Below are 71,738 nucleotides of genomic sequence, written 5' to 3'. Positions count from 1 at the left end.
GAGAGTGTAGCAAAGGTCAGAATTCTGTGAAGCTTGAGATGTCTATTATAATGAATTATCTTTTATACTCACTACAATTTCCTAACAATTTTGGGGTTTATATTTTTGAAAGAGATATACCTTTAATTTTCTTTCTTTGTACTATTGTTAGGTAACTTTAATGTGCAGATTATACTACAGTGAAAGTTGCCAATGACAAGGCAAAGTCACTTACATCAGACCCAAAGCAAAGTGGAGCCGAGTCATGAAAAAGGGGATCTTGTGTGTGTGTCCACAATAAGCACTATCACAAGGACTTTCTATAAACTCACAAGAAATTTCTGCCCACCCAGCACATTCTGTTTGTCCAGCTCATCCTGTAGGTGTCTCTATAATAGGACCTATCATAAAAAATTCCTCAAGACTGCAGCATTTCAGATAAGCCACCCTCACAAGAACACTGGCCTAGCAATGGCTGTTTCTGCCAGTAAGTTAACACCAGCTCCTGCATCAGGCCCTGTGACCAATGATGTTTGTTTCAAAACAGCTTGCATAGACTTCTTTTTGTCTTTAAATATTTTCCTTACCTCAACCTCTTGGGATGCACCTATGATTGATCATAGCACAAATATCTCAGATTGTAATCCTTGTTTATTTCCAAATAAATTTATTTCTTTGGAGATCCACTTTTTCTGTTATTATACATTGACATTGTTATCATGAAATTAGTTGGGTGATGTGCCTTATTTTCTTGTCTCCAGAAGAATTTCTGTAACAGTGCAATTAAACGTTTTTTGCATGTTTGCTAGAACTCACCTGTAAAATTGTCTGAGCAACCAAAGCCTGGTTTTTGTGTTTAGTTTTTCTTTTGTGATTGGGGAGGGGGGTTTATTGTACTGATTCAAGGTGTGAAGGTAACATCATTTTGATTTCATTCATCTTCTTCAGTCCATTTAAGCATGTTACATAGCGTTGTTTGTTCTTTTCATGATATTCTTTACAGTAGCCTCCTAAATGTTCCCTCTGCTTCTGCCATGAGCCCCTACAATCTATTTCAACTCAGAAGCTATAGAGTTTGTTTAAAACATGTAACATATTATGCCACCTTTCTTACTGTAAAACATCCCATGGTTTCTCATAGTATTTATAGTAAAGATGAAATCTTTATGATGGCTTGAGAAACTTTTCCCATTAGATGCCCAAGTGCTGGTCTGGTCTGATCTTCTCATCTTCCCTTGGGTGATTCTGTGGCAGTCACACTAGCCTCCTTGCTGCTCCACAAAAACTCCAGCATGATCCTACTTCAGGATATTTGCCATTGTTACTGCATCTGCCTGGAACCTTTTCTCCCATATAAACATAGAGATTGCTCTTGCCTGTCCTTCAAGTCTATTCTTAAATGTCCCATTCTCTGTGAAGCTTTCCTGCCCACCCTATTTAAATTACAGACTTCACTCCCAATTCCCCATCTACTTTAAGAGTCTTCATTTATCATTCCTTGACAAACTGTAAATATACATGTTCACTTTTTTATCGTCTGTCTCCAAATACTGGAATGTTAAGTTCTGTAATGTCAGATATTTCTGTTTGGTTCACTGGTGTATTCTTAAAGCATGTTACATACTAGGTATACTCAATGAATATTTGTTGAATAAATATCACATTGGGCTTATTCCAGAAATTCAAGCTTGTTTCAATAGTTAGAGCAATCTACAAATGTAATTCATTACATTAACTAATTAAAGGAGCTAAATCACATCACCACCACAATAATGCAGAAAAACACATTTGATACAGCTCAATATTCATGCATGCCTAACAAACATCTCATGATACTAGGAAAAAAGGAAGGGATATATTATTTTCATGTATAAAACACTAACCATTGTAGCATGGCAATATACTCAAAATTCAATGAAATTCCTATCGAAATCTTAGCATTCCTCTTAGTCCTCAACAAAGCATTTCTAAAATGTGTATAGAAGACCAAAGGGCCAAAAGAATCAACTTCTGAAGAAGTGGAAAAAGAAAGTTGAGGAAATCTTAAAACATGTTATTGAGCTTAAAGTTGCAAAAATAAACTCATGTACCATAATTCATGAGTAGAAAAATAGACTAGTGGAATAACATAAAAATAAAAACAATGCTTACATAAAATGTTGTAACTGATTTGGATGTCATTAGAAATCAGTAAGTAAATAGATGGACAATGTAATGAAAGATGCTAGGCAAATAATGTGGTAGGGAGAATAATAGCCCTCAAAGATGCCCATGCCTAACCCTGGAACCTGTGAATATGTTACACTGAATGCAATAAAGGCTTATCAGATGTGATTAAGGATGCAAACCGAGATGGAGAGATCTTCCTGGGTTATCCAGATGGGCCCAGTCTAATCACATGAGTTCTTAAAAATGGAGAACCTTTCTTAGCTGAGTCCAGAGAGAGATGTGACAATGAAAGAATGGTCAGAGAAATGTGACATCGCCAGCTTTAAAAAGAGAGAGGAGAGGCAATGAGAAAAGGAATGCTGATGTTCTCTAGAAGATAGAAAAGGCCAGGATATGGATTCTACCCTAGCCGCCAGAAAGAAACATGCCTGTCGACAACTTGATTTTAGTTCACTAAAATTCATGCCTGATTTCTGACTTGTGTACACTGTAAGATGATAAGTTTGTGTTATTTTAGGTCACTTAGTTTGTAGAAATTTGTTACAGCAGTAATAGAACAAGTGGTTATCCAAATGAGGCAAATTAGATTGGATACCTATCTCCAATAGAAATCAATTCAAGGTGAATTCCAGGAAAATACTTAAAACATTTAGATTAAAAATAAATGAGAATTTTTGTTACTTTTGGTAGGTCATAGAACCAAGAAAAACAAACATTAAGGAGGAAAAATGAACACATGACTACATCAAAATATAAAGCTTCTCTATTTGGATGATATCATAAGGTGACAAATCATAAACTGTAATACTTGCAACATATATATGAGTGAATAAATATACATTTAGAATATATATGAACTCTCAAAAATCAACAGGAAAAATAAGACATAGAACAAGCAAAATGCATAAACAAAAGAAGGCAAAACAAAAATGACTCATAATTATATGAAAAGAAGCTCATCTTCATAGATGAGCAGATAAATTCAAATTAAAACCACCCTGAGATGCTTTTTACATCCATGAGCCTGATAAAAGTTAGAGTCTAAAAGTAATAATTAACAAAGATGGGAAGTAACAGAAAATCTTGTCCATTACTGGTTAAAGTATAAACTGATACAGCTACTTTATAGAATATTACTTTATAGAATAAAGTTGTGAGTATGTATATGCAGTGACTCAGCATCTTCATTGCTAGTATGTACTCAAGAGAAACTTACAGGAGTGGACTAGGAAGTAAATACAAAATGATTACAACATTGTTTGTTATATCAAAAAATAAAAAAGACCCAATTTTCCAGCAAAAAAAAATAAGTAAAAATAAATCCTGGTGTATTCTAACAATGGAATAATATATAGCCATTAAAATAAATCAACTATTACTGTACATATGAATGTAAGTATCAGCAAAACATATTGTTTAGTGAAAAAGAAGCTGAAGAAGAATATATACAATATGGTTACATTTATATGAAGTCCAAAAACTTGCAAAATAAAGAAATGTATTTAGAAATAGATTCACATGTGAGAAAACTAGAAGAAAATTAATGAAAGGATAAAAGGGATAGCAGTAATTCTGAGTAGTTGAGGGGATTTCAATTGGAAAAAAATAGTATCATATTCTTTAAGTCAGGTAGTGGGTATTAGCATTAGTTTTACCATCGTTCTTTATTCTTATAGCTACATTATATATTTTCTATGTATTTAATGTATTTTTTGCATAATTAAATATTATGCAATAAAAATGAGAAAACAAAAAAGTAGAAAATGATAAATAACATACAATAAAGAAATGGAGAAAAAATTATAATCTAGTTGAGTAATGGTATATTACATAGCTATTTTCTTAAGTAGATGTATGTACATGATGTATGCACGATTGTACATACATGTTCTTAATTATATATAAATATATATGTACATATTTTTAATATAAAACACTAAACAAAGTACACCAAAATATTAGCTCCTATGTTAGTGAGATAATGTTTTGGTTTTTTTTATTTTAAGTTTTACATAGTAGGTGTATTTGTCTGTTTTCATACTGCTATAAAGAACTGCCCAAGACTGGGTAATTTATAAAGGAAAGAAGTTTAATTGGCTCACAGTTCAGTACAGCTTGGGAGGCCTCAGGAAATCTACAATCATGGCGGAAGACAAAGGGGAAGCAAGGCAGCATCTTCGCAAGGCAGCACGAAGAAGTGCCAAGCAAAGGGGAAAGAATCCCTTATAAAACCATCAAATCTCGTGAGAACTCACTGTCACAAGAACAGCACAGGGGAAACTGCCCCCATGATTCAATTACCTCCACCTGGTCTCTCCCTTAACATGTGGGGATTATGGGGGCTATGGGGATTACAATTCAAGATGAGATTCAGGTGGGGATACAAAGCCTAACCATATCAGTAGGCATGTGTTGAATTTTAAACTCAGAGAAAAATACTAGTGTTTTTATAGGATTCTTACTAAAGAAAAACCAGAAAGTAATAAACCATCTACGCTAAGACATAAAATTCAGTTGTTTAGTTACAAGATAGAATGTGGCCTTGTAAGAAAGCAAATTAACTTCTAACATACAAAGCCTTAGAGAAGATTCAAGTGACTGATGGATCTTAAACAGAGCTATTATTACAACTCAAACTGCAGTAAAATATCCTAAGCAACATAGATGTGTGTGTTTCATTAGTCAGAGCAATACAAATTTAATGAAATTCCATTGGTGGTGTTTTTAATCAGACAATTTCTGAAGATGTCCTGGCTTATTCATAGATGCAAGCCAAATCTCTAGAAGAGTACCATAATAAGAAAAAAAAGAATACAGGCAATTGAGAGCTGTTCCAAAGTTTAGGGAGTTTTTGTAAGGAATTAATAAATAAAAATGTTCTTGAAAGAGAAAATTAATATGCAGTTCATACTGCCAGAATTGCAGGCAATTTATCAAAGTCCCCTAATCCTCCAAAATCGCTATTTTTTTTTTTGACACACACTTTACAGTACAGAAGAAAATGTCTCCGGCAATAAATCACAAAGTTAAAATTACCTAGTCTACAATTAACTAGACAGTGATGGTAAATCATTTTCTACCAAAAGAAAGAAATGTCTTGTCTATTCAGGTTCTGCTCTACTTAAAAGTTTTCCTTGTTGGCGAGTAAGTGGTTAGAAAATCATATTTTATACGTACATTCAGCTTAACTATCATTCAGCTCAGGAAGATGACTCAGGGCCTTATCCATACCTTCAAGTTTGCTCTTAGCAAGTAATTGTTTCAGTATCTATATCAAAAATGGCTTAAGTCTGCAACATGTTTCTGAATGATTAACAAGGTGATAGTTCTTCATTGAATCCTGGATGCTTTATTTTTCTTAATAAGAGGAATTCATATGGATCAGCTAGAAAAAAAATTAAGAGGAAAATCACATGGAAAATTATTATATATTATATATCTATTATATATATTATATATCTATTATATATATTATATATCTATTATATATATTATATATCTATTTTATATATATTATATATTATATATCTATTATATATATTATTATATATTATATATCATTTCCAAATTCCCCAGCGTTCATATTTGTCAGTGCAAGTAAAGAGCCTTAGTGCTGATTAGGTTTGAGGTATGACCATTTGGCCAGAATTTATGAACTCTACATGTCGCTTGATGTGTGCTTCAGGGTACTTTTTTTTTTTTGAGACGGAGTCTTGCTCTGTCGCAGAGGCTGGAGTGCAGCGGTGCGATCTCAGCTCACCGCAAGCTCCATCTCCCGGGTTCACGCCATTCTCCTGCCTCAGCCTCCTGAGTAGCTGGGACTACAGGTGCCCGCCACTATGCCCTGCTAATTTTTTGTATTTTTAGTACAGACGGGGTTTCACCGTGTTAGCTAGGATGGTCTCGATCTCCTGACCTCGTGATCCACCCGCCTCGGCCTCCCAAAGTGCTGGAATTACAGGTGTGAGCCACCACGCCCGGCCAGGGTACACTTTTAAGCAGAGACACTACTTTGAAGGTCATAAAAAATATAATAAGAGATAAAGCTAATTTCCTTTAATAATAATAATAATAAATTCCTTTAATAAAAATATAAAGGAATAATATAATAATTTTCTTTAATAAAATATGAGATAAGGCTAATTTCCTTTAATAAAATATAGTAACTGCATACCAACACAGAATTCCAAAAAAAGAAATGGAGAGGAAGGGAGCATGGGTCATTAATCTTGTCAAAAATATAAAATTATATACGAGGAATTCCTAGAAACTGTTTTCCTTGTCTGCGGCCATTGTGCTGCTGCTACACAACTACCGCAAGCAGCCCTTCACGCCCTCCTCCCAGTACAAAGCTAATTGACTTGTGAGAAATGTTAAGCTTGGAAGAGTCAGCATCGCTGCACTTATTTTTTATTCTACTCTGACATTAGAATAATCCTTGAGTGGGGGAAAGGTTAAAACCCCCCCTGGATAAGTGTTACTAATTAATGATGATTGTTTTAAACAATGTTTGGATAATTTTTCCTTGTCCCTTGACATAAACTTGATAAATAACTGAGAAGTGAGGAGATTAGTGGGTTGATTAAATTCCATTCAGGTACTTAAAGTTAGCTCCAAAAATTTAGCTATTTATAAATTGTCATGCATTGTTAATGTATAAGAGATGTAGATTTCATTTATCTTTGGTGGAGCGAGATGAAGCAGTGAATCATTGAAGACTGAAAGAAAGAAAAAGGTCTTTTCCCTTTTCTTTAAGAAGCATCATTAGTTAAAAACATGTTAGTTGATACCAGAGAACTATATTTAAAGGGACAGCAATAAGCAAATTGATTACTCTGGTGATTATTGGAGTGACATTGCCTTTTAGTTGTACTTTCACAAAAATTCACAATATTTGCCAAAGTCAAATTATCCATTACACTATTAATTTGTCATTCTTTTGTTTATATAGTCAATATCTCTATCTCAATTGGATCTATCTCAACTGCTTCTAAACAAGCCACCATAGTCTCTCCCATTTCAACAATCTCTTCCAAGTACCATTTCATTTCTTCTTTTCATATTTTTGAAAACTTTTGAAAAACTACCTATTTTCCTCCTCCATTTCTTGTTCATTCCATTCTAGTGGACATGGAATCTGTTCCTCCTCCAAAACGGAATTTGGTAACCCTTAAATTACTAAACCCAAAACAATATGTTGTTTTTATCTTTACCTCTCTGTGGCATTTAATGATAAGACCACTACTTTCTTCTCTTTTACCCTTCTTTCTTGAATTCAAACAACGTACTTACTTTTTTCGTCTTATTCTCCATCTTAGAAACCACCTCAGCTTTCTCCATTCAGCCATAAAATTGTGCTTTTCCTCAAAGATTAATCTACCTCTCCTCTCACTCTATACTATCTCTGTTAGCTAATTTTATTTGTGCACATTGCTTATACTGGGCATTATATACACATATGCATGTGTGTACATGTGCACACACACACTGTATGTGGACATGTATATATATGTGTGTGTGTATATATATATAGTATATACATAAATTACAATAACAAAGGTGGCATTTTAAATTAGTGGAAATTACCCTGATTTGATCACTACACATTCTATACATGTAAAGAAATATCACTCTGTATCCCAAGAATATGTACAATTATGGTTTGTCAAATGAAAAAGTTCATACATTGAAAAATTTTAGATAAATATCAAACTTTCTCTGAAACTGTAACTGTAAAATGTAAAAAACAGTAATTGCTATATTGCTTATTTCTGAGAAGAATATGAGACATTTCCCTAATCATTATGTGTAATTACAATTACATATATGTTTATATATTACATACATATATATATGTAATTGTAATTACACATAATGATTAGGGAAATGTCTCATATTCTATATATATAGACAGAAAGAGAGAAAATATATGAGGGAGAGAAAGAATCTTTCCATCTCCTTTGAGTTCCACGGTGTTGAGAGTCACGACAACTACAATTGCTTCATCATGCCTGCTTGCAATTATAGGGCTTTTGAACCATTTGTTCCCTCCTTAGATATCCTCATTTTTTTCAGATTCTTGCTTAGAAGTCACTCCTCCGTGGAACTCCTCTGACATATTAAACATTGCAGTCCATTATAAGCTGCAAGAGGACAGGGATTTTTGCCTGTTTTATTCCCTACTGTATCACCAGGGGCTACAGCAATCTCTGACAAACAGTGGGCATGTAATGAGTATTTGTTAAGTGAAGTAATAAATTCAATCAAATCACATCACCTGTTTAAAGCACTTCATTGGCTTCACATTGCACTTAGAATAAAGAGAAATTCTTTTTATACAATATAAGTTCCTGCAGAATGCAGACACTTTCTACTTCTCCAGCCTCTTTTCAACTCCTCTCCTACTAGCTTCTGTATTTAAGCCACATTAGACCTTTCTTCAGTTTTTTATATAGACTTTGTTGCATCACACCTCAGAGATTCTGTACATGTTCTTCCTCCTGCCTAGAAAGGATCGTCCCTCCACTTTCGCCAACTAATCCCTGCTCAACTTTTCGTCTCAGCAGGAGGCCCATTCTCTTTGGCAATCCTCTGGCCTCCAGCCCATTTATTATATGCTCACATGTCAACATGTACTTCGTACAGCATGTAACACAATTGCACTTTTATATTTTAACAAATTATATTTCCCATATTGAATTGTAAGTCTCCTGAAAGGAGGAATTTTGTTCTTGCTCATCATCAACTTTTTCAACATCCAGTGCACCATTTAGAACTTAGGTGTAGTCAATACAGGTTTGTGGAATGAAAGAGGAAAAGAAAGAATTAATATTCCTTTAAATTAGGATGGCAAAGATCGTATATAGAAAATTGGCTAAGTTGTGGTCCATTCATGTTTGCTCCCAATTAAGGAGCACAGCTATGAAAAGGAAGGCTTCAAATTAATAACCAATAGATTTTTTAAAAAAGAAAACTGGCCAGGTACTGTGGCTTATGTCTGTAATATCAGCATGTTGGGAGGCCAAGGCAGGATTACTTGAGCCCAGAAATTCCAGACTAGCCTGAGAATTTGGCAAAACTCTGTCTCTACAAAAAATACAAAAATTAGCCAAGTTTGGTGGCATGTGCCTGTAGTACCAGCTACTTGGGAGGCTGAGGTGGAAGAATAGCTTGAGTCTGGGAGGTCAAGGCTGCAATGAGCTGTGATCGCACCACTGCACTCAAGCCTGGGTGGTAGAGTAAGACCCTGTCTCAAAAAAAAAAAAAAAAGAAAAATCACTAAGCAAAATAAGACATGTGAAGGATCATGTCAAAGTTAAGAAAAATTAGGGGAACATTAAAAGCTTTCTTCCCAAGCCACTAAATCAACTTGACTAACAAAATTACCACTTGATTTAGCATTAGAAAATTACATTACATATCAAACATAAACCCATTAATCAAATACTAAAGAAATTTCTGAGTTAAATGGTATAATGTTAGCTTATGCCAGAGCTGACCTTGAAAGATTGTTCAAATATGGCTCAGTGTGATTGAAAGTTCTGTGTGAATATGTTTTTGGAAAGATCCAACAGCAACACCTTAGTGTATGTTTTTGAAGTAAAATGTATCTGAGTAGCAGCAAAGTTATTCTCAAATTTCCATTTTATAGCTGGAGATGTTATACCGTGACATATATGATAGGACCCAATATGGATTAATCCCTTTTAGAACTCAATCAGGAAGAGGGGAGCAGTTAAAACAGTTGCTTGGTTTACAAACAGTACAACAATTTTCTTATTCACACCATCTGATTATTGTATTTTATTTTTTCCCCAATGTTTAGACTACACAATGAGTTAAGAATGATAAAAATAAGCTCACCAATATACTATGTACATATTTACCAAAATCTGTGCATGCCTATACATATAAACACAGCTGATAATTTATTAGTTAGGCTCATTTGTAATTTTTGTCACTATAGACCAGTTTTTTATTTAAATTGAAGATTAGTATACATTTTAAATGATTAGTCAAAATAAAAAATTTAAAATGTGCTCTAAATACCTCTTAGGTCAGAAAAAAAAAGTCAAAACTAGAATATAGAGAAATTAAGAAATGCCCTAAATTTCTAATCTGACAAAAATTCATACAAGATTTAAATATTTTAATGGAAAATAGAACAGAACTAATCATTGAAGAAATTATAGAAAGGAAACAAAATAAACAGATTATATGGAGGATTTTTAGAAGATAAGTAAATAATATACTAGGAAAAAACAAGGGAAATATAATTGATAAATAAATACAGGTAAGAGTTCTTTTGAAATAATGATAAAATAGAAAATGTCAAAACTAAAAGGAAAGATGCATAAACATATAAATAAATGATAAAAAGATGTTGCATACATATATGACTTTTTCAGAATCAAAAAATTTAAATTTCTGTAATAAAATGTAAATGTTTATAAATTTAAAAAACTAGAAGAATGTTGACTGTTCACAATACAAATAAATGACAAATATTTGAGGTGATGGATATGCTAATTATCCTTATTTGATCATTGGACATTGTATACATGTATCAAAATATCACTCTGTATCCCATGAATATGTACAATTATTTGTCTCAAAAACAAACAAAAAAGATAATGGGAGAATGTTGAAAACTCAGAGAGAAGAGCAACTCTCACAGATAGGGATCCAGATAACATTAGCAGCTGATTTCTCGGCAGAAACCTTGAAGGCCAGTAGGCAGTGGATTATATATTTAAAATAATGAAGAAACCTGTCAATTGAGAAATCTATAGCTGGAAAACTTATCCTTCAAAAATGAGGAAGAAATTAAGACATTTCCGGATTTTTTTTTAAAACTGAAAAAAATCCATTTATCCCTGAATTTGCCATTCAAGAAGTGTTAAGTCCTTCAGGTTGAAATAAATGAACTCTAGGCAATAACTATAAAAGTAAATAAGCAAGCTGTATGAATATACAAAGCTCTCTGGTAAAGGTAAATACATAAACAAATATAAAAACAGTCCTATTGTAATTTTGGTTTGTAACTCTGCTTTTTATTTTCTACATAATTTAAAAGGGAAATGCATAAAATGTAATTGTAAATCTGTTAGCTGGTATACAATGAATAAAGATATAATTTGTTACATCAATAACATAAAAAGAGTAGAGCTATATATATAGCAGTAGAATTTTGGTATGTGATTGAACTTAAGTTGAATAAATTCAAATTAAAATGTTATAACTCTAGGATGTTATATGTAATTCTCATAGTAACCAAAAACGAAATATACATAGAATATAAACAAAAGGAAATGAGACTAGAAACAAAATGTCACTACAAAAAAATCAACTAAAGATAAAAAAGAAATAATTGAGAAAATGATTGGCAAAAATCAGTAACTCTGACGTATTAAAACTTTCCATGCTACATAAATCTGAAAACTCTATTTCACATAAAACTGGAGCTGAACGAGACAAATATTTACCTATAAAGTTAAAAGTTATATAGGGAACAAACACTAATTTTTTTTAGAAAAAATTATAAAAAGAGTAAAAATATGCCTTATACTACCCTAATTTCATGTTTTACAGCTCTGGGAAAATACAAAATAAAATGTTCTATTAGCATGAATCCCCCTGTGCCCCCAAAAAACCCTACGGATTGCATCATTATTACCTAAAAAGTCTATTCTCAAATGCAGCAGAGTGATATTTTTTACAAGGTAGATATTAATTTTAGATATGGAATAATATTGGTGATTTCAATTTTATAACACTGGGTTAAGATGAAAGAATGAGAAGATAAAGGTCCCTCAGCAATATAACTCACAAACATGATCAGAAGCAGTAAGAAGTTACATTAATTATCTTTTGAAAGTCAATAATCTACATCTTTAATGTATGCATATAGCACAGCTAATGTACTATCGCTGGGTCCATTTATTCAATGAATAATTGCCGCTATGTGTCAGACATTTTTCTAGGCCTAGGAATGGATACATAAGTGAACAAAGCAAAGATTCTGGTTCTTGTAGAGTTTCCATTAAAAGACCATTTAGTAAAACTTTTCTTCCCCCAAATTATAAAATCTGTAAGATGATTTAACAACTTGTGTAAAAGTCATTGTGGGCCAGGCACGGTGGCTCATACCAGGTGTGGTGACTCATAGCACTCTGTCACCCAGGCTGGAGTGCAGTGGCACAATCTCTGCTCACTGCAACCTCTGCCTCCTGGGTACAAGCGATTCTCCTGCCTCAGCTTTCTGAGTAGCAAGGACTACAGATGCACACCATCACGCCTGGTTAATTTTTGTACTATTAGTACAGACGGAGTTTCACCATGTTGGCCAGGCTGGTCTCGAACTCCTGACCTCAAATGATCCGCCCACCTCGGCCTCCCAAAGTGCTGGAATTACAGATGTGAGCCACAATGCCCGGCCTGATTTTCTACAACTTGGTAACTTTAGTATATACCCCAAATCTGTAAGACATAATATTATAATTCAAATGCAACTCATGGCTTCTCATTGTACTCTTTCTCTAGCTTTTGAATTATTTATTCTAATACCAGTTTTAATTCTGACACAAAAGCATGGGAGTTCTAATCAAAATCCAACCTTTTATCATAAAAACTATGAAGAAATTATGAGTAGAATTTAAAAAGGAAAATAGGCCTATTAATTAGATTTGTCTTTGTAGCATTTAACTCTATAATAAATAGCATAATATTTTATGCCTATGAGTCCCCAACAAAGCCTCCAGCTTCTATTTAGATATAAAATGTAAAAGTCACTACTGGATCCACAAGCAAGACTATGGTAAAGAAATTTCTCCACCTAACCAGCTTCTTTTACATGATGTTACGTTTCTTTTGTTTTTTCATTTTGGCAAATATTGATTGTCATCTTCGTGTTTGTCTATGTCCTAAGTGCTGGGATACAGAATCTGAAAAGATGGACACAGGACCTGCCTTCAAGTTCACCTTTTTTTTTTTTTTTGAGATGGAGTTTTGCTCTTGTCACCCAGGCTGGAGTGTAATGGTGAGATCTCTGCTCACTGCAACCTCCACCTCCAGGGTTCAAGTGATTCTCCTGCCTCAGCCTCCCAAGTAGCTGGGATTACAGGTCCCAGCCACCACGCCTAGCTAATTTTTGTATTTTTAGTAGAGACAGCGTTTCATTATGTTGGTCAGGCTGGTCTCGAACTCCTAACCTCAGGTAGTCGACCCACCTCGGCCTTCCACAGTGCTGAGATTACAGGCATGAGCCACCACGCCCTGCTAGGAGTTCACGCTTTAGTTGGGGAAAATATACAATAAGCAAGCCAATTTTTAAAATGAGAACTGCAATTAGAGTTAAATGCTACAAAGACAATCTCACAGGAAGATGGGATGTAGAATGATAAGGCTCTCAGAATAGTAAGAGAAACTATTGCTTCTTACGATGTTTGTCTTTCTTTGTATCAGTGCTCAGCTGAGTCTGCAGTGCTTCAGAGGCAGCTTTCATTTTATAAAAATCTATGATTTCTCTTTCCAGTTGTTTTTTCTCTTCCTCGAGCTTCCTTATCTCCTCCTGTTGAATCATTTTAAGATGCTCGAACTTGTCCTGCAGCTGTGAAACCAATGTGCAGTTGTGACACCAAAGCAGTGTGGCTGAACACCCAAAAGAATATGCTTTTTTCTGATTATCAAACAAACCCAAATCATCACAGTAGAGCACGATCTTAATAGCAATCTCAAAAACTCAGGAGTAAACACTCAGATATGGAATTTTTCTTTTCTTTCTTTTTTCCTTTTATAAGATGGAGTCTCACTCTGTTGCCCAGGCTGGAGTGCACTGGTGCGATCTCAGCTCACTGCAACCTCCATCTCCCAGTTCAAGTGATTCTCCTGCCTCAGCCTCTTGAGTAGCTGGGACTACAGGCATGCACCACCACTACAGGCGTGTGCCACCACACCTGGCTAATTTTTGTATTTTTAGTAGAGATGGGGTTTTGCCATGTTGGCCAGGCTGGTCTCGAACTCCTGACCTCAGGTGATCCTCCCACTTTGGCCTCTCAAAGACTTTTTTTTTTTTTTTTAATATAGAGACAAGTTCTCAGTATGTTGCCCAGGCTGGTCTCAAACTCCTGAGCTCAAGTGATCCTCCCACCTCAGCTTCCCAAAGTGCTGGGACTGACTGGATGCAGTGGCTCATGCTCGTAAACTCAGCACTTTGGGAGGCCAAGGTGGGAGGATCGCTTGAGCCCAGGAGTTCAAGACCAGACTGGGTGATATAACACAATAGTAAACTTCAACAGGAGAATCTGTAAACTTGAATATAGATCTTCTGAAATTATCCAGTCAGAGGACAAAGAAAAAAAGAATAAAAAAGAGAAAAGAAGGCTGGGCGTGGTGGCTCAAGCCTGTAATCCCAACACTTTGGGAGGCCAAGGCAGGCAGATTAAGAGGTCAGGAGTTCAAGACCAGCCTGGCCAACATGACAAAACCCCATCTCTACTAAAAATACAAAAATTAGCCGGGTGTGGTGGCACACACCTGTAGTCCCAGCTACTTGGGAGGCTGAGGCAGGAGAATCACTTGAACCCAGGAGGCGGAGGTTGGAGTGCAATGTGAGCCGAGACCACACATTGCACTCCAGCCTGGGTGACAGAGCACGACTCTGTCTCAAAAAAAAAAAAAAGAAAAAAAAAGAGACAGAGAAAAGAAAGCCAACAAGACACCATTAGGCAAACCATTGTCAGGTTATGGGAGTTTGAGAAGGAAAGTAGAGAAAGGAAAAGAAAGCTTATTTAAAGAATGGCTGAAAACTGCCTAAATCATGGGAAAGATTTAGACATCTAAATCCATGAAGCTTAAAGATTCCTAAAGAGGTTGAAACCAAATAGATACTCACCAAGTCACAATATAATCAAATAGTCAAAAGTTAAAGAAACTTTGCAGGTCAGGACAGAATCGAATAATACATTCAAAGTGCTGAAAGAAAAAAACTGCCAGCAACTAATACTATGTCTGACAAAGCTGTCCTTCAGAAAGAAAGAAGAAATAATGTGTTTCCTCAACAAACAAAGCTGAGGGCATTCAGGACCACTAGGTCTACCTTAAAAAAATGCTTAATGGAGTTTTTCAAGTAAAAATGAATGAAGTTGGGAGCAGTGGCTCATGCCTGTAATCCCATTTTGGGAGGCTGAGGTGGGTGGATCACCTGAGGATGGGAGGTCAAGACCAGCCTGGCCAACATGGCAAAACCCCACCTCCAGTAAAAATACAAAAAATTAGCCAGGTATGAAGGCCACTGAGATCGTGCCACTGCACTCCAGCCTGGGTGACAAGAGTCAAACTACATTTCAAAAACAAAAAACAAAACAAACAAAAAAAAACAAAACTTGAGGCCTGGCCTTCTGCTCCTCTCCAACCCCCCCTTCTCTGGGCCCAAGCCACCTTGGCTGAGGAGGGGGCGAGGAGGTGAGCCCCTGCCAGGAACCCCCTGCCCGGACCAAGTACTCGGCCCCCAGGCCTGCGTTCAGTGAGGCCTCCCGTGGCGTCAGCATGTTCGTGTGGAGGAATGTGGAAGGTCACTCTGTGGCCGTGTTCCCCTGGTACTCCATCCCCTTCCTGACCCCTCCCTGCAGCCACACGAGGCCCAGCAACCTGCCAGTCACTCAGTGGCCTCCAACCAGAGAAAACAACCTGCCAAGTTGGCAGCTGTTGCTCATGAGCATCCACCAGGTGGGACTGGGAGTGCTGACTCTGGGCGGCCCCCTGGAGCCACCTGCCCTGAAAGCCCAGGGCCCGCAACCCCACACACTTTGGGGGTGGTGGAACCTGGTAAAAGCTCACCTCCCACCATGGAGGAGGAGCCCTGGGCCCCTCAGGGGAGTCCCTGCTGGACAGTGAGACAGAGAATGACCATGATGATGCTTTCCTCTCCATCATGTCTCCTGACACCCCGTTGCCTCTACCACTCAGATGATGTCAGGCCCAGTCCCTCAGTGCCCTGCACAAGGAACAGGACTCATCTTCTGAGAAGGATGGACGCAGCCCCAACAAATGGGACAAGGACCACATCCAGTGGCCCATGAGTGGTGGTCATGATCTTCAGCAAGCGGCACCAGGCCCTGGCAGGGCGCACCAGGGTCACCCCAACCAGGATAACCGGACCGTCAGCCAGATGCTGAGCGAGCGGTGGTACACCCTGGGGCCCAATGAGACGCAGAAATACCACGACCTGGCCTTCCAGGTGAAGGTGGCCCACTTGCAACAAGGACCGAAAGAAGTCCAGCTCAGAGGCCAAGCCCACAAGCCAGGGGCTAGCAGGAGTGTAACAAGGGCTTGTGGGAGCGGAGCATATCAGAGACGGGCACTGCCACTGCCCCTGGGGTGTCCTCTGAACTCCTGTCAGTTGCAGCCCAAACACTCCAGAGCTCGGATACCAAGGAGCAGCTTCTGTGGGGCAGAACGGCTGCACACAGTCAGGGAACCTGGCTCAGCCTGGCCCAAGCCTTCACCCACAGGGGGGTACACAGCCTGGATGGCAGGGAAATAGACCGTCAGGCACTACAGGAACTGACACAGGTGGTGTCTGGCACTGCATCATACTCTGGCCCAAAGGCTTCTACTCAGTATGGAGCTCCAGGCCACTTTGCAGCCCCTGGTGAGGGAGGTGACCAGTGGGCAGCCCTGCTGCTGCCCACCTGAGCTGCTCATTCCCAGCACATGGCCAGTGTGGACATAGCGAGTGACGAGGAGCACACGGTCATCCATGAGGAGGAGGGGGTGATGATGTCATTGCTGATGATGGCTTTAGCACCACTGACACCGATCTCAAGTTCAAGGACTGGGTGACCGACTGAGAGTGGGGACAACTCTGGGGAGGAGCCAGAGGGCAACAAGGGCTTTGGTGGGAAGGTATTTGCACCTGTCATTCCTTCCTCCTTTACTCCTGCTGCCCCTTGCTGGATACTGAGCCCCCAGGGTCCCCCGATCCACCTGCAGCTTTTGGCAAAGTCTATGGTCCCACCCTGTCCTCCTCCTACACATACTCGGATGCTTCCTCCTCAACCTTGACACCCACCTCCTTCTTACTGGGCCCAGGAGCCTTCAAAGCCCAGGAGTCTGGTCAAGGCAGCAGAGCGGGCCCCCTACGGCCCCTACCCCTGGGGATGGGGGCCCAGGGACACCTTCCAAGGCGACCTGTTTCCTCCCAATGGATCCTGCCACCTTCTGGTGCAAAAGACCTGAAAGTGTGGGCGACCTGGAGCTACCAGGCTCCTCAGTCATCAGGGTCCCTCCCAACACTAAGGCTTTCCTAGGCAGGAGCTGGGCTGAGCCACCCAGGGGGCAGAGCCTGAAGAGAAACTGACTGGGCTTTCGGGGTCGGGGCAGAGGGAACCCCACGGACATGGATCCCACACTGGAGGACCCCACCACACCCAAATGCAAGATGAGAAGATGCTCCAGCTGCAGCCCAAAGCCCAACACCCCCAAGTGTGCCATGTGTGATGGGGACAGCTTCCCCTTTGCCTGTACAGGTGGAGAAGCCGAGGACAGGCTCAGGGAACCGGAGACCGAGAAGGTGCTGTCCTCTTCACTGCACGCGCCCTGGACCAGTGCCGGCCCTGATCATGCAGCTCTTCCAGGCCCACTGCTTCTTCCTGTCCACTAGGCCACAGCCGCCCACCAGGCCCACTATGCACACATCTTCCCCTCCAAGGTTTGTTCTGCCCCTGCCCTGACTCCCAGCCCTGTGGGGGTCCTGACCGGACCTCACCTGGCTCAGACTCTTGACGCTGCCCTGGCTGCCCCACCACTGTCTCTGCCCGAGAGTCACGTCAGGCTGAGAGTAGGGGCAGGGGCAGCAGTGGTGCCAGTTGGGTGACGGTCCAGTGGGAGGAGCCTCAGCCTCGCGGGCTGCTCTGTGGGACTGATGACTGCATGATCTTCTGGGCACCTCACTGATCTTCAACTGCAGGTGAAACGGATGCTGGTGGTGGGTGCAGGGCCACTGGGAGCCGCTGCATGGTTCCCAGAGGCTGGACTGGGGCAGGTGCCAACTGAAGCTGCTGGGGCAACATGGGCAGGATGTTCTGCACACAAACCTTGGAGAAGAAGATGTGTGCATAGCGGGTCCACTGCTGCTGCCCCTGCCCTGACTCCCAGCCCTGCCTGACCCCACCTCACCCTGCTCAGGCTCTGGCGCAACCCTGGCTGCCCTGCCACTGCCTCTGCCCCAGAGCTGGGGCCTTGACAGCCTGGTTGGAAGGGGACACCCCAGCCCTGCCTCAACACCTGGGGGTCTCCATAACTACCACAGGCAGGTGGGCGACCCCAAAGAAGATCCCAGGACTCACAGTACCCCCTGAGAACATGGACAGTATGTGGGGGTAGCAATGGAGGGCAGGATGGTTATCTTCTCCCAGGTAAAGCCATTTAATCCTTTCAGTTTGGGACGGAACAAGGCCTGCTTTTTTTTTTTTTTTTTTTTTTGAGACCGAGTCTTGCTCTGTTGCCCAGGTTGGAGTGCAGTGGTGCGATCTTGGCTCACTGCAACCTCTTCCCGCCGGGTTCACGCCATTCTCCTGCCTCAGCCTTCCGGGTAGCTAGGATTACAGGTGCACGCTACCACGTCTGGCTAATTTTTGTATTTTTAGTACAGATGGGGCTTCATCATCTTGGCCAGGCTGATTTCGATCTCCTGACATCATGATCCGCCTGCCTCCCCCTCCCAAAGTGCTGGGATTACAGGCGTGAGCCACCACGCCTGGCCAAGGCCTGCTCCTCTTATCTATACCCCCTACCCCTGCAGCTGTGCCGGGGGAAAGCTGGGCAGTTTCCCTCCTCCGAGCCCCTGTATGTACCATGAATTGTGGGACCTTCAGAGCTTTTCACTTTTTGGAAAATAGCTCCTGCTGGGGCTTCAAGATGGAGTGTGAAGAGAGCCTTGGGCCACAGGGAGGTGCCTGTGGACTAGGGGGAGTTCATGCACCCCTTCTTTCCCCAGAGGGGCTGGACTCAGGTGAGTATGGGGGTGGGGGCTCCTACACTTCGACACAGGCAGCGGGAGGGTTTTCTCCCCATTCCCTCTGCACTCCCAACTTGAGCTATACTTTTTAAGAAAGTGATTCACCCTGCCTTTGCCCCCTTCCCCAGAACAGAACACGTTGATCATGGGCGATATTTTTCACTGTGCCAAAAAGTTGCCATGACCGTCATTAAACCTGTTTAACACTAAATAATAAGGAAAATAAAATAAAAAATTCTGGCATGGTGCAGAAACTCACTCCAAATAAATTACCTACCAAAATATATAATGGTGGAAATATTCCAAAATTCCATATTTTGGGATTTATACACAAAAGATAAACAAATTAGAGGCCAAGAGGCTGCCGGAAGGGAAAAACGGGGCCTGGGAAGGCCGTTGTGAGGAATGAGCTGGGCCTAAAGAGGCCACTGGCAGGCAGGAGCTGGACCTGCTGAAGTGGCCGAAAGGCAGGAGCTTTGGACTGGGGAGGCCACAGTGAGGCGAGAGCTAGCTGGGCGTGGAGAGTCCGCTGTGAGGCCGAGGCCGAGGCCGGGCCCGTGCAGGCCTTTGAGAGGCAGGAGGCCGGGCCTGCAAAGGCCGACTGGAGGTCAAGTTCTGGGCCTGAAGAGGCCGCCAAAAGTCAAAAGCGGGACCTGGGAAGGCCGCTGAGAGCCATGAGCTGGGCTGGGCTGAAAGAAGCCACTGGGAGGCAGGAGGAGCTGGGCCTGGAGAGGCTGACTCGAGGAACTTTTGCACCCGGAGAGGCCGCCAAGAGGCCGGAGCTGGGCCCGGGGAGGCCGACTTGCTCTCTTCCAGGCCCAATTCCAGGCTGACTTGAGGATGACTTGGGCCTGCAGAGGCCGCCGGGAGGCCGGAGCTGGGCCTGGAGAGGCCGACTTCAGGACGATTTGGGCCTGCAGAGGCCGCCAGGAGGCCCAAGCTGGGCCTAGAGGAGCCCACCAACCGGAGGCCGTTTGGGGCCTGCAGATGCCATCAGAGGGCAGGAGCTGGCCTGGAGAGGCCACCGTGAGGCCTGAGCTGGGCCTGGGGAGCTTGGCTTCGGGAAGCTGTGGGCCTACCAGGGCCGCTGGGAGCTGGGCAGGAGCTGAGTCCAAAGACGTTGTTGGGAGGCCAAAGTCGGGCCTGGAGACGCAGCCGGGAGGAAGAGCTGGGCCCGGAGAGGATGCCGGGAGGCTGCAAGTGGGTCTGGAGAGGCCGACTTGAGGAGGTTCTGGGCCCGGAGAGGCCGCCGGAAGGGAAAAACTGGGCCTGGAAAGGCTGTTGTGAGGAATGAGCCCCATGGGCCTGAAGAGGCCACTGGCAGGCGGGAGCTGGGCCTGCCGAAGCGGCCGAGAGGCAGGAGCTTTGGACTCGGGAGGCCGCAGTGAGGCGAGAGCTAGCTGGGCGTGGAGAGTCCGCTGTGAGGCAGAGGCTGGGCCTGTGCAGGCCTTCTGGAGGCAGGAGGCCGGGCCTTGTCGAGGCCTGCAGAGGCCACCGAAAGTCAAAAGCGGGGCCTGGGAAGGCCGCCGGGAGGCATGAGCTGGGCTGGGCCGAAAGAGGCCACTGGGAGGCAGGAGGAGCTGGGCCTGGAGAGGCTGACTCGAGGAACTTTTGCACCCGGAGAGGCCGCCAAGAGGCCGGAGCTGGGCCTGGGGAAGCCGACTTGAGAACGACTTGGGCCTGCAGAGGCCGCCGGGAGGCAGGAGCTGGCCCTGGACAGGCCGACTTGACGACAGTCTGGCCCTGCAGAGGCCGCCGAGAGGAAGAGCTGGGCCTGGAGAGGCCGACTGGAGGAAGTCCAGGGCCTGGAGAGGATGCAAAGCAGCAAACGCTAGGCCTGGAAAGGCTGCCCTGAGGCACGGGCTTGGTCTACAGAGGCCACTGGGAGGCAGGAGCTGGGCCCGCAGAGGCTCCCGAGAGGGAGGAGCATTGCCCCAGGAGGCCACGGTGAGGAAGAGGTGGGCCTGGAGAGCCCACTGTGAGGTAGAGGCCGGGCCTGTAGAGGCCGCCGACAGGCAGGGGATGGGCCTGTTGAGGCCACGAGAGGCATGAGCTGGCCCTCAACAGGCCAGTGTGAGACAGGAGCTGACACTTGGGCAGGTTGCAAGAGGCATGAGTTGGGCTGAAAGAGGCCACCGTGAGGGAGGAGCTGAGCCTGTACAAGCTGCCAAAAGGCAGCAGCAGCTTTGGACTGGAGAGGCCGCAGACAGGGAAGAGCTGGGTGTGGAGAGTCTGCTGTGAGGCAGAGGCTGGGCCTGTACATGCCCTCGGGAAGCAGGAGGCTGGGCCTGGAGAGGCCGACTTGAGAAAGTTTTGCTCCTGGAGAGGCCACTCAGAGGCAAGAGCTGGGTGTGAAGAGGCTGACTTGAGGTCGATTTTGGCCAGCAGAAGCCACTGGTAGCTAAGAGGTGGCCCTGGAGAGGCAGACCTGAGGACAATTTTGGCCTGTAGAGGCCACTGGGAGGGAGAGCTTGGTCTGGAGAGGCCAAGTGGAGTAAGTTCAGGGCTTGGAGAGGATGCACAAAAGGAAACGCTCAGCCTGGAAAGTGTGCTGTGAGGCATTAGCTTGGCCTACACAGCACTTGGAGGCAGGAGCTGGGCCTGCAGAGGGTGACTTCAGGATGATTTTGGCCTGCAGAAGCCTTTGGGAGGAAGAGCTTGGCCTGGACCGGCTGACTGGAGGAAGTTTTGGGACTGGAGTATGCGTCAAAAAGCAAAAGTTAGGCTAGGAAAGGCCACTTCGCGGCATGATCTTGGCCTACAAAGGCAATTGCGAGGCAGGAGCTGGGCCTGTAGAGGCTGCTGAAAGGCAGGAGCTTGGCCTTAGGAGGCTATGATCAGGCAAGTGGTGGGCCTGGAGGGTCTACTGTGTGGTAAGAGTCTGGGCCTGTGTAGGCCGACATGAGGCAGGAGCTGAGTTAGGAGAGGCCAACTTTTGGAGAATTTGGGCCTGCAGAGGCTGCCAGGAGGCAAGAGCTGTACCTGGAGAGTCCATCTTTTAGCATGAGCTGGGCCTAAAGAGACCATTGTGAGGCAGCACCTGCCTGGGAGGCAGGCAGATTCGTGGCCTGGGGAGGCCACCGTGAGGCAAATGCTCAGTTTTCGGAGGATGCCATGAGGCAGGGAGAAACTTGGCTTTCGGTGGCCGCAGTGAGGGAATAGTTTGATTGCTGAGGCTGCTGGGAGGCCGAAGGTGGCTGGAAAGCTTTACTTTAAGAAGTCTGTGGCCTACAGAGGCTGCCAGCAGCTCAGCAGGAGTTGGGCCAAAAGAGGTTGTTGTGAGGCAGGAGACGGGCCTGTAGACGCACTGGGAGGATAAGCTCGTCCTGGAGATGCCGAGTTAAGGACATTCTGGGCCTGGACAGGCTGCAAAAGGCAAAAGCTGTGCCTGGAAAAGTCGCCATGCGGCATGAGCTTGGCCTAAAGAGGCCACTGCAAGGCAGGAGCTGGGCCTGTAGAGGCTGCCGAAAGGCAGGAGCTTCGCCTGAGGATGCCACAGTGAGACACCATCTGGGTCTGGAGGGTCCACTGTGAGGCAGAGGCTGGCCTGTAGAGTCCGACAGTAGACAGAAGTTAGGCAAAAGGCTGATTTGAGGAAGTTTTGGGCTTCAAGAAAGAGTCAGCCAGGAGGCAGGCACTAGGCCTGGAAATGGCCCGACAGTCATGAGTGGGGCCTAAATGGGCCACTGTGAGGGAGGAGCTGTGCCTGTTGAGGCTGCTGGCAGGCAGGAAGAAATTTGGCCTGGGGCAGCTGCCATGAGGCAAGAGCTGGGCTTGGAAAAGCCCCTGGGAGGCAAGAGCAGGGCCTGCAGAGGCTGTTCTCAAGTCAAAGCTGGGCCTGTTCATGCCACCAGGAAGCAGAAGGTGGGCCTGGAGAGTATGACCTGAGGAAGTTTTGGGCCTACATTGGCCGCCATGAACTGGACAGGAACTGGGCCAAAAAAGGCTGTTGTGAGGCAGCAGTTGTGCCTGTAGACTCAGCCAATAGGAAGAGCTGGGCCCGGAGAAGCCCCCATGAGGCAGAGGTTGGGCCTGTAGATGCTGACAGGAGGCAGGAGCTGGGCCGGGAGAGGTCAACTTGAGGAGATTTTGGGCCTTCATAGGCCACCAGGAGGCAGCAGTTGGGACTAGAGAGGCTGACTTGAGTAAGTTTTGGGCCCGGAGATGACGTTCTGGGACAGGAGCTGTGCCTGGAGAGGTCACCGTGAGGCATGAGCTGGATGTAGAGAGGCCAGTGTGAGGCAAGACCTGGGCCTGTCTAGGCTGCTGGGAGACACGCAGGAATCTGGCCAGGGAAGGTTGCCATGAGACGAAAGTTGGGCCTGGAAAGGCCCTTGTGAAGCATGAGCTTGGCCTAAAGAGGCCACTGGGTGGCAGGAGCTGGGTGTGTAGAAGCTGCTGAAAGGTTGGGAGCTTGGCTTGGGGGGTCCACAGTGAGGCAGATGCTGGGCCTCAAGAATCTGCTATGAGGCAGATGTTGGGACTGTAGAGGCCGACGGGAGGCAGAGGCTGGGCCTGGAGGGGCCACCAAGATGCAGGAGCTGGGCCTGGAGAGGCTGCAAAGAAGCATGAGCTGGGCCTGGTGAGGTCGACTTCAGAAAGTTCAGGGCCTGGAGAGAAGGCTGGGAGGCAGGAGCTGGGTCTAAAGAGGCCATTGTAATGATGGAGCTGTGCCTGTGGAGGCTGTTGTGAGGCAGTAGGCTCATCTGCGGAGACTGCCGTGAGGTAGGGTATGGGCCTAAATAGGCCATTGTGAGTCATGAGCTTGGTCTGTAGAGGCTGACTGGAGAAAGTTCTGGGCCTGGAGAGGCTGCCGGGTGGTAGGAGCTGGGCCAAAAGATTTAAGCACATTTACATTTATTAGGCACTTCATTTCCATTATTACACTGTAATATCTAATAAAATAATTATAGAACTCACCATAATGTAAAATCAGTGGGCGTGTTAAGCTTGTTTTCCTGCAACTGGATGGTCCCACCTGAGCGTGATGGGAGAAAGTGACAGATCAATAGGTATTAGATTCTCATAAGGACAGCGAAACCTAGATCCCTCACATGCACGGTTCACAACAGGGTGCGTTCTCCTATGAGAATCTAATGCTGCTGCTGATCTGAGAAGGTGGAGCTCAGGCAGGAATGTGAGCAAAGGGGAGTGGCTGTAAATACAGACGAAGCTTCCCTCACTCCCTCACTCGACACCACTCACCTCCTGCTGTGTGGCTCCTTACAGCTCCATGGCTCAGGGGTTGGGGACCCCTGCTCAAGTGCATCCTAAGCGACCCTTCCCACACCAGTCTTCATAGTGGTCAAGTGCAGCAACCACTTAGCTCCCAAGGCATGTGCCTCAGCTGGCATTTCATCACAATCAACAGTAAGTGCTAGCCTGAGTCATTGTGAGGTCACTTCCTGGAAATCACCAGCATCCCATTTCCTACTGGCAAAGAGCTCAGCACTGCCCCCTGGGAAACCAAACCTATGCCCAAATCCCATCTGTGTGGGTTTATCTCCTGGGACCCTTCCTAACATATTAGTCAGAGTCCAATCAGGAAGCATAAACCACTCAAAAGTTTAAAGTGGTAAAATTTAATACGGAGAATTATTCATTATAACAGGTGAACAGCATAATGAGAGACTGGCTAGCACAAAGTAAAGAGAACTCTAGAGAATACAGGACTAGCCCAGGCCAGGCATGGTGGCTCATGCCTGAAATTCCAGCAATTTGAGAAGCTAATGCAGGAGGATTGCTTAAGCCCAGGAGCTAGAGACCGGTCTGGACAACACAGTGAGACCGTCTCTATCCAAAAAAAGAAAAAAGTTAGCTGAGAGTGGTGGTGCACACTTGTAGTCCCAGCTACTCGGAACGCTGAAGTTTGAGCCTGGGAGGTCAAGGCTGCAGTGAGGCATGATTATGCCACTACAGTCCAGCCTGGTGACAGAGCAAGACCCTGTCTCAAAGAACAAAACAACAACCACCATTTACAGACAGAAAAGAGATAGAGCTAATAAGCTAAGGAAAGATGTTGAAATGTGACAAGTAAAGTAATATGAGGTCTTTTATCTATTTAAAATAATCAAACAAAAAATGACTTACTAAATTATAATACCCTGTGCTGGCAAAGGTGCAGTGAAATGGGCACTTTCTTATACTATGAGGGGTGTTTAAATTGTGTATAAGCCTTCCCGGGTAAAGCTTGTCAATTTCTGAAAATAATGGAGACAGGGTCTCACCATATTGCCATACTGCCTCCTCCAACTCTTGGCCTCAAGCACTCCTCCTCTCTTAGCCTCCCAAAGTGCTAAGATTATAGGCTGGGAGGCACCCAAAACCCTGTCAATTTACATCAAGGGTAATGAGAATGTCCATTCACCATGTCTCACAGTAATCTTACTTCTGGGGAGACAATTCAATCTAAACAAAAGGTCATCTGTACAAACACAGTAAAAATCTGGGAGTAACTGAAGACAGAGTTGGTAAGTGAAATAAGAAACAGTTATAAGAAATTAAACTATGATATCAATAGGCACCTGGTATAAAAGGTCAGTTAATGTTAGCTGCTACTTTTTTGTTGTTTTGAGACAGGGTCTCACTCTGTCACCCAGGCTGGAGTGCAGAGGCCTGATCATGACTCACTGCAGTCTCAGCCTCCCTGGGCTCAAGTGATCCTCCCACCTCAGCCTCCCAAGTAGCTGGGACTACAGGAACATGCCACCACACTAAGCTAATTCATGTATTTTTCTGTAGGGATGGTGACTCCCCCTTTGTTTCCAAGGCCTATCGCAAACTCTTGGCCTCAAGCCATCCTCCTGCCTCAGCCTCCCAAAGTGTTGCAATTACCAGTGTGAGCCACCACACCTGGCCAGCTGCTACTTTTAGCAATATTATTATTATTCCACTCAATTAAAAATTATTATTTTCAAGGCTATGCAACAGTATGTATCCTACAGCGTAATTGTAAAAACATATACAGTCGTCGTCCCTCAGTATACAGAATTAGTTCCAGCCCCCCATCTCTGCATATACCAAAACCCATGCTTACTCACGTTTTGCTGTCACCCCTCTGGAATCCACTTATATGAAAATTCCAAATATTAGTTGGGCATGGTGGCAAGCACCTGTAGTCTCAGCCACGTGGGAGGTTGAGATGGGAGAATCACTTCAGCCTGGAAGGTTGAGGCTGCAGTCAGCTGTGATAGCACTACTACACTCCAGCCTTGGACAACAGAGGGAGACCCTGTCTCAGAAAAAAAAACAAAACAGGTTAGAAATTGTACTGAGGTCTGTTGGGCAAAATTCCATATAAGCAAAGTATAAATTAATAAAGCAAATCGTGATAAATTAGTACGATTGACTTTCTGGAGTTTCTGACAATAAAAGTAAGGAAAATGCAAAACACAAAGACAGAGAGTAAAAAGAGAAATTAGGAAAGCATTCTACATGTTTAATAGGAAGACGCTGGCCATGGTCGTGCAGCGGCAGTATGTCGTGACATGACATACCTTGGAGAGAAGTTAACAGATGAGGAAGTTGATAAAAATCAGAGAAGCAAAATACTGGTAGTGACACTCAAGTAAACCACGAAATTTCCATAACTTATGTCAGCAAAGTGGGAATATTGTACAGTGTGTGTTGAAGTTCCTATACAACATTGTTTATCTGCCTTTTGTTTGTTTGTAAGGAATGTATATACTAAAAGTTCTTCTTGCTGTCAAAAGAATATGTGTGAATAAGTCATTGTAACTTATTCTTCTGTTTTTCTTTTATCTTCCTGCCATCATCCCACAGCCTTACTTTAGAAATTTTTTCTTTAGAAAATTGAACAAGTGCTCCTTGTGGTGGCACATACCTCTAGGATGGGAGGCAGGGGTGGAAGGGTCACTTGAGGCCATTAGTTTGACACCAGCCTGGCCAACAAAGTGAGACCCCATGTCTACAAAACAATTTAAAAATTAGCCAAGTATCGTCATGTGTACCTACAGTTCTAGCTACTCAGGAGGCTCAGGTAGGAGGATCCTTAGCCCAGGAGTTCAAGGCTGCAGTGAGCTGTGATAGCACTACTGTACTCAAGCCTGGGTGACAGGGTGAGACCCCATCTCCTAAAATAAAAAACAAAGAAAAAAAATAGTTCAAGTAGCAAGTTGTATGTGGCTTACTCTGAATATTTCTAAACTAGAAATTCTCAATCTTTTGGGGTCTAACATCCCTTGACATTTTTTAACTTTATTGAAGATCTCTAAGACTATTTCTTTCTGTAGATAATTATATTAAAACTAGAAAATAAGAAACAATTTTTTAAATATTATTCATCACATATTAAAGCCATTACATGTTGATATAATACAAGATTTTAAAAATATTTAATATTCATTACATATTAATAATAAAACCATGACATGTTGATATAATACTTTTTTTTTTCTTTGAGACAAAGTCTTGTTCTTTCGCCCAGGTGGGAGTGAAGTGGCGCAATCTCAGCTCATTGCAACCTCCGCCCCGCAGGTTCAAGCGATTCTCCTACCTCCGCCTCCCAAGTAGCTGGGATTACAGGCGCCCACTACCACGTCCAGCTAATTATTGTATTTTCTTAGTAGAGAAGGAGTTTCGCCATGTTGGCAAGGCTGGTCTTGAACTCTTGACCTCAGGTGATCCACCCGCCTGGGTCTCCCTAAGTGCTGGGATTACAGGTGTGAGCCACCGCGCCCACCCCGATTAATATATGTTTTAAAACACTGATTAGTCAGGCAACAACACCGGGCAGGGGTCTCCTCATTCCCAGCGACGCAAACCCCACTGCACGGCTGAGGGGTTGCAAGGGCTGCAGAGCCAAAAGGCTCTGACTTGAGATATTATTTTACTTGTATTTTTATTTGTATTGTGAGACAGGTCCTGTCACCCAGACTGGAGTGCAGCTGTGCACTTACAGCTCACTGCAGCCTCGACTTCCTGGGCTCAAGCCATCTTCCTGCCTCAGCTCCCCAGTAGCTGGTAGTACAGTTGAGTGTCACCATGCCTGGTTATTTAATTTTTTTGTAGAGTGAGGGGTCTTGCTATGTTGCCCAAGCTGGCCTCAAACTCCTGACCTCAAGAGATCTGCCCACTTCAGCCTCCTGAGTAGCTGAAACTACAAGTACACATCACCATGCCTAGCTACATTTATTTAATTTTGAAAAATATTTTTGTAAAGAGCAGATCTTGCTGTGTTGTCCAGGCTGGTCTTGAACACCTGCCCTTAAAAGATACTCGCACCTCTGCTTACCAAACAGCTGGGACTACAGGCATGAGCCACTGCAATGAGCCTGAAGAGATTTCTTTAATCTAGCATCCCATACTTGGTAGGACTGGGAAAGGCAGTAGTGTTTTTTAAAATTACTTAATAATTTCAGTAACAATCAAACTCAACCTTGACCCCTGCCTTCTCTCACACCCCATATCCAGTCTGTCAGGAAATCCTGTTGATTGTCTTCGACATCTACTAAAGATCCCCACCCAGCAACTCCCTGGCCTCCTCCCCTAGTTCTCCCCTCTGACCATCTCTCAACACCACCACGACCCTGGTCAGGACCACCATCATCTCCCGCCTGGATGTTGCCAAAGCTTGGCCCCCATGCTTCTATCACATCTTCCCACAGTCTTTCTCAACTCAGCAGCCAGAGAATGCTTTTAAATCGGGAGACAGATCACGTCGCCTCTCTGCTCAGAACCCTCCCGCAGTTCCCATCTGAGTCAGAGTAAAAGCCAAAGCCCCACCAATAACCTCCCAGGGCTTATGTGATCTGTACTGATCCCCACCCAGCAACTCCCTGGCTCCCTCCCCCAATTCTCTCCCTCTCTCCATCTGCTCCATGGGCCTCCTTCCAGAGCCGGAGACACACCTCAGACAGTTTATTCTATTGTTTCTGCCTACAATCCTCTTCCCTCAGCACCTTGGCCAGCTCCTTCCCCTCCTTCAAGTCTTTACTCAATTTTCACTTAGGAGGCCACCCCTGACCATTCTAGTTAACATTGCCATCTGTCCCCATGCCCACCATGCTCATTTCTTCTTTCTTTACTTTCTTCTTTCTTTTTTTCAAGATCTCACTGTCACCAAGGCTGGAGTGCAGTGGCGAAATCACAGCTCACTGCAACCTCAAATTTCCAGGCTCAAGCGATCCTCCCACCTCAGCCTCCCGAGTATCTGGGACTCCAGGTTCATGCCACCATGCCTGGCTAAATTTTTTAGTATTTTATTTTATTTTATTTTATTTTATTTTATTTTGAGACAGAGTTTCACTCTTCTTGCCCAGGCTGTAGTGTAACGGTGCGATCCCGGCTCACTGCAACCTCCACCTCCCAGATTCAAGTGATTCTCCTGCCTCAGCCTTCCAAGTAGCTGGGATTACAGGTGCGTGCCACCACGCCCAGCTAATTTTTTGTATTTTTAGTAGAGCCGGGGTTTCACAATGTTGGCCAGGCTGGTCTCGAACTCCTGACCTCAGGTAATCTGCCCGCTTCGGCCTCCCAAAGTGCTGGAATTATAGGCGTGAGCTACCACGCCTGGCCAATTTTTTCATTTTTTGTAGAGACAAGGTCTTACTATGTTGCCCAGACTGGTCTTGAACTCCTGGCCTCAAGTGATCCTCCTGCCTAAATTCCTAAAGTGCTGGCATTACCGGCATGAGCCATCATGCCTGGCTTCATGTTCATTTCTTCTTGCTGCTGCAACATAGTTTGAAGTTTCCTACATTTAGTGGCTTAAAACACCACAAATCTACCATCTTACAGTTCCAGGGGCCAGAAACCCAAACTAGGTCTATTAAGGCTAAAGTCAAGGTGTCAGCAGGGCTGCATTCCTTCTGGAGACTCTAATATGTTCCCTTGGCTTTTCCAGCTTCTGGAAGCCACCCCCATTCCTTGGATCATGGCCCCTGACTCCATCTTCAAAGCCAGAGGTGAAGCATCTTCAAATCTCCCTCTCTTACCTCTGCTTTCATCACCACATCTCCTGCTCCAATTCTGAATCTCCTACTCTCTTTCTTTTATAAAGACCCTTGTGATTGCTGGGCATGGTGGCTCCCACCCAGAATCCCAACACTTTGGGAGGTCAAGGCAGGAGGAACACTTGAGGCCCGAAGTTTGAAACTAGCATGAAAAACACAGTGAGACCCCCACCTCTAGAAAAAAATAAAAATAAATATTAGCCCGACATGGTGGTATGCGCCTGTAGTCCCAGCTACTTGAGAGGCTGAGGTGAGACAATCGATTTAGCCCAGGAGTTTGAGATCAGCCTGGACAACATAACTAAATCTCATCTCTACAAGGACGAGGTGGGAGGATCACTTGAGCCCAGGAATTTGTGGCCAGCCTGGGCAACAAAAGAAGACCCCATCTGGCCAACATGGCCAACCTGGCCACCATGGCGAAACTCTTGACTACAAAAATGAGCTGGGCATGGGTGACATGCATGTGGAGTCCTAGCTACTTGGGAGGTTGAGATGGGAGGATTGCTTGATCTCAGGAGGCCAAAGCTATAGTGAGCTATGATCACATCACTGCACTCCAGCCTGGATGACACAGGAGATTCTGTCTCAAAAAAAAGAAAAGAAATATATATTTAATCTCTGTCCCTGGTTCGTGGCACAGAGCTTCTAAAGCTCTTACAAAGACCTCAGTGATAGATGTGACAGGAACATCTTTTGTTTTAATATTTGGTCTTGGTCCCAGGTTTCTAACACAAGAGCCTCTAAGAACTTTGGGATCTCCAGCATGGTAAGAATGCATTTGGGGATGTTGTTCAGATGACTGGGTGACTGCAAGCTCCTAAATTTCCTCAAGAGGAGGGCTGATTACCACGCGACCACATGGTAAGAGGCTTGGAACTTTCAGCCTCGTGCACTGAACTCCAGGAGGAAGAGGGGCTGGAGACTGACTTAATCACCAACAGCCAAAGATTTTATCAATCATGCTTGCATAATAAAGCCTCCATAAACACCCTGAACGGGGTTTGCAGAGCTTTCAGGGTTGCTGGACACAGGAGATGCTGGGAGGGTCGCATGTTCAACAGAGGGCATGGGAGCTCTGTGCCCCTCCGAACTTAACTTGCCCTGGGTATCTTTCTTTTTTTTGAGACAGGATCAGGCTCTTTTGTCCAAGCTAGAGTGCAGTGGCACAATCTCAGCTTACTGTAACCTAAGCCTCCCCAGTCCCCAGCTCAAGGTATCCTCTCAACTCAGCTTCCCTAGTAGTTGGAACTCTAGGTGCACAGCACCACACCGGTTATTATTATTATTTTTAAATTTTTTATAGAGACAGGTTTTCACCATGTTGCCCAGGCTGGTCTCAAACTCTTGAGTTTAAGCGATCCTCCCACCTTGGCCTCCCAAAGTGCTGAGATTACAGGCATGAGCCACTGCATCCAGCATGCACGTCTCTTTCATTGACTGTTTCTGAGATGTATCCTTCACAATGAACCAGTAATAGGAAATGAACTGGCCAGATGTGGTGGCTCACATCTGTAATCCCAGCACTTTCAGAGGCTGAGGTGGGAGGATCACTTGAGACCAGGAATTTGTGGCCAGCCTGGCCAACACAACAAGACCCATCTATACAAAAAATAAAAGAAACTAGCCAGATGTGGTGGTGCAGGCATGTCTACTAGGGAGGCTGAGGTGGGAGAACCACTGGAGCCCAGACAATCAAGGCTGCAATGAGCTATGACTGCACCATTGCACACCAGCCTGGGCAACAAAATAAGACCCTCTCAGAAAAAAAGAAAATAAACTGTTTTTCTGAGTTCCGTAAACTGTTCTAGCAAATTATTAAACCCAAGAAGACAGTTATGGGAACCCCCGATTGGTAACAGGTTGGTCAAAAGTACGGTGACAACTTAGGACTTGCCATTGGCATCTGAAGTGAGGATGGCCTCGTGGGACTGAGCCCCTAACTTGTGGGGTCTGTGCTAACTCCAGGTAGTGTCAGAATAAAGTCATGGGATACCCAGTTAATATCCAGAGCACTGAAGAATTTGGTGTAGAAACTCCATACATACATTCAGTCGGAAGTGTGTGAGTAGAGACAAACATGGGCTTTTCTGTCACTTACCTGCTTAACTGCATAGGAGAGGCAATATGTGGTGCTCATGAACAAAGCAAACATTAAAATCAGACCAAACCCAACATTTGACTCAGTCTTAATATCCAGGCGAGCTTGGGCAAATCATTCATTATTCCTAAGGCTTCATCACTCCATTCATAAAATGGGGATAACTGTGGCACCTACCTGTGATTCTGTGAGAATTAACGAAATATTATGCTTGGGGTTATTGTGATCATTATACCTATTCCAAACTATTTGACAAGGACAGTGATGGATGATGACATCAAAAAATCAGAAACTGCAATGAGGTCTCTCAGGCAAAATTCCATACAAGCAAATTACTGTGTCTACAAAGCATTCCTGCCACACTTAATTCACCATTCCCTGAACAAAATATGCCATCTTTGTGGTTCAGGTCTGTACAGTGCTGGTTTCCCTTCCCGGGCAGTTTGCGCTATCCCATCCCAGCCCATTCCCCATCCCTCCACCTCCCCCTTCCCTCCCCACTCTCATACAACTCTTCCTCATCTTTCAGGACTTGGCTTCAATGTCACCTTAACTGGAAGCTTCTCTCACTCTCCAGAAGAGCTTCCCATTGCACTTGATGCATGCACTAGATGCATGCACTATTATTTGATCATTTTTAAGTTACAGTCCAAATCTTTTTGTACCTGAATAACATGTTGCCCAGTCAGTCTCTCTTCCTGGATTCAGAAGTCTTTCATGGTAGATCCAGCTGGAAGTGACAAAAAGACATCTTTTGACATAAAGGGATGACACAGACAGACATAAGTTCTTACATGTCTTAAATGTTATGTGAAAATTAAACAGAATTCAAAGACTTGTGGGGAACACTTAGGAGGGAAAGTTACTGGGAATGTCATAAAGGGTTAATTTGTATTTTATTTTATTTTATTTTTTGAGACAGTCTCATTCTGTCACCTAGGCTGGAGTTGTGGTGCAATCAGGCTCACTGCAGCCTTGACCACCTGGGCTCAAGTAATCTCACTTAATTTTTATCTGGTTTAAGAAAGTCTTGGTTGAGGGTGGTGACCTATGCCTGTAATCTCAGCACTTTGGGAGGCTGAGAGAGGTATATTACTTGAGACCAGGAGTTTGAGATCAGCCTGGGCAATATATTAAGACCCTGCCTCTACCAAAAAACAGAGTGAGTGTGTGGAAGACAATTTTTCCACAGACTGGGAGTGAGGGAATAATTTCAGGATGATTCAAGTGCATTACATATATTGTGCACTTTATTTCTATTATTACTACATAGTAATATATAATGAAATGATTCTACAACTCACTATAACGTAGACTCAGTGGGATCTCTGAGCTTGTTTTCCTGCAACTAGACTGTCCATCTGGGGTGATGGGAGACAGTAACAGAATATCAGGCATTAGATTCTCATAAGGAGTACACAACCTAGATCCCTCGCATGCACATTTCACAACAGAGTTTGTGCTCCTATGAGAATCTAATGCTGCTGCTGATCTGACAGGACATGGAGCTCAGGTGGTCATGCAAGCGATGGGAGGGGCTAGAAATACAGATGAAGTTTCCCTTCACTCGCCTGCTGCTCACCTCCAGCTCTGTGGCCCTGTGGTTGGAGACTGCTGCTCAAGTGCATTCGAAAGGATCCATCCCATGCCATTCTTCAGAGTCATCTTTACTGCTGCAGTGGTCAACTTGTAGCACCCCTAAGCTCGCAGGACATATGCTTCAACTGGCATTTCACAATCAACAGTATGTGGTAGCTTGAGTCATTGTGAGGTCACTTCCTGGAAATCACCAGCATCCCATATCCCATTAGCAAGGAGCTCAGCACTGCTCCTTGGATAACCAAACCTATTCCCAAATCCCATCTGTGTGCATCTATCTCCTGGTACCCTTCCTAGCATCAATTCTGTATTTGTAGGAGTCCAATCAGGAGACACAAACCACTCAAAAGTTTAAACTAGAATGAGCAAGATGGCTCACACCTGTAATCCCAGCACTTTGGGAGGCCAAGGTGGGTGGACTGCTTTGAGCTCAGGAGTTTGAGAACAGTCTGGGAAACATGGTGAAACCTCGTCTCTACAAAAAACACAAAAATCAGCTGGGTGTGGTGGCACTTACCTGTAATCCCAGCTACTCGGGAGGCTGAGGCAGGAGAATTGCTTGAGCCTGGCAGGTGGAGGCTGCAGTGAGCAGAGGTTGTGCCACTGTACTCCAGCCTGGGTGACAGTGTGAGACCCGGTATCAAAAAGAAAAAACATATATATATGTAAATTTAATATAAAAAGTATTAATTTTGGCCAGGCACAATGGCTCATGCCTGTAATCCCAGCACTTTGGGAGGCCAAGGCAGACAGATCACCTCAGGTCAGGAGTTCGAGACCAGCCTGACCAGCATGGAGAAACCCCATCTCTACTAAAAATACAAAATTAGCTGGGCATGGTGGCACATGCCTGTAATCCCAACTACTCGGGAGGCTGAGGCAGGAGAATTGCTTGAACCCGGCAGGTGGAGGTTGCGCTGAGCCGAGATAGCGCCATTGCACTCCAGCCTGGGCAACAAGAGTGAAACTCTGTCTCGAAAAAAAAAAAAAGGTATTAATTTTTACAGAGGATCAGCACAATGAGGGACACGCTAGCACAAAGTAAAGACAACTCTAGAGAGTACGGAACTAGCAGAGGCCAGGCATTGTGGCTCATGCCTGTAATCCCAGCAATTTGGGAAGCCTAGGCAGGAGGATCGCTTGAGGTCAGGAGTTGGAGACCAATCAGTGCTAAATAGTGAGACTCTGTGTCTACCAAAAAAAGAAACATTAGCCAGGTGTGGTGGTGGTGCACACCCGTAGTTCCAGCTACTTGGGAGTCTGGGGTGGGAGAAATCCCTTGAGCCTGGGAAGTCTACACTACAGTGAGCCAAGATTGTGCCACTGTACTCCAGCCTGGGCGACAGAGTGAGACCCTGTCTTAGAAAGAAAAAAGAAAAGAAAGTGTTAATCCCCCTATGGGAATCTCCTCTTCTCCTGCCCTCTCTGGAACCTCACTTGTCAGTTCTTCCTCCCACTTTCCTGTATCTTTAACCTATCCCCCACTTTTAGCTCCTTCCCATCATCATTTAAATTACTCAAACTTCTTCTGTTTTAAAAACCTCTCCCTAAACTCAGTGAGAGGTCTCCTGCACACCCATTGAGCCATCTGCTCTCCCTGGCGCCTTCTCTACAGCAGCCTGAGCCATGTCTCTAATCCATGAATCTCATCATGTTACTCCCCCATTTACATCACTTCTCCTTGCCTCAGGGATTAAGTCCAAACTCCTTAACAGCCCCTGCTCTGCCCTGCCTTGCAAGGCAGCCTCACTGCTTGCCCCTCTCCATTTCATCTGCTATGGAGTCCAACTGAGCCTCATCTGCCCCTTCAACGCACACTCTTTCTCCTCTGGGAGTCTCTGAAGTGGGTAATATCCTCTGCTTATACTATGCTTCCCCTTAAACCTCTACTCTCTTCCTAGCTAGCTTCGACTCCTCTGTCACTTGTCCGCTTTGGCATCACCTCCTCATAGAAGACTTCTCTGACTCCCGAGATTCTCAGGAGCATGGCAGGTGAGGTGCTCCTCCCATGAATGGATGGAGATTAGGGAGTGTGTGTTATTCATGCTTAATTCACCAGTGCTTAGCTGAGTACCTGGCATAAAATAGTTACTGTGGTGGCCAAAGTAATAACCCCCACCGCCACCAATTGCTCATGTCCTATGTTACACAGCACAATTACATAGGAAGGGGGAATTAAGAGTGCAGATAAAATTAATGTTGCTCATCAGCTGACCTTAAAACAAGATTATCCTGGAGTATCTAGGAGAGCCCATGTAATTACAAGCATTCTTTAAAACTGGAAGAGGGAGGCAGAAGGTTAAGAACCAGAGACGGTGGGCACAATGGCTCATGCCTGTAATACCAATACTTTGGGAGGCCAGGGCAGGAAAATCCCTTGAGTGCAGGAGTTCAAGGTCAGCCGCGGCAACATACTGAGGTCCCATCTCTACAACAAAATAAAAACAAAATTCACTGAGTGTCACGATGCTTACCTGTAGTCCCAGCTACTGGGAAGGCTGACATGGTAGGATTGCTTGAGCCTGGGAGTTTGAGGCTATAATGAGCCATGATAGGACCACTGAACTCCATCCTGAGTGACAGGGCAAGGTCCTGTTTCTAAAGAAAAAAAGGACATTGGAATCAGGGTCCTCTCCATCCTGAGGTGCCTACAAGGCATCTCTCTCTGCAAACGAGTAAACATCACCCTCCAACTCCTTACAGAGTGGAGCAGCAGGAAAACTCCTTCACCTCATTTCTGTGCTGCTTGGGAGGCCTGGACAGCCCAATAACCAGCTCCTTGCTGATGAAGCAATCAGGAAATGGCTCGAGTTGAGCTAAGGAGAATTTGGATCCTTCTTTTGGTTCTCAATAGGCAGGGTAGGGGCCAGGCATGGTGGCTCATACCTGTAATCCTTGCACTGTGGGGGGCCAAGGTGAGAGGATTGCTTGAGGCCAGGAGCTCACGACCAGCCTGGGCAACATAGCAAGACCTGGGTGGCATACACCTGTGGTCCCTACTACTTGGTAGGATGAGGTGGGAGGATTGATCACTTGATCCCAGGAGTTTCAGGCTGCAGTGACCCATGATCACACCACTGCACTTCAGCCTGGGTGACAGAGCCAGACCATGTCACAAAAAGTTAGAAAAAAAAAAAAGAGAGGGAGAGAGACGATACACAGGCACCACCACATTTGGCTAATTTTTAAGTATTCTGTAGAGACAAGGTCTTGCTAGGTTGCCCAGGCTAGTCTAAAACTCCTGGCATCAGGCTGGGCATGGTGGCTCATGCTTGTAATCCCAGCACTTTGGGAAGCTAAAGCAGGCAAATCACCCGAAGTCTGGAGTTCGAGACCAGCCTGGTCAACATGGTGAAACTCTGACTCTATCAAAAATACAAAAATTAGCTGGGCAGTAGTGGCGTGTACCTGTAGTCTCACCTACTCGGGAGGCTGAGGCAGGAGAATCACCTGAACCTGGGAGGTGGAGGTTGCAGTGGACCCCATCACTGCACTCCACCCTGGGTGACAGAGCGAGACTCTGTCAAAAACAACAACAACAACAATAACAAAAACAAATACAACAACAACAAAAAAAACTCCTGGCATCAAGACATCTTCCTGTCTTAGCCTCCCAATGCCCTGGGATTATACTGTTTCCTATAATTGAAGACACTTGTTCTTATACTGCTTTAAGGTATAAAGGAAGAAAAAAAAAACAGATAATGGCAAATGTTGGTGAAGGCCGGGCATGGTGGCAGCCTGCAATTCCAGAACTTAGGGAGGCTGAGGTGGGCAGATCACTTGAGGCCAGGAGTATGAGACCAGCCTGGGCAACATGGTAAAATCTCATCACTACAAAAAAAATATAAAAATTAGCCAGGCATGGTGGCATACACCTGTAATTTTCAGCTACTCAGGGGGCTGAGATGAGAGAATCACTTGTGCCTGGGAGGTCAAGGCTGCAGTGAACTGTGATGGCATCATTGCACTGCGGCCTGAGAGACAGAGCAAGCCCCTATCTAGAAAAAAAAATGTCAGTGAAGATGTGGAGGAATTGGAACCCACATACATTACTGGTGGGAACATAAAATCGTGTAACCATTTTGTTTGGGTATTTCTTTTCTTGTCATTTTAATTGGATTTTTAAAAAATCAACACAGGGTTTCACTATCTTGCCCAGGCTGGTCTTGAATTCATGGGCTCAAGCCATCCTCCTAGCTGAGCCTCCTGAGTAGCTGGGATTACAGGTGTGAGCCATTGCACCCAACTGGTGTAGCCACGTTAGAAAACAGTCTGGCAGTTTCTCAAAAGGCTAAATGTACAGTCATCCTATAATGCAACAATTTCACTCCTAGGCATATATCCCAGAAAAATAAAAATATATGTCCACACAAAAACTTGTACAACAATCTTCATAGCAGCATTATTCATAATGACCAATACATGGAATACATGGAAACAACCCAAATATCCACCAACTGATGAACAGATAAACAAAATGCAGTGTGTCTCTACCATGGAATACTGCCATAGAAGGAATGAAATATTGATACACACTATGACATAAAGGAACTTTGAAAACACTGTGCTAAGAGGGGAAAAAAGCCACAAAAGATCACATATTGTACAATTCTATTTGTCCAGATTAGGCAAATCTATAGTGACAAAAAAATTAATCAATGGTTGCCTAAGGCTGGGGGCAAAGGTAGGTGGGGAGAGTAGGAGGTAGTGGCTGAGGGGTATGGATTTCTCTATAGGGTAATGAAACGTTCTAAAAGTGACTGTGGTGATCGATGCACAGCTCTGTGAATATTCTAAAACCTACTGAATTGCAGATTTCAATAAATAAAGTGAATGGTATGTGAATATTTTAATAAAGCTATTATTTAAAATAATAATAATAGGGGGCTGGGCACAGGTGGTCATGCCTGCCTGTAATCCCAGCACTTTGGGAGGCTGAGGCAGGAGGACCACTTGAGGTCAGGAGTTTTGAGCCCAGTTGGAGCAACGTGGCAAGATCCCGTCTCTATGATAAAAAATTAGCTGGACATGGTGGCACATGTCTGTAGTCCCAGCTACTTGGGAGACTGAAGTGAGAGAACCGCTTGAGCCCAGGAGTTTGAGGCTACAGTGAACCATGATCATGTCACTGTACTGTAGCCTGAGCAACAGAGCAAGACGCTGTCTCTGAAAAGGAAAGAAAACAAATGCAAGTTTTTATCACTTTATGAGTGCAGCCAAGTTGGAGGAGAAATAGACAATAATAAAAGAGCACTGAATAATGACGGTGAGTGGCTGGTTAGGCTCAGTTGCTAGCTAAATGGCTTCTAAAAAATTCAATAAAGTTACAGCTCTGGGGACAGTCATGTAGTCAAAGAATGAATGCTAAATTCATTACAAATGCCCATGGTCTTTATTTACATGCCTTCTAGTGAAAAATTCCTAAGTGCCTAAATAGCAAGTCTGCAATGATAGCAGCTGTTTATTAAAGACTACAAAAAAGAAATGGAGGCCGGGCGTGGTTGCTCACATCTGTACTCCTTGAATTTTGGGAGGCTGAGGCAGGCAGATTGCCTGAGGTCAGGAGCTCCAGAGGAGCCTGGCCAACATGGTGAAACCCCATCTCTACTAAAAATACAAAAATCAGCTGGGTATGGTGGCGGGCGCCTGTAATCTCAGCTACTCGGGAGGCTAAGGCAGGAGAATTGCTTGAACCCAGAAGGTGAAGGTTGCAGTGAGCCAAAATCGCACCATTGCACTCCAGCCTGGGTGACAAGAGAAAGACTCTTATCTTAAAAAAAAAAAGAAAAAAAAGAAATGGCATCTTCTTCAAGAATTACATCGTGTTTCATGATAAAGAAGCTCTAATTTTGCATTTGTTCAAGTATTGATGAGATTTAGCCAATATGACACCCATCTTGGATAAAATGCAAACAACACAATTTCATTTTCTCATTAACAAAACCGATTAAGTAGTCTAATATCAATTCTGATCTTATTAAAAACTCATCAGATTAAAAAAATTATGGAATTATGGAGCCAATAAGATGTTACAACCTGTTCCAAGGGGAATTCCAAAATCCATACATATCTGAGACCATCAAGTATGATGAAATATATTTGACTACTATATCGAAAAATAAACTGATTACATAGCCAACAATTGGACAGGGGTCTCCTCATCCACAGCCACACAAACCCGATCATGCAGCTATGTGGTTACAAGGCCTACATAGCCTAGAAGGGACTGGTCTGACTTGAGATTTCATTTGTATTTGTATTTTGAGACAGGGTCCCACTCTGTCACCCAGGATGGAGTGCAGTGGTATAATCATAGCTCACTGCAACCTTGACCAACTGGGTTCAACAGATGCTCCTGACTCAGCTGCCCCCATACCTGGGAATACAGGCAAGTACCACCATGTCAGGCATTTTTTTCATTTTTGTAGAGAGAGAAGTCTTGCTATGTTGCCCAAGCTGGCCTCAAACTCCTAGAATCAAGAGATCTGCCCATCTCAGCCACATGAGTAACTGGGGCCATAGGTACATACCGTCATGCCTGGCTATATTTATTTTATTAAATTTATTTTTTTTATTTTTGTAGAGAGGAGGTCTTGCTGTTTTGCCCAGGCTGCTCTCAAACTCATGGCCTTAAAACATACTCCCATCTCTGCCTCTCAAACTGTTGGAACTATAGGTGTGAGCCACTGCACCTGGCCTAACTTGAGATTTCTTTTATCTAGCATCCTTTACTTGGTAGGATTGGGAAAGGCAGTAGTGTTTTTTAAAATTACTTAATAATTCAATCAGAATCAAACTCAACCTTGACCACTGCCTTCTCTCACAGCTCACATCCAGTCTGTCAGGAAATCCTACTGACTGACTTCAACATGTATCCAGGCTCTGACCATCTCTCACCACCACCGTGAACCCGGTCAGGATCACTATCATCTCCCAGCGGGATGTTGCCACAGCTTGGCCCCCATGCTTCCACCCAAATCTTCCCATAGTCTTTCTCAACTTGGCAGCCAGGTCGTGCTTTTAAATCAGGAGACAGATCACATCGCCTCTCTGCTCAGAAGCCCTCGGTGGTTCCCATTTTAGTCAGAGTAAAAGCCAAAGCCCCAGCAATAGCGTCCCAGGGCTTACACGATCTGTACCGATCCCAGCCCAGCAACTCCCTGGCCTCCTTGCTGACTTCGCTCCCTCTATCTCTTTGCTCCACTGGCCTCCTTTCAGAGCCTCAGACACACCAGAGAGTTTCCTCCTAATGCCTTTATCCTGTTGACTCAGCCTACAATGCTCTTCCCTCAGCACCTTGGCCAGCTCCATCACCTGCTTCAAACTTTTGCTCAATATTCACTTATGAGGCCAACCCTGACCACTCTACTTAACACTGCCATCTGTCCCCATTCCCACCATGCTCATTTCTTTCTTTTTGAAACAAGGTCTTGCTTTATTGCCCAGGCTGGAGTACACTGGTGCAATCACAGCTCACAGCAACTTCAACCTCCCAGGCTTAAACAATCCTCCCGCCTCAGCCACCCTAGGAACTGAGACTACAGCTGCATGCCACAACACATGGCTTTTTTTTTTTTTTTTTTTTTTTTTTGAGACGGAGTCTCGGTCGCCCAGGCTAAAGTGTAAGGGTGCGATCTTGGCTCACTGCAATGTCTGCCTTTTGGGTTCAAGTGATTCTCTGCCTCCTGAGTAGCTGGGATTACAGGCACCCACCACCACACCTGGCTAATGTTTGTATTTTTAGTAGAGATGGGGTTTCACCATCTTGGCTAGGCTGGTCTTGAACTTCTGACCTCATGATCCACCCTCCTCGGCCTCCCAAAGTGCTGGGATTACAGGCGTGAGCCACTGCGTCTGGCCTTTTAAAAAAATTTTTTTTAGACATGAGGTCTTATTATGTTGCCCAGGCTGGTCTTAAGCTCCTGGGCTTAAGCGATCCTCCCACCTCAGCCTCCTAAAATTCTGGGATTACAGGCGTGAGCAACTGTAACATGAGGTCCCAGCTTCATGTTCATTTTTTGTTGTTGCTACAACAAAGTACCCTACATTTAGTGGCATCAAACACCACAAATCTACCATCTTACAGTTCTGGGGGCCAGAAGCCCAACTAGGTCTATTAAGGCTAAAGTCAAGGTGTCAGAGGAGCTGCATTCCTTCTGGGGGAGGCTCTAGACAGAATGTGCTCCTTTGCCTTTCCCAGCTTCTAGAAGCCACCCCTATTCCTTGACTTACCTCGTGACTCGATATTCAAGGCCAGAAGTGCAGCATCTTCAAATCTCCCTCTCTGACCTCTTCTTCCATTACCACATCACTTTCTCTAATTCTGACTCTCCTACCTCCTTCTCTTATAAAGATCCTTGTGATTGGTGGGTATGGGGGCTCCCATCTGTAATCCCAACAAGTTGGGAGGCCAAAGAGGAAGGATTGCTTGAGGCCAAGAGTTAGAGATCAGCCTGGGGAAAATAGGAAGACCCTGCCTTTACAAAATTAAAATTAAAATCAGCTGGACATGGTGATGCACGCCTGTAGTTCCAGCTACTGGGGAGGCTAAGGTGGGAGGATTGCTTTAGCCTAGGAGGTCAAGGCTGCAGTGAGCTATGATCACATCACTGCACTCCAGCCTCAGTGGCAGAGTGAGACTCTGTCTCCAATATAAGAAAAGAAATATACATTTGGTCTCTGCCCCTGGTTCCTGGCATAGAGCTTCCAAAGCTCTTATAAAGCCCTTCGTGACAGAGGTAATAGGAGCATTTTCTGTTTTGATATTTAGTCTTAGTCCCAGGTTCCTGACACAAGGGCCTCTAAGGTCTTTCAGATCTGCAGCATGGTAAGAATGCATGTGGGATGCTGTTGAGCTAACAGGGTGGCTGCAAGCTCCTAGACTGCTTCAGGAGGAGGGCTAGCTGCCAGAGAAAGCAACCACATTTTTTTTTTTAAACGGAGTTTGGCTCTTGTAGCCCAGGCTGGAGTGCAATGGCACAATCTCAGCTCACTACAACCTCCACCTCCCGGGTTCAAGCAATTCTCCTGCCTCGGCCTCCCGAGTAGCTGGAATTATAGGGATGTCTCACAACGCCTAACTAATTGTTGTTATTTTTAGTAGAAATGGGGTTTCACCATGTTGGTCAGGCTGGTCTCAAACTCCTGACCTCAAGTGGTCCATGTGCCTCAGCCTTCCAAACTGCTAGGATTACAGGAGTGAGCCACTGCACCTGGCCCCAACCACATTTTTTGAGGCTTGGAACTTTCAGCCTCACCTGCTGAACTCCAGGAGGCAAAAGGAACTGGAGATTGACTTAACTACCAATGGCCAATGATTTTATCAATCATGCCTCCATAAAAACCCAAACAGCAGGGTTTGGAGAGCTTCTGTGTTGCTAAACACAAGGAGGTCCTGGGAGGGTAGTGTGCCCAACAGAGGGCATGGAAGCTCTGTGCCCCTCCCCACTTACCTTGTCCTGTGCATCTCTTTCATTGGCTGTTCCTGAGATGGAGCCATTACATTGAGCCAGTAATAGAAAATAAGGTGGCCAGATGCGCTGGCTCATGCCCGTAATCCCAGCACTTTGGGAGGCAGAGGTGGGCGGAATCACTTGAGCCTAGGAATTTGAGACCAGCCTGGGCAACATAAGAGGACCCCATCTATACAAAAAATAAAATAAATTAGCCAAATGTGGTGGTGGGAACCCTGTAATTCCAGCTACTTGAGAGGCTGCAGCAGGAGAATCACTTGAGCCCTGGAGGTTGAGGCTTCAATGAGCAATGATTGCACCACTGCACACCAGCCTGGACAACAGAGCGAGGCCCTGTCTCTTAAAAAGGAAAGAAAAAAACCTGTTTTTCTAAGTTCTGTGAGTTGTTCTAGTAAATAATTAAACTCAAGAAGAGGGTCATGGGAAACCCTGATTTCTAACTGGTTGGTCAAAATACAGGTGACAACCTAGGACTTGCAACTGGCATCTGAAGTGAGAGTGGTCTTGTGGGACTGAGCCCCTAACCTGTGGGTTCTGCGCTAACTCTAGGTAGTGTCAGAATGGAATTGTGGGATACGCGGTTGGTATCCAGAGAGTTGGAGAACTGGTGTAGAAACTCTGCACACACATTTGGTCAGAAGTCTGTGAGTAGAGAGAAACGTGTTGCGGGAAGTCAGGGACCCCAAACGGAGGGACCGGCTGAAGCCACGGCAGAAGAACATAAATTGTGAAGATTTCATGGACATTTATTAGTTCCCCAAATTAATACTTCTATAATTTCTTGGGCCTATCTTTACTGTAATCTCTGAACATAAATTGTGAAGATTTCATGGACACTTATCACTTCCCTAATCAATACCCTTGTGATTTCCTATGCCTGTCTTTACTTTAATCTCTTAATCCGGTCATCTTCGTAAGCTGAGGATGAATGTCCCTGCAGGACCCTGTGATAATTGCGTTAACTGCACAAGTTGTTTAAACAGTATGAAACCTGGGCACCTTGAAAAAAAAACAGGATGACAGCAATTTCAGGGAACAAGGGAGATAACCTTAAACTCTGGCTGCCTGTGGGCCGGGTGGAACAGAGCCATATTTCTCTTCTTTCAAAAGCAAATAGGAGAAATATTGCTGAATTCTTTTTCTCAGCAAAGAACATCCCTGAGAAAGAGAATGCATCCCTAAGGGGAGGCCTCTGAAATGGCCGCTTTGGGGACGGCTGTCTTTTACAGTCGTAGATAAGGGATGAAATAAGCCCTGGGCTCGCGTGGCGCTCCCAGGCTTATCAGGACAAGGAAATTCCCGCCTAATAAATTTTGGTCAGGTGGGTTGTCTGCTCTCAAACCCTTTCTCCTGATAAGATGTTATCAATGACAATGCGTGCCCGAAACTTCATTAGCAATTTTAATTTCGCCCCGGTCCTGTGGTCCTGTGATCTTGCCCTGCCTCCATTTGCCTTGTGATATTTTATTACCTTGTGAAGCACGTGATCTCTGTGACCCACACCCTATTCGTACACTCCCTCCCCTTTTGAAAATCACTAATAAAAACTTGTTGGTTTTGCGGCTTGGGGGGCATCACGGAACCTGCCGACATGTGATGTCTCCCCTGGACACCCAGCTTTAAAATTTCTCTCTTTTGTACTCTTTTCCTTTATTTCTCAGACCGGCCAACAGTCAGGGAAAACAGAAAAGAACCTACATGAAATATCGGGGTGAATTTCCCCCGATATCACACGGGCTCTTCTCTCACCTGTCTACCTGCTTAACTGCATAGGAGAGGCAATGCATGGTGCTCATGAACAAGGCAAGCATTGAAGTCAGACCAGACTAACATTTGACTCAGTCTTAATATTCAGGTGAGCTTGGGCAAATCGCTCATTAACCCCAAGTCTTCATCATTTTGTGCATATAATGGGGATAACTGTGGCACCCACCTGTTTTTGTGAGAATCAATGAAATATTATGCTTGATGTTATTGTGATCATGATACTATCTGACAAGGGCAGTGATGCATGATAACATCAAAAAATTAGAAACTGTAATGAGGTCTCTTGGGCAAAATTCCATACAAGCAAATTACTGTCTCTACAAAGCATTTCTGCCACACTTAATTCACCATTCCCTGAACAAAATGTGCCATCTTCATTGTTCAGGTCTGTATAGTGCTGGTTTCCCTGCCTGGGCAGCTCACTCCATCCCATCCCAGCCCAATCCCCATCCCTCCACCTCCCCCTTCCCTCCCCACTCTCATACAACTCTTCCTTATCTTACAGGACTTGGCTTCAATGTCACCTTAACTGGAAGCTTCTCTCCCTCTCCAGAAGAGCTTCCCATTGCACTTGATGCATGCACTATTATTTGATCATTTTTGAGTTACAGTCCAAGTCTTTTTGTACCTGAATAACATGTTGCCCAGTCAGTTTCTCTTCCTGGATTCAGAAGTCTTTCATGGTAGGTCCAGCTAGAAGTGACAAAAAGACATTTAAAAAAAAAAAAAAAAAAAAAGAGGGATGACAGAGACAGACATCAGCACTTAAAAGTTTTAAACGATATGTGAAAAACAAAATTTAAGGGCTTCTAGGAGAAATGTAGGAGGGAAGGTGTTACTGGGAAATATGATAGAAGGTTAATTTTTATTTTATTTTATTTTTAGAGAAAGGGTCTTGCTCTATCGCCCAGGCTGGACTGCAGTGGTGCAATCACAGTTAACTGCAGCCTCAACCTCCAGGGCTTGAGCAATATTCCCATCTAATTTCTATTTTGTTTAAGAAATGCAGTCTTGCTCTTAGCAAAGCTAAAGTGCAATGGTGCGATCATAGCTTACTACAGCCTCAACCTTCTAGACTCAAGTGATCCTCCAGTCTTAGCCTCCCCAGTAGCTGGGACTACAGGTGTGCACTGCAACGTGTAGCTCATTTTTTTATTTTTATTTTTAGTAGAGACAAAGTGTCACTATGTTGACCAGGTTGGTGGTGATCTCCTACACTCAGGCAGTTCTCTCACCTCAGCCTTCCAAAATGCTGGGATTACAGGTGTGAGCTGCCACACCTGGCTGAGGGAGTTAATTTTTAATTATATAAAGAGCTCAAAGCAAATATTAGAAGGAGCCTAAATGCCTCCAGCAGTTGACTGGTACTGGTAAATTGTGATACATCCATATAATAAAATATTATGCAACCATGAAAAGGATTAAGCTAGATCAACAGGTATTGGCACAAATGTCCACGAAATATGAAAATATGAAGTGATGTTCAATCACCATGTACGTATCTTGAAGGATATGGCCCATTTTCTCAATTGCAATTATTTCCTGAGATAAGATTATGGGTCTCAAGAGTGAAGGACATTTTTCACTTATTTAAAAGTATTTATTATTTTTATAATTTAATAAAAGATTAAACAGATCATTGAATTAGTAAAAGACAAAGTAACTCTACAAATAAATGGAAAAGACACAGATACCCCAGGCATGGTGGCTCATGCTTATAATACCAGTACTTTGGGAGAGGGTGGTGGGGGGATTGCTTGAGGCCAGGAGTTCCAGACCAGCCTAAGAAACAAAGCAAGACCTTGTCTCTAGTAAAAATAAAAAAATAAAAATAATTGGCCAGGCATAGTGGCATGTGCCTATAGTCCCAACTACTGAGGTGGAAGGATCACCTGAGCCTAGGAGGTCAAGGCTGCAGTGAGTTGAGACTGTGCCACTACACTGAAGCCTAGGAGACAGAGCGAGACTTCATCTCAAAAAAAAAAAAAAAAAGGACAATAAAGAAATAAAGCTAATAAGCTAACATAAGGAAAGATAAAATATGTGACAAATAGGCTGGGCGCATGGCTCACAGCTGTAATCAAGCACTTTGGGAGGCCGAGGCGGGTAGATCACGAGGTCAGGAGTTCGAGACCAGCCTGATCAACATGGTGAAACCACGTTTCTACTAAAAATACAAAAATTAGCCGGGCATGGTGGCATGTGCCTGTAATCCCAGCTACTCAGAAGGCTGAGGCAGGAGAGTCGCTTGAACCTGGGAGGCACAGGTTGCAGTGAGCCGAGATCACACCACTGCACTCCAGCCTGGTCGACAGAGTGAGACTGCGTCTCAAAAAAGAAAAAAGAATGGGTGACAAAGTAATAATATGAGGTCTTTCATTTATCACACAGAAAATAACTTGTTAAATTTTAATACCTGTGTGGGCAAAGGTGCAGTGAAATGGCCATTTTCTTGTAGTATTAGTGGTGTTTAAAATGTATATAAGCCTTCTAGCATAAAGCTTGGAAATTTTTTTTAAATCATACAGACAGTGACTCATTATACTGCCTCCTCCAACTCCTGGCCTCAAGCAATCCTCCCACCTCAGCCTCCCAAAGTGCTGGAATTACAGGCTGACAGCCACCATGCCTGAAAGCTTTGCAATTTACATCAAGGGTAATAAGAATGCTCATGCCCTGTGACTCACAGTAATCTCACTTCTGGAAATTTCATCTTTGGATATAATTCAACCTAAACAAAAGGTTATATGCACAAACACAGTGAAAATCTGGGAGTAAATTTTTTCTCTTTTTTTAAAAAAATATGGAATGCTTCACAAATTTGCATGTCATTCTTTCACAGAGGCCGTGCCAATCTCTCTGTTGTTCCAACTTAAGTATGTGTGCTACTGAGGCAAGCATGAGTAATTTAAGATAGAGTGGTTAAGTGAAATAAGGAAGAATTATGGAGAATTTAAAAATCTATGCTATTTATAGGCACCTAGTAACAGCTCAGTAAATATTAGCTACTACTATTATTATTTTTATGGTAATTTCACTCAATTAAAAACTGTCATTAAAAATTACCATTGTCATGGAACATAATGTCTCCTACTGCATAATTGTAAAAACAGATACAATTTGTCCCTTGGTATATGGGGGGATTAGTTCCAGCTCTCCCATTTCTGTGTATACCAAAATGCACGCATACTCAAGTTTTTGAAGTCAGTCCTGTGGAATCCACATGTAACACAAATGGGAAAATTAGTGAGGTGTGGTGACAAGCACCTGTAGTCCCAGCTACTTGTGAGGCTGAGGCAGGAGGATTGCTTGAGCCCAGGAGGTTGAGACTGCAGTGAGCCATAATTGCACCACTGCACTCCAGTCTGGGCAATAGAGTGAGACAGAAGGTTGACTTTTTAATAGAATTTTTCTGTTCACTTGAAGATACGGTCAGGATTGTGGCATATGAAAATTCTTCATAAAATAACTATCTAATCCAATTAATGCTGGAATTGGGAACAGCAGAAGTGTCATCTCAGAGCTACTCACAATGAAAGGTGATGTCTGGGGCTCAGGTGTGTTGAGGTCCCCATGCCTGGCCTATGGGTACTGAGTGGGATTTACTTGTCCATCCATTTTCTATATTCCAGCACTGGGAAACTAGGGTTTATCCATCTTGATAAGATGTCATTTAAATTCCACTTCGCAAGAACCACAAATGGAAGAAAGGCCATGAAACCACAGGACAGTACTTGTTCTCAAGGGAATCTTCAGCTTAGGTGGGTCTGTAAGAGAGAAATTACATTGCTGAAAAATCGTCGCAGGTCAGGTGAGGTGGCTCATACCTATAATCCCAGCCCACTGGGAGACTAAGGCAGGAGGATTCCGTGAGGCCAGGAGTTCAAGACCAGCCTGAGCAACACAGTGAAACCTCATCTCTACAAAAAATTAGAAAATGGACTGGGTGCGGTAAAACATTCGTATAGTCCCAGCTACTCTGGAGGCTGAAATAGGAGGATCCCTTGAGCCCAGGAAGTGGAAGCTGCAGTGAGCTCTGATCTCACCACTGCACTCCAGCCTGGGTGACAGAGTGAGACCCTGTCTCAAGACACACACACACACACACACACACACTCTCTCTCTCTCTCTCTCTCTCTCTCTCTCTCAGTCTGTCCAGCCTTGACTAATCAAAAGGGCCTTGTGGTTACAGAAGAGGTATGCTCTTTTGTAGGACAGGGAAAGACCAGCAAGCTTGTTCACAGACTTTTCCTCATCCTCTGCTTAGTTTTCCAAGAACCCTCACAGTGGAAATGGAGTCTCTGGGAAAATGACCTAAATCTTTGGGTTACCAGGGGAGAAATATGCCTCCTTTGTCAATTAATAAATGGAACATCTGCCTTAAAATCCAGGGAGTTCTGCTAGAATGAATCACTCCCTAAGACCCTGACCTATGCATGGAACATGAAAAACTGAAGTTTAACTGGGCACGGTGGATCACGCCTGTAATCCCAGCACTTTGGGAGGCTGAGGCGGGCGGATCACCTGAGGTCAAAAGTTCTAGATCAGCCTGGCCAACATGGTGAAACCCCGTCTCTACTAAAAATACAAAAATTAGTTGGGCATGGTGGTGGACACCTGTAATCCCAGCTACTCGGGAGGCTGAGGCAGGAAAATCGCTTGAACCCGGAAGGCGGAGGTTGCAGTTACTTCTAGAAGAATTTCCATTAGCCCTTTGAAATCCTTCAACATTCATGAAGGCCAAAGAGTTTTCACCTAATTTAATCTGATGGGTATGTCACCAGAGTCTTTCTAGGGAATAGAGACTCCCAAACAGTTCAGCTGGGAAGTGAGGAGAGAATTTATTACTCAAAATCAAAGGGAAATGAAAAGAGGCCAACATAGAATGTCATTATTCTTTCTTGGCGGGGAATGGATTCCAGAGTCATTCTGTGACCTTTACATGACCTCCTTATTAGCATCTAAAAGCTTCCAGTGTAGGATGCAGCCAGCTAGGTTCTCTTCTAATGTAATAAAATTTGCTTCAGCAAATCTTATGCAGAGCCATCTCCAGGCTCCAGAAACAATAGGTTATAAATTACTGGATCTCCCATTTGATACAATGAAGTATAAGCACGGTCCTGAATGACTCCTCTACCTACTACTCTGGGTGGCTTGAAGTGAATTTGATACAAGAACTGGAGCGAGCGCAAAGCAGAGCTAGAACTAGGATTAATGTGCTTGGGCCCAGCTCCTCACTACTCACCTATGAGTCTAGTTCCAGAACCCAAGTAGAGGGTGGGGAAACAAGGCTCCTGACTTCTTTTCCCTAATATCTGCATCTCTTTCACATTTCTTATCTCCTTGCAAAGAAACTAAACAGGCTCAACTGAAATAACTAAATGATTAAACCCTATACAGAGAATCTCCAAAGACTGACAAAATATCATTCAAGACTGTTACACAGACAACCTTGAGGATGACTTGATGTACCAGTGATCTACAATATTTGGGATCATTCCAAATTCCCATCAAGGATCTGCCTATATCAACAAAGGAGCCAAGGACCAACCATTCAAATGGGCCCTGCTGCCAAGCCTTTTTTTTTTTTTTTTTTACAATGCCATCTCTTCATATTGTTCCATTTAACAAAACTGCAGCCCTTCACCTATCCTTAAGTCCCTTGGCCAATGGTACAGAGCCAGAGTATGCTACTCCCTAGCAGGAAATCAACAGGATGACCTACTAAACACCATTCAGAAGATGCTAAGACCCATGAATTGCAACAGGAAAGAAAAGACAGAGAATTAGTCAGACAGGTACATGCTGTGCCAAAGATGCACTACAGCCCCCACCCAATTCTGCCTAATCCTAGCTGGGCTGACACCAACCTGATGAGACAGGCCTATAAGATCTCAAACTAAAACAGAAACTCCTGAACTGGGTTCTTTCGAACCCAGGAAGCAGCAGTAAATCATTAAAGAACAGATAAGTTCTTAAGGTGAGGGAGAGTTTCAGATAAATGGAATGCTGGTAGAACACAGGGCCCAAAGGAGCAAAAGTTAACCTAAGCCCAGGTAGAACCTTGTTTACTAGAGTATTAGGCATGGGTTGGGGCAACTATTCTAACCAGAGAAACTGGCTTCAGTGAGGGCAAGTTGGCAATCCAAGGTATAGCATGCATAGGGCTGGCAAAATTCAGGGTGACTGAAGCAAAAGCTTCAGAACCAGAAAGACCACATCTGGGGGTAGAGCACAAAACTCTCAAGAGATGAATCTTTGTAAGAGTGAGGCAGAACTATATAGCAGTTTTAGGAGATCTGTTGGTGCCCAGCAAGAGCTCCAAACGGTTATATGCAGGGATGCAGGCTGTAGTCTCAGGAGAGGAGGTTCACAAAAGTCATTCAGTCCAAGACCTCAAACTGTGTTCTCTACTAAAAGGAATCAAGGTTCCCTAGAGAAATGGCTGACTCCATGTATGGTGCAGTATATTGATCCTGGAACATCTTTTTTGCCAGAAAGCAAGGAAGCCATCAAAGTCCAACAGGATCACGTCAAAAAGACATGAAAGTCAACTTGAAGAGATAATTATTAACCTAGATGAGACAATGTAAGCATCCAAAACAATAAAGACTGCAATGGCCTGAAATACATCAAATGCAAACAATAATCTATGAGTTCATAATGGTATTCAGAAAAAAAACTACTGGTCATTAGAGGGAAGGTTACTAGGTCACTAACTTACTACTCTGAAAAGTGACTTAAGATGAGAGGTAGGGCGGAGAATTAGCTATTTATTCAGTCTTTCCTGTACAAACATAAATTTTTAGGGAGATTGAAGCAGATGAAACAAATCTGGAAAAATGGAGGTAACTGCTTAATCTGCGGGTTGGGTGCCTGGAGGTTCAACATATTTCTTTTGTGTATATTTGAAACCCCTACAAAAAAAGCACAAGACAGAATGTGAGCCAAGCAGCTTAGGGTTTAGGCAAGGCTTCTGCCTACAAGAGACACTAGGATATGAGGGGTAGTTTTAGCCCTGATGGGCTGAGCCAACTGGAGGTATATAGGGAGGTGCTAAATTGCAGAGGTATCATGTTGCCCAGCACTTGATCAAATCCTAGATCCTAGGTCTGCTTGGTAGCATGCTTCCTAGGTAGTGGATCTGAGGCTACCTATAGAACTTCCTTTGCAGTCATAATTTGCTCAGAAACTACAAAAGTGCTTGCTCTTGAAAACGGAGTCTTTGTCCATTTCATGCTTCTATAAAAGAATAACACAGACTGCATAATTTATAAAAAGGAAAAAAGGAAGGAAAGAAAAAAGGAAGGAAGGAGGAAAGGAGGGAAAAAGGGAAGGAGGGAAGGAAAGGAAGGAAGGAAAAGAAGGAAAGGAAGGAAGGGAAAGAGAGAAAGAGGGAAGGAGGAAGGGAGGGAAGGAGGGAGGGAGGGAGAGAGAGAGGGAGGGAGGGGAAGGGAAGAAAAGGGAGGAGAAGGGAAAGAAGGAAGAAAAGGAAAGGAAAGGAATAAATTTTATTTCTTAACAGTTCTGGATGTTAGGAAGTCCAAGGTTGAGGGGCCTGCATCCGGTAAGGGTCTTCTTGCTGCATCATCCCACTACAGAAGGCAGAAGGAAAAGAGAGTGCAAGAAAGCAAGAGGGCAAAAGGGGCTGAACTCTGTTTTATAATAAGCCCACTCTGTGATTACTAATCTATTACCACAATAACAACATTAACTCATTCATGAAGGCTATTTTATTAGGCCCCACATCCCAACTGTTGCATTGAGGATTGAGTTTCCAGCACATAAACTTTGGGGGACACATTTAAACCACAGCAGAGCACTTAGGTTAATTCAACTAAGAGGAGCTGGGAAAATAAAAGGCATGAGAAAGACAGCAAAAGCTAGCAGAGAGAAATGCATAGGTTAAGGAAAAAAGTCACAGTGAATCCTGTAGTGCAGGCTACTTTATCAAAAGCACCTAAAAAAGATCTCATTAACTCCCCCAGCTCACCTCCACTCACATCTAAAGAGCCACACACAGCACCACCAAAGGCAGCACAATGAGGACAGCATTCTCCTCAACAGACAAGCTGGGAGTATCTAGACACCTGACCTCAATAGCTCCAGAACAGCCCTAAAACAGTTCCTCCCTAACCACCACTCAAGTCACCAGCTTGGAAAGTATTCAGAAAACCCAAATCCTGACACACCACTAGGAAACAACTTAAAACAGCAAAGAACAACCCATTTAAACAGCAATGCCAGCTGCTGGGAAAAAAAGGAACAATAAGTAGAGGAGAAACAGACCTCTTGGGGTCCACCAAGACCCAGTCTCTCAGCTTCAGCACTTTCAAATGCAGAATCCATACCCCTCTGGGGCCTGTGGAGCTCCACAAGGCATGTCGTCCTCAAAGATAAATGAGCAGGAAAGCTGGCTAGAAAGACACTAAGGGTATTATTCTTTAAAGAATCTTTATAGGTTCAAAGAGGAATGGGTCTTAACTGGCTATGTGAACTCCCCACAGATTCTGAGGATGATGTCAGCAGCCCTTTCCAGATGTGTTTAACACTTTGCAGTCACTTGTATTCCTGCCACTGAGTGCCAGTGCTTTGCTAATTTGAACTGATTCCAGCTCACGCTGACCCCAGCTCCCTGGATGTTACCATTAGCCAAGACTGTCACCCATACTGTACCCTTTCAAAGAGTCCTAAAAACAGCTCTTCACCTACTCTTCCAAGACAAGTAAAAATGTCTGCCAAAGAAATGGGGAAAAAAGATTCAGAGAGTGAAAACAATTAATATACTAACAAGAGAGCAAAAAGCAAAGGGGGAGGAGAAACTAGGAAAATCATAGATGGGCTCACACCTATTTCCAAAGCTGGGCTAATGTCCTTTTGCTTGTGTCTGAATAAGGCACCAATTTTAAGCTGCTAATGAAAAAAAAAGAAAAAGAGAAAGAAGCAGGGCCAGGCTGGGCGCAGTGGCTCATGCCTGTAATCCCAGCACTTTGGGAGGCCGAGGCGGGTGGATCACTTGAGGTCAGGAGTTCGAGACCAGCCCGGCCAACATGGTGAAATGCCATCTATACAAAAAATACAAAAACTAGCCGGGCATGGTGGCACATGCCTGTAATCTCAGCTACTCAGGAGGCTGAGACAGGAGAATTGTTTGAACCCAGGGGGGCGGAGGTTGCAGTGAACTGAGATTCCACCACTGCACTCCAGCCTGGGTGACAGAGCGACACTCCATCTCGAAAACAAAACAAAACAAAAAAACCCCACCTGAAGGTTTCCAGTTCTGCCAGCAGTCTCCCACCCAACCCCCAGAAGCAGACATTCCATTGCTGTGGGCCATGGACAGGCAGAAGGAAGCACCTCCTCATGGCAGAGGCCTACCCAGGAGAAACCCAAGGGAAGGCACTGCTGGGCTGGCCCCTCTCTGCCAAGGCCATATTCTTTTTTTTTTTTGAGGCCAGTTTCACTCTGTCTCCCAGACTGGAGTGCAGGTGCACAATCTCGGCTCACTTCGACCTCTGCCTCCCCAGTTCAAGTGATTCTCCTGCCTCAGTCTCCTGAGTAGCTGGGATTACAGAAGTGTAGCATGCCTAGCTAATTTTTGTATTTCTAGTAGAGATGGGGTTTTGCCATGTTGCCCAGGCTGGACTCGAACTCCTTGCCTCCAGTAGTCCACCTGTCTCAGCCCCGCAAAGTGCTGGGATTACAGGAGTGAGCCACTGCACCCAGCATTTGCCAAGACCTTTGATGGCAGGCTTTTTCCAGGTGATCAGTCCTTGTCTGGTCTGGCTCTGCCCCACTCTCCTTCTCACCTAGTTGGAATCCCTAGCTACTTTTCAGTAGAGGAGAGTGTGTACCCCAATCCCAGCTTGGTTCAGATCTGCATTTAACTCATGGAACCTGGCTGCTCCCCATGTCCTGAAGAAAAAAAGGGTCTCTCTGTGGGTATGATAAAGGATGGGCCTGTCCCCAGGACCGTGTGAGAAGGAAGCCCAATGTCCCACCAGGTTGGCAGGGCTGGGGAAGGGAAAGTGTTATGGCAGCCCCAAGAAAAAAAAGAGGCAGCAGAGGGAGGAGGACAGCGCTCACATGGAACTCATGCCACGGCCTGAGTGAGGGGAGGGAGGAGTGCACGCCAGTGACGTCAGGGGGCAGAGAGGCGCAGTTCCAGGGCGGCTTTCCCCCTCACTTCCTGCCATGTTACTCTGATCGCCTCCAGGTGAGCCTGCCCATTTTGTGCCCAGGGGCCTGTAGAAAACCACAGCTCCCCATGGTTATGGCCCCAGGAGTGGGGCAGAGCAGGGAGGAGTCCTGGACAGAGGAGAGGCAGGGGCAGGAGGGAGTGGGCCTCAAACTCGAGGAGGGGGCCCTTCTCATGGGTCCTGCTTTCTGGCTTCTCCTTCCTTACCCCTGGGCTGATCACTCGGGGAAGAACTGAGACAAAGTTTCTCACCCTCAGGCCCAAAGGGTTTAATTACTGGGCCCTTAGGGAGGTGTGAGCCCCCTGAAAGGATGCAAGGTTTTGTTTTGTTTTGTTTTTTGAGACAGAGTTTCGCTCCTGTCGCCCAGGCTGGAGTGCAGTGGCGTGATCTCACCACACTACAACCTGCGCCTCCCAGGTTCAAGTGATTCTCCTGCCTCAGCCTCCGGAGTAGCTGGGATTACAGGTGGCTGCCACCACGCCTGGCTAATTTTTTGTATTTTTAGTAGAGACAGGGTTTCGCCATGTTGGGCAGGCTGGTCTTGAACTCCTGACCTCAGGTGATCCCACTGGCTCTGCCTCCCAAAGTTCTGGGATTACATGAGCCACTGTGCTTGGCCACGATGAAAGGTTTTGTGTGGAGAGCATGTACATGCCTTTCTGGGAAAACAGTCCACAACAGGCTTCACGGTCAAAAAAGGTTAGAACTCTTGCTACAGAGCTGTGGAAGCAGCTAGGTGAGGGGCCTGCCAAGGGCACTCTGGGCACTACCTGGGCACTCTCGAGCCCATCATCCCCTAGACAGGCTGCACTGCTTGGTATTTGCAGAGCTGAGGGGGTGGGGCATGTGGGGACTGTGAAATCGCCCTGAGATGACCCACAGTCCTCAGCTGGGAAGTGAGCGGTGCATCTCCTGCGGCATCCTCCATCCCTAGAGCCATGGGGCCAGGAGAACTGGCCCTTGCAGCAAGTGAAAAGCCTATTATTGACTCCCTCCCTAGCCATGTAGACAGTGAACCAAGACATTCATATCAGGTAAATGCCTTGGTCTCTGTCACCGAGGTGACCAGTAGGCATTCCCAGATACAGTGAAGGTCCTCACACCAAGATATGCACCTGGCCACCTGAGGAAAGAGAAAGGACTATCTGAGGGGATGGGGCTGAGCTGGGTGTGGAGTGGTCCTTGTGGGTCTTGGAGAGTGGGAGGGGGAGCAGCATGAGCCAGGCCTCGAGGTAGAAGGACAACCAGGAGACAGCCTGGAAAAAGTGCTGGACCCACAAGGGCTCAAGGCTGGCCAGAGGGGAGGTGGGATAGGCTGCAAAGTCCTGAGGTCTGAAGATTGGCCCTGGCAGGAAGAAACCAGGTAAGGTGAAGTGTTACCTACACCCTCGGGGCCAGATGCAGGCCAGAGCCACGCAATTACCAGGCCCTTAGGGAGGTGTGAGCCCCTTGAAATGATGCAAGGTTTTTTGTTTTTGTTTTGGAGACAGAGTTTCGCTCTTGTCGCACAGGCTGGCACCTTTGCCCAGAGCAGGCACCAAGACTTCTGGCTCTGGGTGTGACCTCAGTCTGGGTAAAAGCCCCAGCCCCCACCAGGACCACCTACCCCCTAGACTACTTCAGGTGCTGAGCCCAAGCCAGGGGCAGGAAGCTAAACTGATGCCTAGGGTAATCCCAACAAAGTCCCTGGTTCCCCGCAGCTATGGGGCTGACGGGGAATTACAGCCCAAACCCCAGATGCTGGCTCTCAAGCTAACACTGAGCCCTTAGTGCCCACAGGGAGATACAATCAGCGCACTTTCCAGATGGGGAAATGGGATCAGAGAAGTGCAACAGCCTTGCCCAATGCCCCAGACCAGGGCTCCAGGCCCAGAGTGTTCTTTTGTCACAGTGTTCAGAGGGCAGCAGCTGCTGTGATGTACCCACCTGAGCCTGGCAGCTTTCTCCAACTTTGGAAGCCCAGGAGCATGGCCCCTGTCCACAGATGCACCTGGCATGAGGTGTGCCCAGAGGGACAGAGGCAGATGAGTTTCGTCTCCTCCACTGGATTGTGAGGGCCTAGAAGGAGACAAGGGTCTGCTTGAGAAGGCAGTGAATAGCGAGCAACCTGAGGCAGTGCCCCTCTGGATGGATCCGCAGTGCCTGGATGGAACCTGGCTCAGACAGAGCTCAGTTCTGCAGGTCCCTGAGGCATGGAGAGTTCACAGCTACCAAGTGTAGGAGTCTGGATTCAAAGCCAACGGCGTGACTCCAAAGTCCCTGCCCTAGCCCCTGGACCACCCTTGCAGGCCCATCAGATGCCCAGGCCAGCAGCACAGCCGGCCAAGACCAGGGAAACTTGGGGAGCCTCAGAGCACCCCCAGGTATTCCAACCTAATCCTGGTACCCCGCCTCTCACCACCCTTCTTCCTGCTTTAACCTCAATCCCTACACAAAGCCTGGGCCACTTAATGTGGCATCAAACAGATGCCTCAATAAATCAGAGTCTAATCTTGAAAAAAAAAAAAAAGACTTAACAGATATACAATTGCACGTTAGAATGCTAAAGACCATAAACATATAACAACTTAAAGTACATATAAATTCAATATATATCCAATCATTGTAACTATGACACAGTAGAATATTAAAATACTATTTTCAAAATGTATACAAGCTTAATGTTCTATGTATTCAAACTATTTATTCAAAATACAAATCATCAACATAAATTGCCACTAATATTCAGTCCCTTCACAGGACACATGATTCACTGGGAGTTAATAAATTAGCAGCCGGCAGGCAGTGACACACAGCAAAAATGAAAACCAAGAGGTGAAATAGTTCTGAAATAAAGGTTTTAAAGCTAACAGAAATCACTGAATTACTAAGTCATTAGCACTAATTTTGAGCCAACTAACTAATTAATATGAGATGATACAATGTCCTATACTTTGGTAAATACAGACTATGTTTAAACAATGTCTGTAACGTGACTTGTAAAATGCTCCTGGCTTTACAAAGATGTGATTAAGATGTAGTAATACATGCTAAACCACTTCCCCCTGCAGAGCATGTGGTAACTTTCATCAGTCACATTGAGAGTCCAGAAGATAAAGGAAAAGGTCATGGATTTTGCTGAGACCTTACCAGAGTTGAACTCCCTCATTTTCCATTCCCCAGCATTGGCGGGTTCTGGGACTGGTGGCTGTGGTGGCTCGTTGGTCTTTGTCTCTTAGAAGGTGGGGAATAATCATCATCCTGAAAAAGAAAAAATGGTCATTACTGAAGGAACCATCTTAGGTTACAGCCACCTCTGGGTCAATTCCCAACATTCACAAGCTGAGCAGGGCTTTAAAGCTATCTTATTAATAATTATTTCTGTATTGCGAACTTCAGCATACTTTTTTCTAGTTACATTTGAAATGTTATTCTTTTGGGATGTGCTCAAGTGAATACTGCTTTTTCCTCTGCCTTGCTTCATTACTTTTTAGTTTCCTTCATTTGAATCATCATTGTAAGTCTCCCCTTCTCCTCAAATAACTTTCAAATTGCTGCCAAGAACTATGTTCTATCTTAAGGCTTTTGAGAAAAAACTTTCAATGAAGATAGCCGCCTAAAGTTATACAAATATATAAGAAACGGGATAAAATAAAGCTTAGATTGGAAAAAATATTTAAGATTATACAAAATTCACGCGTAAACAAGGGAAGCTGAGTAATTGTACGTTCAAATACTTTTAACAAGTGCAAAACATGTAGGCTTAAAGAAACAGAGCTGGCCAGGCATGGTGGTTCATGCCTGTAATTCCAACAGTTTGGGAGGCCGAGGCAGGCAGATAACTTGAGGTCAGGAATTCGAGACCAGCCTGGCCAACAGAGTGAAACCCTCTCTCTACTAAAAATACAAAAATTAGGCCAGGAGTGATGGCTCATGCCTGTGATCCCAGCACTTTGAGAGGCCGAGGCGGGTAGATCACCTGAGGTCAGGAGTTTGAGACCAGCCTAACCAACATAGAGAAACCCCGTCTCTACTAAAACTACAACATTAGCCGGGTGTGGTGGCACATGCCAATAATCCCAGCTACTCGGGAGGCTGAGGCAGGAGAATCCCTTGAACCCGAAAGGCAAAGATTGTGGTGAGCCGAGATTGTGCCATTGCACTCCAGCCTGGGCAACAACAGCGAAACTCCGTCTCAAAAAAAAAAAGAAAAGAAAAAATTAGCCAGGCGTGGTGGCGCATGCCTGTAATCCCAGCTACTTGGGAGGCTGAGGCAGGAGAATCGCTTGAACCCAGGAGGCTGAAGTTGCGGTGAGCCGAGACTGCACCATTGCACTCCAGCCTGGGTAGCAGAGCAAGACCCTGTCTCAAAAAAAAAAAAGAGAGAGAGAGAGAAGGAAAGAAAGAGGGCTATGTTATTTATGAAACATGGTGAAACGCTGTCTCTACCAAAAATACAAAAAATTAGCTGGGCATGGTGGCGCGCACCTGTAATCCCAGCTACTCGGGAGCCTGAGGCAGGAGAATCACTTGAACCCGGGAGGTGGAGGTTGCAGTGAGCCAAGATCATGCCACTGCACTCCAGCATGGGGGACGGAGCAAGGCTCTGTCAAAAAAAACAGAAAAAGAAAAAGAAAAAAGAATTAGAGACATCTGGATCAAATCAGCTGCCAGTCTCGCAAAGTGTCTGGTAACATCCTATTAAGATTGCTGCTTACACATCATCTATAAAATACTGAAAATATCATTTTAAGAAATCTTTTTTTTATTTTGAGACAGAGTTTTGCTCGTTGCCCAGGCTGGAGTGCAATGGTGCGATCTCAGCTCACTGCAACCTCCGCCCCGTGGGTTCAAGCAATTCTCCTTCCTCAGCCTCCTGAGTAGCTGGGATTACAGGCATGCACCACCACGCCTGGCTAATTTTGTATTTTCAGTTGAGGCAGGGTTTCTCCATATTGGTCAGGCTGGTCTCGAACTCCTGACCTCAGGTGATCCACTGACCTTGGCCTCCCAAAGTGCTGGGATTACAGGTGTGAGCCACCATGCCTAGCCAAGAAACCCTTATTTTAAAACAAGCCAGGCACCGTGGCTCATGCCTATAATCCCAGCACTTTGGGAAGCCAAGGCGGGTGGATCACTTGACGTCAGTAGTTTGAGACCAGCCTGGGCAACATGTTGTAACCCCATCTCTACTAAAAATATATTTAAAAAATTAGCTGGGCGTGGTGGTGGGCACCTGTAATCCCAGCTTCTCAGGAGGCTGAGGCAGGAGAATCACTTGAACCTGGGAGGTGGAGGTTGCAGTGAGCGGAGATCATGCCACTGCACTCTAGCCTGGGTGACAATAGAAAGACTCCATCTCAAAAACAAAACAAAACAAAACAAAAAAACCACTAAAAAAAGACTCCATTTCAAAAACAAAACTAAAACCAAAAACACAACACAAATGTAGTATACAAATGAAAATAATTACTGTGTTAAACACAGTTTCATAGAAAATAAAAGACCAATCAAATACAATAAGCTGCCTTTTTAGATGGGTATGTTATTCTTCTTTCACAGCTAAAGAAACGGGCTCAGAGAATGTTATTTGATTGGACCGTGTTGCATCTCTGGACAGTGCAGCTGAGATCAGACTTTGTGTGTAACTCCACTAGCCTACCAGGGTGCCTCTCATAAAGGTAAGAAATGTAAATTTGGCCTAATATACAAAGTTGCCAAGGCAGCACTGGGTCAATTCTACATACAGTACTTCTATGTTCATCAAGGGAAACCTTAAGGGAAAGTGAAAATGCTTCTAGAAGGCGACTGGACACCAGCGCCTTTGCTTGTTGCCTTTGGGCTCTTCTTCTAAGGCCAACAGTGACCTGAGATTATTGACTGGCTTTTCCAATCAAGTGGACAAAATGGTACCAAGGTCGCCAACATCAGACAAATTCACTTGAGGGCCTTATCTATGTGCTTTGAAAGACAAAACTGCTTTTGTAAAGGACACTGTATTTCAGAAAAACATAATCATATTAACAAATAATAACACTGTAAAATGCTGATGTGTTGAATGCTACTTTAGAAAAACATGCTCAAATCCAGGGAAAAAATTTGATACAAAACTACGTATCAATTATCTAGCTAGCTAGCTAGCTAGCTATCTAGAGACATGCTTTCACTCTATTGCTCAGGATGGGAAGCAGTGGGATTATCATAGCTCACTGCAGCCTTGAGCTCCTGGCCTCAAGTGATCCTCCTGCCTCAGCCTCCTAACTAGCTAGGGCCACAGGTGGACACAGTTATGCCTGGGTTTTTGTTTGTTTGTTTTGTAGACACAGGGTGTCACTACATTGCCCAGGCTGGTGTCAAACTTTGGAGTCTCGCTGTGTCGCCCAGGCTGGGGTGCAGTGGTGCGATCTCGGCCCAATGCAACCTCTGCCTCCCGGGTTCAAGTAATTCTCCTTTATCAGCCTCCCAAGTAGCTGGGACTACAGGCATGCGCCACCACGGCCGGCTAATTTTTGTATTTTTTGTAGAGACTGGGTTTCACCATGGCCAGGCTGGTCTCCAACTCCTGACCTCAGGTGATCCACCTGCCTCGGCCTCGCAAAGTGTTGGGATTACAGGTGTCAGCCACTGAGCCTGGCGGAGCACTTTCTTATGTTATTAAGTAGCCTAACCCAGGTGGGGCGCTGTCCCTCACGCCTGTAATTCCGACAACTCTGATGGCCAAGGTGAGAAGATCACTTCAACTCAGGAGTTCGAAACTGGCCTGGGCAACATAGCGAGGCCCCCCCCCCCACCCCATCTCTAGAAAAAAATACAAAAATTAGGCCAGGTGCACACCGCTCCCAGCTAATTTTTGTATCTTTTGTAGAGACGGGGTTTCGTCATGTTGCCCAGGCTGGTCTCGAACTCCTGAGCCCAAGCCATCCATCCTCCCGCCTCGGCCTCCCAAAGTGCTGGGATTACAGTAGGGCCTAGCCAGCCTCATGTTTTATTTAGCAGTCCCTCCCTGTTGCACACTTAAGATAGTTTTTAAATTTTTTTAGACAGGGTTTACCTCAATCTCGCAGGCTGGAATGCTGTGGTGGGATCATAGCTCACTGGAGCCTTGAACCTTTGGGTTCAAGTAGCTGGGGGGCTGAGGTAGGACTACAGAGATGGGGTTGCGCCATGTTGCTAGGCTGCTCTTGGCCTGAAGGGTCCTCCCGCCTCGAACGCGCCAGACATAGTTTTCTATTTTTGACCAACATAAACACTGTGCTGGGTCTGAATTTTTCACCTACCCTTCTTCAGCCGGCAACACACAGGACCTGGCGGGGAGGTCGCTCTTACCAGTCCCCACTCTGACGAGAAGACTGCCCAGCTCCAGGAACCGTAGCGCCCCAGTGACGTAGCCGAACACCCGCGCCTCTGACGCCGCCAAAGGCCCACCTCTATGGTGTCGGCGAAGGCGCGCCCTTGTGACGTCACGGAGGGCGCACCCTTGTGACGTCACGGAAGCCTCACGTCACGGAAGGCACCACTGCACTCCAGCCTGGCAACAGAGGGAGACTTTGTCTCAAAAAAAAAAAAAAAAAAAAAAAAAAAAGAGAGAGACAAATCTTACCAGCAGCCTGTGAACCAGGAAGTGAAAGTCCAGCCCAAGCTCAGGAAAGTGGAGTCAGCATTGCTCCACCTAGCAAGGCCCCTTCCTCTTCTCCAGAGACTCCAGAATATGGACATTTGCTTCACCTCCTCAAAACCTTTCTTCTTACTTGGTTGGGAGTCATTTGACCATAGCAACTGTATCAGTCAAGGTCAACCAGAAGCAGAAGCATTAGGAGATTTTATAGAAGATAGAAATAGAGATATAGATACAGGTGTTAGAGATATAGAAATGATAGACGAGAGAAACAGAGATGAGAGATAGAAAAAGAAATATAGAGATGAGATGAAGATAGAGATAGAGATGGTAGGGACAGAGATAATAGAGATAGAAATAGATATATACAGGGTTTTGTTAGAGGTATGTAATTTGTCAGCATCGAAATGGAGTCACTTATGTTAAGATAACCTTGACAAATAGAGCCAGGGAAAGACATGAAGAGGATTCTCATGCTTACATGCCTGCTAACAGAAACGACCACCAAAAGCAATAAAAACTACAACTTAGCACAAAGGCTGTCACAACCTTACATAAAAAATACTCCTGCAAGGACATCTGCCCAGCGACTGCCTATACACTCTCGGACTGGCATCACCCTTGCTATTGTTCTCTGTAGCCCAGGATAATTATTTCAAAAACAATTATGTAATCCTCCTTATTTTTTCCTTTAAAAATCTTTGTCTTCCTTTAACCGCCCTGAATACCAACATAGTTTACTGCTGCATGCATATTTCCACTGCAGTGCTTTATTCCCAAATAAGTATCTTTTAGAGAGCTTCTCTCTGTTATTTAGGTTGACAGAGGTATTTAACCTTAAGCAATTGTGGGAGCTGGTTAAGTCATCTCTGAAAAGCTGTTTTTGTGTCTGAGGGAAGTTGACGTCTATAGGGTGGGCAGTTGAGAAGTGTGTTAGGCTGTTCTTGCATTGCTGTAAAGAAATACCTGAGACTGGGTAATTTATAAAGAAAAGACGTTTAAATGGTTCACGCTTCTGTAGGCTGTACAGGAAACATAGCTGCAGTATCGGCTTCTGGGGAGGCCTCGGGAAGCTTACAGTCATGGCAGACGAAGCAGGAGCTTGCATGTTGCATGGTGAAAGTAGGAGCAAGAGGATGGGGGGAGGTGCCACACACTTTTAACTAGATTTTGCAAGAACTCACTACTGTGAGAACAGCACCAAGGGGATGGTGCTAAACCATTCATGAGAATTCTACCCCCATGATTCAGTCACCTCCCACCGGGCCCTACCTCTAACACTGGGGATTACAATGCAACATCAGATTTGGGTGGGACAAGTATACAAACTATTAATATATCAGAAAGGAAAGATGGATATTAAAAGAGAGCAGGCCAGGCACAGTGGCTCACGCCTAATCCCAGCACTTTGGGAGGCTGAGGCAGGTGTATCATGAGGTCAGGTGTTCAAGACCAGCCTGGCCAAGATGGTGAAACCCGTCTCTACTAAAAATGTAAAAATTAGCCGGGCATGGTGGCAGATGCCTGTAATCCCAGCTACTCAGGAGGCTGAGGCAGGAGAATCACTTGAACCTGGGAGGCGGAGGTTGCAGTGAGCAGAGATAGCACCACTGCACTCCCGCCTGGGTGACGGAGCAAGACTCTGTCTCCAAAAAAAAAAAAAAGAGGAAGAGCAACGTGAAACCACAATAAGGAGCTGAGCTGGAGCCCACAAAAATGGACCGAAGTCTTTTTCAGTTCTTGCTGCATCTGAGCTTGATGGTGACCTTGAACGTCCTGCAGTAACCAACACCATCCAAGAGCTCAACACATACCCAGGAGTGGGAGAAGCTGAGGCAGGCTTGGGAGGGTGGAGCAGTTGCAGGCCTGACCCCTGCCTCATGCGAACAAGGTGAGCCAGGAGATGAGTGACAAGGTGTGTGAGCTACACAATGGCTGCAACTTTCCTTGCTCCCCGCAAATCTCCTGGAAGAATCTGTTTTGTGGCCCATCCCAACCAAAAACCAATAGGAAAGGTAATTTTGGGAAATGTAATTCAACCAAGCTAAACTGACACATTAAAAAACCACCAGAGCAACTAAAATAGCATTTGTGGGATAGCAGAGAATTTCAATTACCCATGTTCTTTCTTGTCCCAATTAGCATTGACAATCAAAAATGTGTCTGTGGGCGGTCTATCCAAGTTTATCACATAAGGAATTGTTTTATAATCACCTTTCCCTGTATTTGGAAATCCTGCCAGAACACTGTGATGAATTCACCACGTACACATAGCTCAAGCTGCTTTTTAATGGAGAGGGGATAAAAAGACTTACAAGAGAATACAAACCCACTAAATAATGCTAAAGAAAGATTCCATCTGTAGAGAACTTCCCCTCAATACCCATGGTCACAAGGAAAGAGGTGAGGGTATCTGCTCTAAGAAAGAACAAGGTTGACCAACTGCAGAATGAGCCAGAATAGAATGGGATAGTTAATGAACTTGAATTTTAGTTGCCTTAAAAGGATGATGATCCAAGCATGAGCTCTTGAGGTTAATGCAGTCTGATGCAGGAAAAACCTCAGTGGTAACACATGTTTTTTCCTAGGGATGGCCCAGAGGTCATTTTCCACTGTGAGACAGGAAAGACCTGGAAACAGCTTAATTAGGAAACAAAGTGTTTTAGTGGTGCTGAAAACTGGTGAAAGCAGCAGTCAGAATCCTTCATAGACACAGTGGCAAAGGGACTCCATTTGTGAGATCCAGACCAACTTCAATTGATCTCCAGTGGATGCAACCGTAGAGCCATCCCTGGTGGTCTGAGGGGAGAAAAGCAGCATCTGTCAATGGAACACCTGATGAAGACAGGCCCGCAGCAGAGAACAGCTGGCAGCAGAAGGGGCTGGGGGACTTCTCTTTAGGAGCTGGGTTTCTGGAAGCCAGGTAGGAAACACACACACACACACACACACACACACACACACAGCACTGTAACAATAAGGGCTGCAAGTTCTAAGTGTTCAGAAGATGTTTTAAAAGCCATAAAGATGGAACAAGGGCCAGATGCAGTGGCTCACACCTGCAGTCCCAGCAATTGAGAGGCTGAGGTAGGCGGATGGCTTGAGCCCAGGAGTTTGAGACCAGCCTGAGCACATAAGATGATCCTCTCTCTACAACAAAAAAATATAAAAATTAGCCAGGCATGGTGGTGCATGCCTGCAGTCCCTACAGGCTGAGGTGGTGCACATCGTTAGCACCTGAGCCTCCTGAGTAGCTGAGGGACTACAGGCAGTCCCGTATTGGCCCCAGTTGTTCATCCCTCCTTAAATCTATAATTTCTACTGTGTAAATTTGCAGTTCCTTCCACTCAAGATGTAAACTGCCCCAACTCATAACTTCAGGCTTGGCCATGTAACTTCCTCCTACCTCAGCCTCCTGAGTAGCTGAGGGACTCCCTGCTGAGGTAGGAGGATCGCTTCAGCCCAGGAGGTTGAAGCTGCAATGAGCTGTGGTCACACCACTGCACTACAACCTGGGTGACAGAGAGAGACCCTATCTCAAAAAACAAAAGATGGACCAAGACATGTATTAGGTCATTCAAGGGCCATCGAGTTCACAAGAGATGCAAGGAACATTGAGGATTTTGTGCTACTGGATTAAAGGAGAGTTCTACCTTTTATACCTTAAATTCTGAATATATATGCATTTTCAATTTCTTATTTCCAGGGGATTCAGGGACTCAGATTTCTCCCACCTCACACACACACACACATCCTGATCCAATAATAACAGACATACCCTTTCTATCCTTGCAACAGTCCTCTGAAGTAATCAAGGAAGTGGGATTTTTGGAACACTCAAGCTGATAAAAGCAGCCTGGGGATGGAGGCGTGCTGAGGATCACGGCGTGATGGAATAGGCCCAGGCTATCACACGGCATCAATCAAGAATCACAGGCAGCCCCCACGTCTTAAGTACCATTATGGACTGGAGACCTGCACTTAAGCTATGCGATGAGCTTTCTGCCTGTTCACATAATTGCCCTTGCCCAGAAAGGACTAATGATTTCTCAGGATGAAGAAACTGTAGTAAGATGTGAGATGCCCATTTATGGCTAATTGAAGATTAATGAGGTTTTAGTGCCATTTACCAAGTGTTAAATCACAAACAGGTAATTTCTAGGCATAACTACATGAGGGCTGGGATTTCACTTCAATTCTCCAGGGGAGATGTGTGATTGCGGGCAGCCACAACTTTTCACTGCTCACACAAATCCCACAGAGTTGCAAAATGTGAGGACTGAGTATTCTTTTGTTTACTTACTGTGTGTAAAACTACAATTGGCCTTCGATATTCTTCTATTTGGCTTATGAAAGAATGTCAAATGTTACGAATTATCAAAAGCAGTCTTCATCAGCACATAGAGCTGGTAATTAGTATTATATTAAGCCTCCTAATGAATCTATGATGCTGGTAATTCACTGTCACCTTGAAACTGTCCTGCATCCCCATTTTCCGAATTCTGCCCTCCAGCAAATACAAAAAGTTGCTTTTGATCATAAATTTACTAGCAGTGGTAGATTGAACTATTGTCCCCAATTTTTCATCCCTCCTTAAATCCATAATTTCTACCACGTAAATTTGCAGTTCCTTCCACTCAAGATGTAAACTGCCCCTACTCATAACATCAGGCTTAGCCGTGTAACTGCCTCTGCCTAAGTGAATGGGGGCAAAAGTGATGGTTTGCTGGTTCTGTGCATAAACTTTCAGAGGCTACAATGTATTTTACTTTTCCCTCTTGGGTTTCTGCCATTTCCAGGAGAAGAACATGCCCTAGCTGGCCTGCTAGTTCAAGGGCAATGCAAGACACGTGGAGCAGAGATGGACCCAACCTGTGGCTGACAGCTAACCTCAGCTGAACCAAGTGTAGATCAACCCACGCCAGCTGGCTCACAGCTCCTGAGCAAAAGCAAGACAGCTGTTTTAAGCCACTGAATTTTGGGCTGGGTTGTAAAGCAGAGCTAACTGATTATTGATTGAGCCTCTGCGATATTCTAGCCATGGGTTAGAGGCGGGGCATACAGAGATATGCAAAACATAAGTCCTTGCCTCCAGGAAGGGCCGGTCTCACCAGGACATTGTGTCACTTCACAAAAAGGTACTTCTGACTGGGAGGAGGGTGCAGAGGGCCAGGCTTCCAGACTCGTTTCCAGCATCACTTTATTTCACAAGTTCAGTGTCGGTAACGTAAACGATGACTGCCGTGGTGCCGATAGAGAAATCTAATGAAGAGGTTATGGGAATTCTTTTTAAATTTGAGCTTTTGTCCAAACTCCAGCAGCTGCTTTTTCAAATTTTTTTTTTTCATTTTCCAAAACAAAGTCACTGAAAGATCCCTATAAACCTGTGGTTCTCAAAAGGCTGCAGAAGAATCCCAATGGGAAGTGAGTGGCTTTATTTTCTTGGAAATTCAGAATCCTCAGGGATTCTGATTCAGTCTGTCTGGGTTGCGACACTAGAATCTGCATTTTTTTCATGCTTCACTATTCTCCCTTTACCCAGCAAAATTGTGACGCTGTAAATCTAGAGGCCACTATTTGAGAAATCCTGCTCCAAATGGCAAGCTTCCTGGGGATAGTTACCATGGAAATTGACACGAATTTACGGAGACCTCATCCTGGATTTATTGGCAGAGCTCTTTGGCTTGTTCCTTGACTTCTGCAACCTTGTTTCCTGATCCCTGCGTCTTGACTTGATCTGCCTGGACTCTAGATATTTCTCTGAACTTAGTAGGTGCCTATTATGGTTTGGCTATTTGCCCTCCCAAACCTCGTGTTGAAATTTGATCCCAGTGCTGGAGGCGGGGCCTAACAGGTGTTTGGGTCACGAAGGCGGATCCATCATGAATAGATTAATGCCCAGGGTGCGGCATTAGTTTCCAGGAGAACTGGTTATTAAAAAAGAGCCCAGGCCAGGCGCGGTGGCTCATGCCTGTAATCCCAGCACTTTGGGAGGCCAAGGCAGGTGAATCACGAGGTCAGGAGATCAAGACTATCTTGGCTAACACGGTGAAACCCTGTCTCTAATAAAAATACAAAAATCAGCCAGGCGTGATGGCGTACGCCTGTAGTCCCAGCTACTTGGGAGGCTGAGGCAGGAGAATTGCTTGAACCTGGGAAGTGGAGGTTGCAGTGAGCCAAGATCGCGCCATTGCACTCCAGCTGGGCAATAGAGTGAGACTGTTTCAAGATTAAAAGAAAAAAAAAAAAGAGCCTGGCACCTTCCTGCTCTCTCTTGCTTCCTGTCTTGCCATGTGATCTCTGCACACACGTGCTCCCCTTTGCCTTCCACTATGAGTGGAATCAGCCTGAGGTTTTCCCCAGAAGCCCAGTCTTCCAGCCACCAGAATTGTGAGCCAGATAAACCTCTTTTTAAATAAATTACCCAGCCTCAAGTATTCCTTTATCGCCACACAAATGGACTAAGACAATGCCCAATCAGTGTTTTTTAAATGAATTAATGAGCTTGCCACCACCTGGATCCAGACGCCTCCCTGTCTGTCCTTGAGCACTGACTGCTACAGATCTGAGCACCGGCCTGATGCTGTGAGCTGGCTGCCCTGATCTGTCCCGAAGTTCTGAACCGTCCTCATTCCTTCCTCCTCCACCACACATCCACCCTGCTTGTCTTTCTCTGTTTCCCCAATACTCAGGGCTGACTTTCTTAGCTTCATGTTCATTGGGATCTACAGCCAGTGGGACATCAGCTGCCAGACCAGCATCTCTGCTATTATTGAGACTGGTCTGAACTCTCAAAGCTTCAACACATCTTAACAGATCTTAAGGAGGAAGCGAGGTGGAAGGTTTCTATCTGTAAATAAGAACTGGCCACCTGTGAATACACTGAGGCAAAACAGAATGAAATGCCATCCCAGAAATGTCACAGTCGGGTTGCAGCAGCCATATTTACAAAGCAGATTGAATCATTTAGAATTATTGAAGTCTAGTCCAGAATATGGTGCTGCTGGCTATTTAATAGGGATCGATAAATAATTTCAGCACATAGTGAAATTGAAACTGTGCGTTGCCATCTGGAACTTGGTGTTCACATGCTGATTAGAAACCAACTCACTGATGTAATTCTATTTCTCACAATATCCCTGAGCACAAAGGAATTTTTTCAGAAAAGACACACAGGAGAATGAGGTCAAGTCTTGTCTGCATGTTTAGGAGCTGCTCTCAGATAGAGAACAGGAATTTGTTTTGTTTTGTTTTTCTAAATGGAAATCTCTGTTTAGTGACCCCCTCCAACCTTGGGATTCTGCCTTTTTTAGGTGCTGCTTAACATTAATTATCACTTAAACTCATTGTAATTTGGAGACAAATAAAAGGAGGTTATGGAGTGACATCTTTTAGCCAGTAAACACATGGCCAAAGGGCTGCATGTAAATTCATTTGTGGTAGGTCAAGTGACAGGTTTGTTTTGTTTTTGTTTTTGAGACAGAATCTCGCTCTGTCACCCAGGCTGGAGTGCAGTGGCACAATCTTGGCTCACTGCAACCTCCACCTCCTGGGTTTAAGTGACTCTCTTGCCTGAGCCTCCCGAGTAACTGGCATTACAGCCACCCGCCACCATGCCCGCCTAATTTTTGTATTTTTAGTAGAAACAGGGTTTTACCATGTTGGCCAGGCTGACCTCAAACCCCTGACCTCAGATGATCCACCTGTCTCAGCCTCCCAAAGTGCTGGGATTATAGGCATGAGCCACCTTGCCCAGCCTCCTGACAGTTTTAATTCAATCAGGAAGGTTTTCATTTAGAGGAATCCTACGACAGATTCTTTTGTAAAATCAAAAATTGCCTTAAAATATATAGATGACAATAAAACTTTCATATGTATGCACAGAACACATTCCTGTACCTCTCTAAAGGAACATGTAAGTTTTTATTTGTTCTAGAATTTCTATGTAACTTTATTATACCTCTAGCTAGTCTATTCACTCTTTTAGAATGGACCTTCCTGATCGTTGAATTCTGTCAGCACCTATCTCATGCTGTGAACAAAGCAGGCACTTGTTTTTATTAAATGAATATCTGGAGGGTGCAATTTATTTTGTTTAATGTGGCAGCCAGGTGACATATGCCTCTCTTTGGTATCAAAAGATGACACTTAAATCAACTTTGAAAAGAGTTTAAACTTGTGTTCAAGAATGACAGATCCATTGATGGTATTATCTAAAATGACATTGCCCAGAATTTTTTCTAGGACAGCTAGCATTGTCATATATATATATATGTTTTTTTGTTTTTTTATTGTCAAGGAGGTTTTGAAATGCTTTTATTTTTGAAGAAGTAATAAGTTCACATATATATATATACATATATATGTGTGTGTGTATATATATATATATATATATATATATATATATATATATATATATGGTTTTTTTGAGACAGAATCTCACTCTGTTGCCCAGGCTGGAGTGAAATGAAGCGATCTGGGCTCACTGCAACTTCCACCTCCCAGGTTCAAGTTATTCTCCTGCCTCAGCCCAGTAGCTGGGATTACAAGTACACACCACCACGCCTGGCTAATTTTTGTATTTTTAGTAGAGACAGGGTTTCACCATGTTGGACGGGCTGGACTTGAACTCCTGATCTCAGGTGATCCACTGGCCTCAAAGTGTTGAGATTATAGGTGTGAGCCACTGCACCCAGCCTCTCTCTTATACATTAATCTCCCTCAATGCCATTGTCAGAAAAGGAATTCAGTAGTACATAGACCAAGGGTAGGAGGGCAGGAGATGGGGAGAAGTGGTACCCTGACAGAGCTAATGGTCCTTGCAGGTGGGAACTGATCCACAAGGTTAGTAACCATCCCCCCAA

General features: G+C 44.7%; 1 long non-coding RNA gene and 4 pseudogenes across 4 annotated transcripts in view, besides 2 other annotated features; 1 reads left to right on the top strand and 4 right to left on the bottom strand.

The window, feature by feature from the left end:
- LOC124900768 (uncharacterized) overlaps positions 1–5,462 on the bottom strand; it is a 30,836-nt gene extending 25,374 nt beyond the window's left edge. For both annotated transcript variants that reach the window (XR_007058248.1, XR_007058247.1), the window contains exon 1: positions 5,326–5,462. This is a non-coding gene — a long non-coding RNA (uncharacterized LOC124900768). The remainder of the gene's footprint in view (positions 1–5,325) is intronic.
- Positions 11,180–13,758, bottom strand: SEPTIN14P4 (septin 14 pseudogene 4; annotated as a pseudogene).
- Positions 15,606–17,438, top strand: CICP16 (capicua transcriptional repressor pseudogene 16; annotated as a pseudogene).
- LOC729218 (uncharacterized) lies at positions 19,407–62,688 on the bottom strand (annotated as a pseudogene). 2 transcript variants are annotated; one of them, NR_109983.1, is made up of 10 exons: positions 62,537–62,688; positions 58,410–58,520; positions 57,207–57,338; positions 48,613–48,848; positions 45,710–45,774; positions 36,313–36,436; positions 32,905–32,969; positions 26,206–26,396; positions 24,086–24,143; positions 19,407–23,992 (listed from the first exon to the last, which is right to left on the bottom strand). The product of NR_109983.1 is annotated as an uncharacterized LOC729218, transcript variant 1 (transcript). The 2 variants fall into 2 exon arrangements; NR_103825.1 differs by lacking the exons at positions 26,206–26,396; positions 32,905–32,969; positions 36,313–36,436; ... (3 more) ...; positions 58,410–58,520; positions 62,537–62,688 and adding an exon at positions 24,371–24,503.
- On the bottom strand, positions 47,879–47,982 carry RNU6-1054P (RNA, U6 small nuclear 1054, pseudogene; annotated as a pseudogene).
- Positions 61,153–62,060: an enhancer, noted in NCBI's record as "H3K27ac-H3K4me1 hESC enhancer chr4:119513527-119514434 (GRCh37/hg19 assembly coordinates)". NCBI's record gives its function as "activates a minimal SCP1, AML or CMV promoter by ChIP-STARR-seq in primed H9 embryonic stem cells {active_cell/tissue: H9 hESC(primed)}" and the evidence as "EXISTENCE:reporter gene assay evidence [ECO:0000049][PMID:30033119]".
- Positions 62,568–62,847: an enhancer, noted in NCBI's record as "active region_21847". NCBI's record gives its function as "activates an Ori minimal core promoter by ATAC-STARR-seq in GM12878 lymphoblastoid cells {active_cell/tissue: GM12878}" and the evidence as "EXISTENCE:reporter gene assay evidence [ECO:0000049][PMID:35858748]".

Source organism: Homo sapiens, chromosome 4 (assembly GCF_000001405.40).
Source record: "Homo sapiens chromosome 4, GRCh38.p14 Primary Assembly".
NCBI lineage: Eukaryota > Metazoa > Chordata > Mammalia > Primates > Hominidae > Homo > Homo sapiens.
Note: the sequence above shows the minus strand (reverse complement) of the source record. Positions and strands in the feature narration are given on the sequence as shown.